This window comes from Phyllostomus hastatus, unplaced genomic scaffold (assembly GCF_019186645.2).
Source record: "Phyllostomus hastatus isolate PE091 unplaced genomic scaffold, TTU_PhHast_1.1 phas_contig_86, whole genome shotgun sequence".
Lineage (NCBI taxonomy): Eukaryota > Metazoa > Chordata > Mammalia > Chiroptera > Phyllostomidae > Phyllostomus > Phyllostomus hastatus.
Genome location: NW_025333977.1, coordinates 15,915,194 through 15,987,282, shown reverse-complemented (window position 1 = coordinate 15,987,282; position 72,089 = coordinate 15,915,194).

The window sequence follows — 72,089 nt, the reverse complement described above, 5'->3', positions numbered from 1 at the left end:
AGATATTATGCTTTTTATGAGCATTTTAAAATGAAATAACTACATGATGTGTAAGGAGACAGTCTCAATCTAATAGTCAAGTTTTCTTTAGAAGACCTCAAAATTCAAGTAGGAAGAGGAATTTGGAAACGTCTTTGTCAAGAAGGAGGACTGTGTTCACAATTGGCAGGACCCCATGATGCATTTTTCAAATGAAATATACCACTTTTACCTCCACAAATAGTAAGTATGGAAGCCACCAGATGTTGTACATACCAAATTGACAGCCTTTGTTGATTTTGACTCAAAATTAGCTATGCTGTCTGGCAAGGTGGGGAATGTGGGGGAAATGTTTACATAAAAAAGTGGGAAGATTTTCATATTGCCAAAGAATGGGTAATAAATATGAGAGATGGAAAATCTAGCTTAATATTTAAATTTCATCTGTCCTACAGGAGAGCATGTATCCACATTTAAAGTAATTACATATAAGGTAACAGATTTCTATTTAAGGCCAAATATGGTTACTACAATGTAAATCTAAATTTGAACCAATGATTACTATAAATAATTTACAACTAAATCAGCAAGGGTAGATTTTTTTTAACGTTTTAGAAATGGAGTTCTGTGGGGTTCTAATACTTTCATTCCAATAATAACAGACAGCTGCCAACTATTTACTGAGTGGGAAGTTTCACACCTCTGTGAGGTAGGTACTATTCTTATTTCATTTTCCTAGCTAAAAACACTGAGGCAAAGACTGAAGACACTGACAAGTGTACAGCTAACAAGGAGCAGAGCTGAGATCTGAAGCCACACACACTGGCTTCAGACTATAACATACAGCCTTTTCCAATAAGGCCTTTGATTTCATTTACTTGACATGCCTTCAATGAACACCTCTCGGGTGAAGGTATTACAACTGGTGTCACAGAAGAACACGGATAAATATCATCGAGCTCTTGCTCTTAGATCGCTCACAACAATCACAACATAAGAGCAATATCTTAGCAATTATGACTTACTGTAGCAAATGCTGCTGCTGGTTTGTCCCGTACCACCTCAGCCCAACTCGGAGTTATCTTCAGTGCCATGGGCAGCAGACACATTTGCCTTTGGGGCAGCTGCCTAAGACACAGAAACCCTGATATTGCTGCCATGGGGCACCGAATGAGAATGTCATGAGAGGAAGAAAATATGTCTTCCTGGTTCCTAAGCCAAATCTCTTGCATTTCTGACACTTTCATATTATGTTGATTTGATCCTTCTATACCCTTATTAAATTCATTGAGAACTATGATGTGACCGAAATAAAACTTTCTTTATAACATACCCTAAAGTTTGGGGAGAATCTACAGGGAAAAAAACAAAGTAGTGGAGATTTTGCCCTACTTACATATGTTTTACAGTGTGGAGGAGAGCAAGAAGCGTTAGAATTCCCACTGGAATGAACACAGGTGAGTTAACTCCACGGTTGCTGACAGAAGACATGCAACTCCCGGATCAAAGGAACTGGTTAATCACAACAAAAACAGCAGTAGGCATATCAACACAACTTTAGTGGTTCCCCTGGCTCCAAATTCCATGGGGCAACATGAAGGGCTCAGATGGATGGCTCTGCAAGCAGACGGTTGCCCTGCGGCTAAGGAACTCCCAGGCTTTAAAAATCTTCCACTCGTAGCAAGCAGCAAACAAACCTGTTTTTTTGTCCATAGAGAGACAGAGCGCTATTCAGGGCAACATGATGCATTTCTGTGAGGCATTATCTCACTTTTGGGAACTGCCAGCTGCAGAAACAATGCAGATACATGGCCAGGGTGAAAGAATGGGCAAGATCTGCTGGTTTGGGCCTACTGAACAAGGCAGGGAGAAGCCGGGGCAGCCCATGCATATCAGACTGCCTCCCAATAACACTCAGGGCAGGCACATTGTGAAAGAAATGGGATGTTGTGTGTGACCCTAGGGTACACGCAAATTTTTAAACAAAAATCTTAGAAACTTTTGAGCGACTTCTCTGTGTTTTGAAAATTACCGGAATCTATCTTTTTTCACTAAAAAAGGAGGATCTTTTAAAAGTTTTATGAAATCACAAGTGGAGAGGGTGAGGAGAGATTTTTACTCGACCATAAATTGGACCTACTATAATTCATGCAGAAATCTTTCAAGAAACCTCATTTCCCATAGATAATACTTATGGATAGGGGATATTCTGTGTGGAGAACAGAGTTAAAACTTAGAGGCTATAGAGCTCACGCTTAAAAAAAGCACGCTCGTGCTTCTTTTATTGCTGGCTCTCCCTACTTCTCCATGACCAGAAGAAAGTCAATAAACTTCCACCGGCCTGTACAAAGAGGATAACACTACTTGGTCACAAAACTCTGAATAGTGTTGTAAAGAAAAGTAAAATAATGCTTATAATACATTTGCAGAAAGTTCAAAAGAAACACAGAATGAGAGTACAATGCATTCTTAAATGTGAAAAATGATTTAATTCAAATTCTTTGGCAGGACTAGACTAATAGAGAAAGGCATTTTTAATACTGTGTTAAACATAATTTCCTCCTGAGTATATGTTATAAATATACTCCCTGACCAGATGGAGCTCCTTAGGTTTTATTCAGCTTCACCAAATCCATATGATCCCACTTAACCAAACAAGAGCACAAAATCTGTATTAGTAGATGAGAAGGGCTTTCTTATCTGCCCTATCAGTATAAGAGAGAACTAAAACAAAGCAGTTTAATCATTATGCATAAGACTGTTCAGTCATTCTACCTCTCATTCAACAACAGTGGTTCTTAAGTACCTACTGTGTCCCAAGGATGAGGCCAGGTGCAATGCTAACATATCAGACAAGGAATGGAATGCCGCTTAGGGAAAAACCTCTGATTTTCTTAGTGTAAGTAAATATTAGCAGCCTGCATTTTAGTATTTATTCTGCAGTACTCTGTGTACTTGTGAGGAGCCAAATCCTCTATGTGATAATCCAGAGCCTATGTGAAAGCTGATTAAAGATATGCAAAAACAAAATCACAGAAAAATTCCATTCCAAGGAAGAATACTAAACAGCATAGAGAACAGACACCTGTGAAAAAAATGTCAAGAATCTCTAGGACATAACACAAAAATCACAGTGAAGGATCTGTGTTATTGAATCCCCCTAAAGAGAAACTGTCATCATCACAACAATTTTTGGAAGTTATATGACAAGTGGTATTCAATACCCTACAGACAGGTAACATCAGCACTACCCGAGATCTTACTAGAAATGCAAATTCTGGAGCCTCAGTGTACAGAACTGAGCTACAAAAATCTGTATTAATAAACCCTCCAAGTGCCCTCAAATTTGCTAAACTTAGATCAAAATCACCTTCCACAATTCCAATAAGATGATAATGATTTAGACTGTTGATTTGTCTTGAGTGAAAATTCACATCAATGAACTGTGCAGATAAGACAAACACAAATGTAAAATGGCTAATGGACTGGGTTAAGTGATTTACAAGAGACATGCTCTAACTCTACTTCACACATGGTCCATCTAAAGGTAGCACATAGTCTCATAATGCAAGACATTTAAAACAAAAGAAGCATAGTTAATTTCCTTTGATAGTATTTCAGCTGCACTTAGACCTGTCTTTCCTAGTAAGACAGAACTAAGGAAGTCAAGCAGGATCTAAGGAAGACATTTTAATCACATCTAAATATAAAACATTGGGAAGTGAAAAAAAAATTTTTAGGAATCACCTTTTATTTTACATACTGAAAATAGAAGAAATCTGATAAGGCAATCTTTTTTTAAGGTTTTATTTATTTATTTTTACTTTTAGACAGAGAGGAAAGGAGAGTGAGAGAGGGGAGAGAAACACCAGTGTATGGTTGCCTCTCAGAACCCAAGCATGTGCCCTGACTGGGAATCAAATTTGCAACCCTTTCGGTTCACAGGCTGGTGTTCAGTCCTCTGAGCCGCACCAGCCACGGGTGATAATGCAGTCTTGATCTTGGATTTTTTTGCAGTGCTGTCTGATCAACAATTTAGGGTGTATTTTTTACTAATACTTTTTCCCTAGAAATGTAACAAGCAAGAGGGAAGAGATAAGGAAAGAGACCTTAAAGATCACTGGTTTAATTTCTTCTAAACAAAGCAGAAGATTCAGATTGCTAATTTGTTCAATTGCTCTGTCTCTGTGAGCAAACAAGGCAGCCATAGTGAGTGGCTCAGAGTATGGAGCCTGGAGCTCAACACTTGGGTTTCAGTGCAATTCCTCCATTCTAGTGGAGTGATTTCATGCAAGTTACTCCACTTTTGCAAGTTACAGTTACTTCATCTGTACTATGGTGACACTAATTTTAACTTACAGAGTTGTTATGAAAAATATTTATAAGAATTTAGAAATAGTGCTTAGCACATGAAAAAAATATAAGCATGCAATTAAAAATAATCTGAACATTCTAGATCATGCAATGCAATGTTATCTCCAGTTCATTTTAGTTACCTTACTTCTTATTATCTGAACTTTAAATATCAGTATGATTAATGTTTCTGTTTATACAAAGGTGGTATAGTTGTTGTAGACTGCAACATTAACTTGCAGTAAAATTCTTCATATACATGCAAACACCCATTCCAGATTTCTTATTTAAGTCCCCAAGATAATTTTTAAAAGTATTTTTTAAAATATGCCATGCAATAAAATATTACAAAGTTTATTTACTTCAACAGTATGTCCATAATGCCTTTAAAATTTAATTGAATATCCTTATTTTATAAATGACCCCAGGGAGAGGCCATGACTTTCTCCTGACTACATGGGCATTACTGAGAGAACTCCAATCTCTAGGCATGCCTCGCCCCTCATTCTCTTTCTTGTTTTTTTATCTGAATGAAAGAAGGAAACAGATGCAGCTCCTATAGGACAAAAGCACAACCTACTTATTCTCATCAACATCAATGTACAAACAGCCCATTATTTCATTATCCTGTATTTTATAACAGAAAAAAAAACTAAAAAGTTATTGGAAGTACCTGAATTGTATAAAACAGTTGCACAGATACTCTGCTTTTGGAAATGGTGATTTATCATCTATGCCTGAGCCATCAATTACACAGTGAATCCAAGCAAAGCCTTAGTTCATCAATTAACTGATATATCTATGAGGTAAATTTATAACCTCATAGATTGATCAGCAATATTTGTTTCCACAAACAAAATAATAGAAAGTTGTTTAAAATGTATGCAACCCTAATTGAAGAAACTACATAGCATAATAAGGAGAACCTGCATCAAACCCCCATGAGCTTATAATTTCTTTATTTTGTGCATTGTTCTTCTCAGATGATTTTTTAGATAACTGCCTGACAACATAGAAAACTGCGGGTACATAATGACTTGTGAATCAGTGAGAGAATTAAAATTTGTTCATCACAGTGGGCAAAATAAAATGTAGCGTACAATTCATTTTCCAGTAGCAATGGTAGCATTTAAAAATAATTTCATTTATGTGCTCAAACCATAATCATGAATATAAAATACCAACTCTGAATTATCTACACAAATGGAGGTAGATAATTCAGACACAATTTAAATTCAATGTTTGGATTTTGTAAATTACATTTATATATTGTCAGAGCAAATGCTCTTGGAATTGACTCAAGTAATGATATCCATTGAGAAACTAAATTGACTTTACTCATATTGATCCATGCTTAATTCATCAATATCACATATGCTTTATGGGAAGAAGAAACACGTATTTGGACAACTGGTACCACTACTCTGTTTAAGTATAAATGAACTGACTAAAAGAAACTTCCCTGGAAAAGGAACAGTGTTTTTATAAGATGTATTATAATTGTGAATTATATGTGAAGCTGGAATCTATGACTTAAGTCATTTTAATAGAATTCTAATTTAATGCATTCACCTTTTCATTCAGGCATTCTTTTAACACCTATGTATCAATAACTTATTTTACATCACTGAGCCAGGTATTGGAGTATCTCTGGTGGGCATTTTGCCACTATGCAATATAAAATGGTGAACATGCATATAAAATACTTCATCCTTTGGTGAATAATGTAAAATATTTGTCTATCTCCAGAGCAAGGGTTGAAATGTGGTCTTTTACTGCTAAGTGATACAAGCTAGTCAGAGAAAGACAAATACCATATGATCTCACTTACTTGTGAAATCTATTGGACAAAATAAACTGATGAACAAAATAAACACAGAGGCATGGAGACATGGAACAGACTGACAGCTGTCAAGGGGTTTGTGGTGGGTGGACTGATGAAAGAAGGAAGAAATTAACCAAAGATTACATATGCATAAAACACAGACACAGATAGCACTGTGGTGATGGCCAGAAGGATGGGGATGGGGAATAGAAGGAGGTGGGAAAATGTGGAGAAAGGAGGACATCCATAATAGTGCCAATAAGAAAAATAAAGTTAAAAATAAAATAAAATACAAGAAAAGAAATGTGATTTTTTGTGCCATGCGACTCCTAAAATACTTCCACATTGTGGTTTATGCTTTTGCACCTGAAAAACCACATTATCTATTTTTGCTTTCTCTTTAGTTAAGCTAAACGAACAATAGAATCAGAGATTACCCATTATTAGAGGCTGACAATTTACCCTAGAGAATACAGGGGAAAATAACCCTTTGGGAAGAGTGGAGAAACATATTTATAAGTTTAGGTGTGAGAAGTATTCACAGTTTATTGCAGCTAACAGGGAATGCGAAGTGACTAGAAAAAAAATCATGAATATAGACACAAACTCCTCATGTTCTCACTTAGCACATTGCAGAAAAACAAAAGTACAAAATCAGTGCAGTAATTCTCATCCCTAAGGTTAGACAATCCAGGAAAATGCCAATGATTACGACGGCAAAGTGAAGTTATTTCCCCCTTGATATCAGAGAACATTTAATCATTATAAAGTCTCTCAAATGCTGAAAATCAATGAAGAAAATATCCACAAAGGAAGGCAAGCAAGCAGAGAATTGCTGGTGCCACCTGTCAAACTGCTAAGCACAGTTTTTTACAAAATTTTTTGCTAATTGATATTTAACTGAATATGTAGTTAGTACGGTCTGTTTGGAAAAAAAGCTAAATGAGTCAATCAAATTGAATCTTAAGGAGTTGTTTGGGCCACCTGAAGTGTAGAGGATTGAGACAATAACGCCACACTCCAGTCATTCATCATGGGCTGCTACAGAGGAAGAGCCAAAAAAAAAAAGGAGGGGGAGCAAAAGGTGGTGACAGAGGGAGACATCCTATTTGAGAGAGAATAACTTCTCACAGTGATACTTATTTTCTGATAAATATCTTGCCTTTTCCTTTTTTTTCCGGCTAAAAAACTGCTATATTATAATGAAACTCTATACTCCTGAAACTAATCATGGGTGTCATTTAATAATTTTAAAACTCCATTTCATTTGCACACAGTAATTAGCAATAAATACTAAGATAATAACAATAAATTCTGAAATGTATATTCATGCCATTTTTATAATAAAAAAATGGCACTAATTTTACAGAGCTGTCACTCTGTTTTACTTTATGCAAAGAAACTTTCAAATGCCAAATCACTCATTTTGATTTGCATTCCAGATTAGCAGCCTCAAATTCCGAACCATACATATGAACGATTTGAATGTACATTACATACACCATTTCCTATGATAATCATCATGGGAGGCAAAATGTCGACACTAAATAAAGCTACCCAAACTCTGGGTAATTTTTCTCTTGAGGAAAATGCAAACGAGCATGTGAGTCACCTTAATTTCTGCTTGTAAACAGTCACTAAAGTACCTTCTCCTGAAATGGGAGAAGAGTGATGTCATTCATCATAATAATGTGCACTCAGAATAGCAATAACCTTAAGAATATTGGTGGGGAGGAAAGTGATAAATGTTTTATACCTTCCTTGGGAAAGATGTTATTACAGCTGACCTTCAAAATTGATTTAGTCTACTTTATGATTAACCTGTATTTACTGAAAGTCTCATTCTTTTAAAGCAAATGGACATGAGTAATTAGATGCCATCCTCTAAATTTCCAAGCGAAAAACTTAAAATTTTGACCCTACTTTAAAAACCCAATACATTTAAATGATTCAATACTGTTACAAGTAAATATCTGTCCATAAGATGTGATAATTACATTTCATTAATCATTAATTTGTCTTAAGTGATAGAAAAACCTCTATAATATAGTAACTTTATGACACTAAAGGTAATTTCTAGACTAGGAAGTAAATAAATCAACTCTGCCTTGGCATTTATCTTAGACTATTTTTACTGGTAATCTTTATCTTATAGACAAATATTCAAAAGCATCACATGGAAAAAAGAATTATTTAAAGAGAGATAAAATAATATATATCTATATATTATTTATATATTATATTTGTATATGTGGACATATTTAATATATAATTATTATATATTATATTTATATATACATGTATACAATTATATAAATGTTCTGAGTTTTCTTTCGTATTCTTCTGAAAAACACAAAAGAAATATAGATAAGTATATAATGGCAATATTGCAATATGGATATTGTTAAAGTATACATACACATATATGTGTATGTGATACACATATACATATGTTTGTATGTTTATGTGAATGTACAGATTAAACTTTTCACAAAGCAATGTTGCCATTGTAACTGTAATAATGTGTGTCTACCTATCTATCTATCTGCATCTTTAATTCATACCTCCAAACAAGAGTGATCCCAACACCGTCTACACATGCATAATCAACTAGACCTTGACCTGTCAGGCACTCTGCATTGTTAAATTGTAACCCAGAGAGACCAATGAGCCTTGGAAAATTAGAATAGCAAACTAAAACTTAAAATGTTTTGAACTAAGGAGGTCCTCATGCATCCTCAAACCAAGAGAATTCTTTACTAAAATCAGTTATCCAAAATCTCACCACTTCCCACTCCCTCCATGTCTGCTGACTATACAAGCTGCCACCATCTCTTGCTTCTGTAGCAGCCCCCAATGTTATTTGCATCTACTTTGCACTGAGACAGAGTGCCCACTTCCCACAAGTACTCTTTTCACCTATTCTCAGAACTTAGAAGTGCCTGTCCACACCACTGTTGAATCCGGACCCTGGCCACTTCTCTGAGTCATGCTTTTCCACAAACCCTTTTTGCTCAATCTAATTTACCCACACTATCATCCTGCATGTGTGTGTACATGAATGTTCACACACGAAGCACTACACTGTTCTCTCCATTCACACAGGTCTCTGCCAGAGGCCTTCTAGACCAGCACACCTAGAAATTATCCTGCTCTACCCACTCTTCACTCCATCTTCTTTTTCTGCCTTATTTTCACTCTTCTGGCTTTATTTTATCACTTATTGTAACCTAACATATTATTGATTTTCTGCCAGCCAACATTTGAATGATGCATCAGTGAGATTAGGGATTTTGTCTGTTTTATTCACTGCTGTATATCCAGCATTTAGAACACTGCCTAGCACATTATAGGTGCTGAGTATGTATTTGTTGAATGAAGTAATGACTCCTTTTGGGATTCAAATTCAGCAATGGTAGTCTAGGTGACAAGATTGTCTACTTTCGTGATTATAGCATGCCCAGGAGAGCATTATGTTTTCTGTGTATGTGTTTGTGTATCTATTGAAAAAGCAATCAATTTCCCTTTGCAAAAAATATGAAAATAATGAAAAGCAGAAAAATGGAAATTAAAACCATCATTAATTCTATTGATAAGAAATAAACATTACTATATTAGTGAATATCCTTTAAACTCTTATGTTTTCCTATGAAAATTCTGCCACTTAATTACCCTTTCTTTTTTTTTCTTTCTTTTTTTTTTTTGCAGTAACTCAAGTTTATTTTCTAACTATGCAGGTTGAAAAAGTGTTTTTCAAGCTTCTACTAGATATAATCCAGATGCAAAAAAATCATAATATTTTAATGCTAATCAATGTTCCAAAAAGCTTTCATTACAGTTGTATATGTATGTATCCAAATTGACAAAAGACAAATTTTCCCTTTTTAAAAAAATTTGGACCACCTTTTCAGATGCATTTGTTAAAATAAAACTTTTTTAAAAATGTTCAGTTTCTCTTCCTAAAGTTCCGTAATGTGCAATACAAAACTATTAAAATTATATGTTATTTGACTTTATTACCATTTTAACTGAACTGCATTTTCATATGAACCTGCAATTTCTCCTTGAAAAAATTTCACATGTCAAAATGCTAAAAAATTTCATATTACACAATCCAGTTTGGCAGACTTTCACTCAGTTCTACATTCTCAGGATTCAACAAAATGAAATGTAAAAAGGAAACATAAAAACAGAAAATGATTAGAAGAGGAGATGATAAAATGTAATACTTCTAAGGTATAAAAATCTTAAATGAATATGACACAATATTGAAAAGCATATACACTTAAAGTAGAAATTACAATATCAGTTTTTCTCATTTTGTTCTCAAAATGCTCAGGGATTTTAAAATATTTCTTTATTTTTAGACCAAAGCTTTTTCACATTCTTTTGTAATTTGATGCTGAATGTAGCCAATTTGGTAGCTGCTTCAGCAGTACACATTCCCGGTCTTTGGGGAAAACACTTCTGTCTTTACTTCTACCTCAGCCAGCTCTGCAGCATTTGCTGCGGGCTATGGTGCAGAGGTGATTGCTTTGTAGATTTAACAAATACACAAAAGCAGTTGCACATAAAAGTGTGACAAAAGAAGAAAGAAGAAAGGGGGGAAGAATGAAAAAGAACTATTTTTGTCTTTAAAAGGTCACCAAGAAATTTGTGTTAAAAAGTGGGATAGCAGTAGCAAATGGCCTTAGAATGCCATCGGTTCCAGCTTTCTGTCCACTGGCAGTGTTGATCTCCTCTCCTTTGTTAGAAACTTCACATTAATACCACTTCTTTTTTTCTTTTGGAGGGAGGCACTTCTATTTATTTTTCTATTAAGACTTAATTTTTGTAGAGCAGTTTTAAATTCAGGTAAAATTGAAGGAAAGGTACAGAGATTTTTCATATATCCCCTGTATCCTTGCATGCATAGCCTCCCCCATTATCAGCATCTCCTAACAGAGTAATACACTTGTTACAATTGGTGAACTTACATTGACACGTCATAATCACCCAAAGTACTTAGTTTGTACTTAGTACAAAGTACACTAAGGTGCATTGTTGGCCATGGATATTCTATGAGTTTGGACAGATGTATAATATAATGACATGTATCCATTATTAAGGTATCATACAGAGTATTTTCACTGCCCCAAAACATCTCCTGTGTTCTTCGCATTCATCACTCCTGCACACTGCCCAACCCCTCATCATTTTTACTGTCTCCATAGCTTTGTGTTTTCCAGAATGTTGTATAGTTGTGTAACAGGGTATAGCCAAGAAGGGGGCCCCAAACAGGGATTTGGGATGGGGTCCAGAACTCAAGGTGTCCAGGAAATACTAGGATGTCCTCAGCCTCCCCGCCACAGGTGTGGGCTGGGGGAGGGGACAGATGGAGCAGGGCCATTGAGAGCTGTTTTGTACAGCTACAGCTTTGCAGCTAATCTCTGGCATGGTCATTTAACACATCTATAACCTTTAACAGGTTGCATAGATATGTTAAATAGCTGTGACCATGCTCTGAGCCAGGGGAATGGAAGTAAATTCTCCACCAAGACGTAACTGGGGGGCAGGTCCCCGGAGTTACAGTGCCTGTGTGAGAGCTTGGGGAAGATTGGCTCCATGACATGGGGCCACGCCTGCCCAGACTCACGATGGTAGCCCAGTAAAGCTGGGAGGCTTTGAGAGTACTGGCAGGTGTAGCCAATTGTGGGAGGAGTCAGAAATGGGGCTGCAGAGGAAGATTGGGGTGGGGATTTAAACTGAGACCTGGCAGCCATTGAAAAGGAGAACTACTTAGTCTTTAGCAGACTGGGGACTCCTGCAGCCATTGTGCAGAGAGAATCACCTTGTGGCTTTAGCAGAGAACCACCACTCAGCTTTGGCAGAGTGGCGACTCTGCTCCTTGCAGTCATTGAGGAGGGAGAACCACTCGGCTTTGGCAGAGTGGAGACTCCCACAGCCATTGTGCAGAGAGGACCACAAGGCTGGGGCAGTAGGGAGAGAACCACTCGGTCTTTGGGAGAGTGGGGACTCCTGCAGCCCTGTGAGAGAGGACCGCACTGCTTTGCCAGAGTGAGGACCCCTGCAGCTTTAGAAGGGGGAACCACCACCTAGCTTTAGCAGAGATCCCGGCGACACAGCTGATGGTGCCAGGAACCGAGGGAGGCCTACCAGCAGAGTCGGATTACTGGGAAGAACCGGGGGCTGCCTGAGCCATGGACTTCTATTTCTTTTCCTGAAATACGGTACCCCAGATTGGGCAAAGGGGGGAAGGAAGGACTGTGTGTGTTTGTGGGTGTTTTAAGGGACTTTGGGATTTTGATGAAGACATTAGGTCACTACTTTAAGTTTGTATAGCATTAAATGAACATTTCCTTTCCTTTTCACGAATCTCTGGCATTGAGAGACATCTTTCCTCTGGCGGCGGACATAACGAAGCTGGGGGGATTCCTTTTGGGTAATGGTATATTGTCCTAGGCCCCCCCTTGTTGTTCTGTAACAGTTGAAATCATATGTAGCTTTTCCACATAGGCTACTTTCATTTAGTAATATGCATTTAAGTTTCCTCCATGTATTTAATGGCTTGATAGTTCATTTCTTTTATTATTGAATATTCCACTGTCCATTTATCCATCCACCTACTGAAGAATATCTCAGTCACTTCTAATTTTGACAATTGTGAATACAGCAGCTATAAACCTCTGTGTGTTCCCCCCCCCCGCTTTTTTTTGGTGTGCACATATGTTTTCAACTCTTTGGACAGATACCAAGAGCATAACTGCTGGGTCACATGATAAGAGTGCATTTACTTTTGTAAGAAACTGACAAACTGTTTTCCAAATTGGCTGTAACATTTTGTATTCCAAAAGCAATAAATGAGAGTTCTTGTTCCACATCCTCACCAGCAACTGGTATCATCACTGTTCTGGATTTTGGCCATTTTAATAGATAGGTGATGGTATCCTATTGTTGTTTTAATTTGCAACTCTTCAATGAACTGTGATGTGGAACATCATTCATATGTTTTTACCATCTATATATCTTCTTTTGTTCAGTATCTGTTGAGATTTTGCCTTATTTTTAAATTTAATCTTTATTGTATTTTTTCATTACCGTTTAGTCTCCTCATACCCCCTCCCCCCAGCAATCACCCAAAATTATATTTTATTGATTATGCTATTACAGTTGCCTCAAATTTTCCCCTTTGCCTCATTCAACCCAGCACCTCTCACTCCTTCAGGCAATCCCCACGCTATTGTTCATGTCCATGGACCATGCATATAAGTTCTTAGGCTGCTTCATTTCCTATACTGTACTTTACATCCCCATGGCTATTCTGTAACTGCCTATTTGTACTTCTTTTGTTTAATTTAATCTTTATTGCATATGTTCCCATTACCATATAGCCCCTTATAACCTCCTCCCCTGCAATCACCACACTGTTGTCCACAACCCTGAGTCTTTTTTCTTTTTGCCCAATCCCTCTATCCCATAACCACCCCCAACACTAGTTGTAATCTGCTCTCCATCTATGAGTCTGTCTTTATTTTGCTTATTCATTCAGTTTGTTCTTTAGATTCCACATACGAGTGAAATTATATGGTATTTGCCTTTCTCTGACTGGCTTGTCTCACTTAACAAAAGGGTCCATCCATACTGTCACAAAAGGTTAATTTTTTTTTCTTTTTTACAGCCAAGTAGTATTGTGTATATGCCCAATAGTTGTTTCATCCGCATATCTACTGATGGACATTTGGGCTACTTCCGTATCTTGGCCATTGTAAATAATGCTGCAATGAACATAGGGGTGCTTATGTTCTTTTGAATTAGTGTTTTGGGTTCCTTCAGATACATTCCCAGAAATAGGATCACTGGGTCAAAAAGCAGGTCATTTTTAATTTTTTGAGGTGTCTCCATACTACTGTCCACAGTGGCTGCACCAGTCTGCATCCCCACCAACAGTGCAAAAAGTGCAATCCCTTTCTCCACATCCTCACCAGCACTTCTTGTTCATTGATTTATTGATGGCAGCCATTCTGACTGGTGTGAGATGGTATCTCATTGTGGTTTTAATTTGCATTTCTCTGATGATAAGTGACATTGAGCATCTTTTCACATGTCTACTGACCATCTGTATGTCCTCTTTAGAGAAGCATTTATTCAGGTTGGTTTTTGGCTAGTTTTTAATCAAGTTGTTTATGTTCTTTCTTTGAGTTTTAAGTTTGTATGTGTGTGTAATAATAGTACTTTATCAGATGTGTCTTTTGCAAAGACCTTGTCTCAAACTGTGGTTTATTCCTTCATTCTCTTGGCATTGTCTTTCATAGAGCAGTTTTCAATTTTAATAAAATGCAATTTACCAAGTGTTTCTTTTACAGATTACACCTTTGATGCTGTATCTAAAAAATCATTGCCATGTTCAACATCATCTAAGTTTTCTTTATTTTCTATGAGTTTTATAGTTTGTGTTCTACATTCAGTCTTAAATCCATTCTGAGTTAATTTTTGTAAAGGCTATGAAATCTGTACATAGATTTGGGTGGGGCATGTGGATGTCCAGTTGTTCCAAAACCATTTGTTGAAAAGACTCTCTTTCCTCCATTACATTGCCTTTGTTCCTTTGTCAAATGCCAGTTGAGTGAATTTATGTGGGCCTATTTCTGGGCTCTCTATTCTGTTCCATAGATCTATTTATACATTCTTTCATTGAGCCCACACTGTCTTCTCAACAAAATTTGTTATTTGTTTTGACTAGAACTTCCAAAAATTACTAAATATTTTCCTCCTGAATTAATATTTGTCAGCTTTGAAACTGAACTACAGGATTTATATGTATCACATAAAATCCTCCCCCTTTTCTGCTATAAAAAGATCAATTTGCATATGTTACATATAAACAGTCATTTTCCTTATTTTCTGTTCTTTGTATTATTCAAAAACAGTTTACATCCAATATCATTCTGTATTATTTTCAGGTGAACAGCACAGTGGTTAGAAAATTACGTGTTTTAGCATCACTTCTTCAGTGATTCACATTTTCCTTATTCAGTGATCCATGGTGCTAGGACAGAACTATCAATGCAAAACCAGAGAGCTCCAGCATTCAAAAGAGTTCTCTTTTTCTTCTGAATGTGAATTATTTATTGTCATCACAATGAATTATGTCTCCAATTACAACTAATTAATGTGAAAAATGTAAGTGATATTGAACTTATTCCTTGTTGGAATTTGGCCCCAACACCTTACTTTCCTTAGGGTTTCTGAATTTATGTTAGGGTTACAAAGAGGAATTTTATCTGTTTTACCATGAACAAATGCAACCCATCAGGTGATCAATTCATATTATATAACCAATTCCCATTCTATAACTGATGATAAATGTGTTGGGGTGGGCGAGGCAGGTAGGAATGGATGAATCAAGGAAGACCTGTCTAAGCAGGTGATATCTGAACTGAGATATGGAATGCGAGAATACATCAGATTTTTCATTTTCATTTTATTTTCTTGCATCTTATAGATTTTCATCTCTAATAAAGTAAATATCAGTCTTTAATGTCCTACATAAAATAGAAAAGCTTTTGTGGAATCCTTTTACTTTTTTTCTCCAGAGTAAAATGGTGATGAGACCAAAAAATGAGAAAAAAGACTGTAGTTTATACCCAGCTGGGGTTGGTTCATTTCTTGCTCTGACCTCATAAGGCACTGCTGTGTTGGAATTATAAACCACTGCTATAAAAGCTCCTGGCTGGGCTGAGGTTTTCGTCCGTTACAGCCTAGGGAGCTGATTCGCGGCCGTCCATTGGATTTGGACTCATTTGCTTGTTCTCTCATTTCTTTCTTTTTTTTTTTTTTTTTTACTTTTCTTCTTAATTTTTCTTCTTTGTTTTTCTTATTTGTATTTGTATTTTATATTTTGTTTGTTTCAGATTTTTATTTTCTTTTTCTTATTTTTCTTTTATTTATTTTAACTTTTTCACTTTTAAATTTTTAAATTTTTATTTTGAAGTCACCATGACTAATGACTTTGCAGCCATCTCTGTCAACGAGGAGTGCCATGTTGGCAATTACATATGTCTGAACACCTTTGGCAAGGGATCACTTGCCGAGGTGAGGATGACCTGGCACATTTAACTGGCACAGTGATGGCTGTGCAGACTATAAGTCACAGGGCTTCTCTGAAGTTTTTCAAGAAGTTCATTGTCTTAAGAGCTTAAGTCAGCCCAATATCACCAAGTTATTTTAAGTGATTGCCACCCAGGACTGATATTTTCTCTTCATGGAACATGGGAGCAGAGGCACTTATTTGACCATCTCAAAAACTAGGCCACAGGACCAAGGAGGAAGCCCCAGCCACGTTCCAGCAACTGATATCAGCAGTACAGTACTGCCACCAGAGGATAATCATCCACCGGGACCTGAAGCCAGAGTGAGCCAAATATCAAAGGAGCAGACACTGGCTTCCTTCAATGCAGAATTTTCAGACCATAAACTGCACACCTTCTGTGGTACCGTCTCCTATATGGCCCCAGAGATCTTGTAGCTCCAGACCCATGACAGCCCCAAGGTTGATGCATGGAGCCTGGGGGTAATTCTCTACAGGATGGTGACTGGGAAGCTGCTCTTTGTGGGGAGAACTTTGGGGGAACTGAAGCAACATGTATTGAATGGGCACTTCCATATACCATAATTATGACTCTAGAATGTCAAAAACTGTTAACAAAAATTAATGGCCCTTGACCCCAGCCAAAGAAAACCCTGGAAGATATAATGAAAGATCCATGGCTCAGGATTGTCCAGCAAGAGGAACTGAAGCTGTATGTGAGCTGCCCCGGGATGACATGGACCTCCAGGTTACAGAAATAATAAAGAACCTTGTGTTTAAGCAGCACAAGATACAGAAGTCAGTAACAAAAAGAAAATATAACAATATTATGGGCACACACCTGACTCTACATACCACAAAAACAAGATGAAGGGCTGCACCATCAGGGTAAAGCCCTGCCCCTCCCTTGACTCCAACAGCAGTGTTTCCACACCCCAAGACGTTCAGGGATCAGGGCAGAAACCAATCTGCCAGTCCTCTCCACCCAGCACAGAAGTGAGGATGACCATTCCCTCAGCCAGCCTAAAGTCAAGGACCGCCACTCCCCTATCTGGCCCAGAGTCCAGGACTGCTACCCCTGGCCCAGCCCTCCCGTGTGGCCCTGGGGGTTCCCCCACTACTACCCACAGCAGCAGCAGCACCAGCAGTGGTGGGAGAGCACCAGAGGGAACCACCAATGAAAACTGCATCCAAGTTGGGCAGCCTGAGAGTGAGACTGCAGCCTCTCCCCCTGGCCCCAGGGAGGGTCTGCAGGGAGTGGCTAGGAGGGGTTTTTCTTAACATTTATACACTGTAGGCCATCCACTAAAAGCAGCATCTTAAAAGGACAAGAATCAAGCCAATGTAATTTTTAAAATTGTGGACAGCCAAAGTAGGATCAAGTCATACTCTCTACATTTTAAATGCGGAACCTGAAGGTACTGAGCATCATAAAAACTGATGGACAAAAAAAGTTTATAAGTAAATTTACGATTTTGTGTTGAAACCGAATTCATAGCCATCCTGGGCCTGGTGCAGCCCATGGGCTGCAGTTTGGACACTCCAGAAAGTATCCCACTCTTATACCCATAATGTGCTCTGGTTTGTCCAGATTTATAACAATCAAAGCAAGGTAACCAGTGTGAAATCCTATACTAATTTTAGCTTTGGAAAAACCTTCAGATTTGCTAAAACCAAAAAGACAGCATTGTCTAAACAACCAGTCTGTGGGTTATCAGCCTTGACAAGAAGCTTGATAACTGTCCTGGCTATACTCAGTCCTGAAGTGAGACTACTCAAAGGATAATGACCTGGAAATCCAATTCTAATTTAAATAATTTAAATGAAGCCTGTCCCAAAAATGTGCTAAAAGTAAAAATCAGGAACACAGAGGACAAATGGCCCTTGCACGTTAGACATTGTGTGGGCTGCCTACATGCATTAAGGGGGAAGATGAAGATCACTGCACTCTCCCAGCAAGCACAGCCAGAAAACAGCTTTGTTGTCTTGTGGGGAGGTTTTTGCCATGATACAGGGAATTAGGTAGAATATGTGTTTGTTGGTAGGTCATGAGATTCCAGAAGTGAGACATAATATTCTAGGAAAAATTCTGCCTCTCCTCCTAGGCAACTCAAGGCCAGGGCACAAGCTTAGAGAATTGAAGTTTTAAGGAACTTAGCTATAATTTTGTAAGCAGATATTTAAACATTTGGTATTTTAATTTTAACATGTGTGTAAGTTTTGTGTTATTTAAAAAATAAACACGTTTTGTTGCATTATAAGAGGAGATTCAAATGAGTGAATAATTCTTGATGTGATCCTTCCCAAGGTGCCTTCACCTTTGCTCCAATCTGCTCTACCTGACTTTTTCATCAAGGCAATAATGATGACAGTTTCCTGCATTCTTGGAGGCAGTATATTGTAGGACAGTGACTCTTAACATTGACAATGCATTTGTATCACCCAAGAAGCTTAAAAATGCCCTGAAGCCCTGGCCTCACCCACAGATGTCTGATTTAATTGTTCTGGGATGGAAAGTGGTAATTAACAGTTATAAAACATTCCTCAAGTGATTCCAAGATAGGAAACAAAGCGTTGGTAAAGTGGTTTAGGAAGCAGGTTCATGAGTCAGATTGCTTTAGTTCAGATCAGAAGTCAGCAAACTTTGGCTCACAGGCCAATTCTAGCCAGGGGCTTATTTCTGTAAATGAAGTTTATTGAACCCAGCCACACAAGTTTCATATTGTCTGGAGCTGATTTCTCCCTACAGAGACAGAGTTGAATAGTTGTGACAGAGGCTACCTGATCCACAAAGCCTAAATTACTCACTAATGGGCCCTTTGTAAAAAAAAGTTGGCCAACCTTTGGTTTAAATCCTAGACTTTAGTTCTGTGATCCTAAAATTGCTACTAAGTGGTAGTGCGCTGGTAAAAGGTTAATAACTAGGTCTTGGAGGGTCAGGGCAAGGGAGAGAATGGAAGCCCTGGTCTGTAGAGTCTGCTACTTTCTAATGTGTAGATATTTATATACTGTGGTCAATTTCAAACTATCAACAAAAGGTCCCATGTACAGAGTTGAAAAGATACACACGATCAATGGTCACAAGAAGTACACGTCAGCTCAAGTACAACACTGATAACTAACCTCAGCTCTCATATATATATTCAAGTAGGTGAAAATACAGTGGAATTAACAGTATACATATCTCAAAGCTATAAATGTTAAATTTGATTATGTGCATAAAATGCTTAACACTGTGCCTGGCACACAGTAAGTGCTCTACACTTAAGAATTCTTCTAAAAACACTAAAATCTAGAATGAATTCATATCATCCACTTTGAAATATGTCTATAACTTAGTGTCTAACTAATGCTAACAGAAAAAATTTGTGATATATCAACACTACAATAATCAGTAGTGTTTTTTTAATTGATGAAAGGTACTTAATTACATGAATATGCCACAATTTATTTATTCATTTTTTTAAGATTTGATTTTTATTTATTTTTAGAGAGGGAAGGGAGGGAGAAAGAGAGAGAGAGAGAGAAACATCAATGTGCGGTTGCTAGGGGCCATGGCCTGCAACCCAGGCATGTACCCTGACTGGGAATCGAACTTAGGACACTTTGGTTCACAGCCCGCACTCAATCCACTGAGCTACGCCAGCCAGGGCTTTATTCATTCTTTTCTTAAGGGATGTTTGGATTTTTTCTGTGTATTGCTATTTTGAATAAAGATATTATAAACATGTGTCTTCAATATTTCTGGGAACATGGTGTGTTAAATTCACCTGGGTAAATATCTGGGCACAGAATTGCTGTGGCACAGGATGGATGTGTGTTCAACTATATATTAAAAAAAAATTGTCACAATGCAAACAAACATGTACACCAAACCAGAAGGACCTTTCCATATTTTGCAACCCACCAAAAGCATGTTTTATTTTAAAACATATTTTAAATAAAAATCCATATTAAGCACATAGTATGTAATTTAAAATCACAAACAAGAAAGTCATAATATTTTTTAGATTAAAGGATTTCACATAGTATAGTCAATGTATGCATTATTTGAATAAGGTCAAGAACTAAAAAGAAAAATTCAATCATTAGCTAGTGAGAGATCTCAAATGTCTTTTCAGATATTTTAATAGACTTTAGTTTTAAAAAGTCAACAGTGAGCCATTTAGATGTATGTATTATAATAATACTATATTCATATGCTGTGTATCTGATAGTATTTGTAGGTCCTATTTTTAGCAAATCAAAATGAATTTGCTTAAATTATATGAACATTGCTCAATGTACAATCTATTCAGCATAAAAATTTAAAAAGCTTAATTGTTAGAAATCAATCTCAGTCCAAAACCAATCCAAGGATTTTTCTGTTTGTCCTTCATGTTATTTACTCTCACAATAGTTCTAGCATAGTAAATTGGGTGAAATCTGGTAAGTATAATAGAGAGAAATGGTATTTTAGTTTACATACAGTTAAACTTATTCTATAAAAAAATCATAAGGTATTTCATCCAAAGGATTAAGTTTTGTGATAAAAGAAAGAAAATATATGCTTAGATATTACACTCTAGTGAAATGTTTTTTAATTTCACTTTTTGCCAATTAATAGGCCTGTCTTTATATATCGATGTATTGTAATCTTTAAACTTCACACAAAAGTGTTGTATTTTCAAACAAACTTTAGTTCCTATGAAGTTGTAGATACAAAGAAAAAATGAAAAGATGCAAATTTGTTGGAGAGAGGTGGAGTACTGCATTATCTAAGGTTTATTTTTGGAGTGTCCATTAGAGATGGCTCTATTAAAATATATTTTTCCTTTTCCTCAAGAGGCAGGAATTCAAAGAAACAAAAAAAACTATTTACAATGCAAAGGGATAAAGAAAAATAGAAAAGAACATGGAAAAGACAGAATCAAAAGGAAATAAAGATAAAACAAATTCGTGTTTACCAGTATTAGAAAGAGATAATTCTGTTCCACTATCTCTTAGGTCACAAAATTGGTCTATCCAAGTGCTTCTAAAGTGAATATTTTTAATCAGTATCTGAAATAGACTCTAAGCAAGAAAACACAATTCTTTATATGATATTTTGTTCTGTTTAGTTTTTTAGATAGAGTGTTTAGAAATGGGACTGAATGTAAGATATAGAAAACAACAAAGATACAAACTTTAAGAAAAAAGCCTATGAAAATTTCCCAATTTTTCAGTGTAATAGGAAAAGCTGTTATATAATTACAGAACACCAGATAAAACTAAGAAAGTAAAAATTCAAAAAGAGAATCAAGACAGAGAGGACCCATGAGTTGTATGTGTAAGAGTAAACACTGGATAACATAAAGCTGGGATTCCTGATGACCTAGTCATTGAAGTTAGTGTCTTATAACACATTACAACACAATTTTGCTTCCTCTCCTACAGGTCTGTTATCTCTTTCACTCCTGGCTTTTCCAACTCTCTTCCTCTGTGAGGATTGTTTGAAGGCCAACAGTCTGTCTTGTTTGTACTGTTTTGTTTGTTTTTTAGTAAATATTTATGCATTATCTACAACGTGCAGTTCTCCCCAAAATTTAGTAATCTCCTGGTCTATTTGCTTCTGACCAGCTCTAGGAGCTGGTAACCACATTCACAGCTTTTTTCTCAATATCATTCTTAAATCTACTGTTTAGTTAGTTAGTTAGTTAGTTGCTTCCTTTCCACACCCACATGTCTATCTCCCTCCAGATAGTGGCAGCTACCCTCGAAGTATCTGAAACAATGATCAAAGGTGGATATATAACATCATTGATCAAATATCTGTTACAGGGCTGAGGCACTGTTCAGCTGCACAATCTTTTTGGGCCTTCAGAGCTTAGAGACTTTTGGAAACTACATTCATTTTTATTTGTGGCCTCAAAACTTTTATGACACAGAAAGACCCTGAATATTTTTTACTCAAATTCCTTTCATCTCTGCTTGCAAATTCAAACATCTTTTCTGAGCTCCTTGTTTCTTGTAACACTTTGCCAATGGCATGAACAAGTAGACAATACACATTTACATTTTCATTTTTTGCCTACTCCTCTTAGAACCACTGGCTCAAGGAGGCACATAGTCTGCTTTCCATGTTATTTTAGGAGATGTGTTTATCAACTATCTTGCCACTATATAACACAGATAGATATTTGCAAGCCTATGATAGCAGTTTCTGGGCAACTTACCACACCATATCTAAATATGTCACATATTTGAGGTTTCCCAGGACCAAACTGTATTAAAGTAAATGCTAGCCGCAGAACTATAAAACCCCATAATTTCATCATGATATAGGTAGAATTTTCACTTACACTGTAATCCAACATGAGTCCACACTGGGCTGCTGACAGGGATGGACACAAGCAGTCCTGCTCTGTGCAATCATTTTGGGACCTTGATCCTTTCCATGTTGAAGGTCTATTATTCTCTAGGGAAAAGGTCAATGAACTTTTTCTCTAAAAGGCCATATGGTAAATATTTTAATCTTCATGTGTCATATGGTATCACCCAAACTACTCAAGTCAGCCACTGCCCCCCACAAACCAGCATTAATGAATAGGCATGGGCTAGTCCAATAAAATATTACTTACACAAGAAGGTAGTCCTCTGGATTTGTCCCATGGGGTGCACTTTGCCAACCATTGATCCAGGACTTCAAACACTTCTATTTATTATTTTCCATCTATTAGGTAAGGGAATATGCAGTAAATGGAATATTTCATAAGAGAGCAGGCCTAGAAGTGGCACATATCACTTAGGCCCATATTCCATTGGTCATAATTCCATACAATGGTTATCTACCTATAGGCAAGGCAGAGCAACACCATACACTGTGCCCAAAAGAAAAAATGGTGCAGAACTAGCATGGTCCTGCTATGCAGACATAAAAAGAAGAAAATATTAATAACTACTAATACACTTTGGAATAATTAACATTTTTAAAAATTAAATAAATGGCAAAAGAGAGCCAAACTGGATTTCCATTTGTGGAATTCCTGCTTGACTGGTCACTCCGGGTGTATTTCTGGTTTTTGTTGCATAGGTCTTCCCCTATGAAAAGAAGAATAAGATGTAAATTTGTGTTTTTGATACTATGTTTAATGTTGTCATTTATAATCCTATTTCATTGAAAGCATCCCTGTGATGCAGATATAACATCTACTATATAGAAAACCAGAGCCCAAAGAAGTTCAACGACTTGTACAAAATCACAGTCAGAGGTATAGCCAAGCAATTTGGTATCTCTAACTCCAAATCCAGCACTCTTTACATTAAGCCTTGAGTAGCTCTTAGGGGAGAGAAAAGCATGTCTCTGCTGCTCCCTGTGATTTTAACAACTAGCCTTCTGTTTTGAGAGAGAAGATGAATTGCTTCAGATCCTTACCAGAATGGGCATTCCCTCAAGATGGTCCCTTAAAAATCAATAAGGGAAGTATGCTTAATTTGGACACTACAAAGATATTGATGTTACTATTTCAAAAAGAAATGGTTTAGTTTGTATCAAATGGGTAAAAATCAAAAAAATCTCTTCCAAGTTTTTTTCTTATTAAATCTTATTCATTTTAATCTTCTATAAATAGAGATTCCTTGGCAATTCATTGCCCCTTTACAGTCTAATTATTTTGGGGGGACTGCCTTCTAGGAGAAACTTGACTTTATGAAATTCTGGTATGTGTATCAACTTTGCCAATATTTTCCCAAATGTCCTCCGTTCTCATTACATCCATTGTGCAAGTTGCAAAAGGGATCATCGCTCTCCACACGGCCCAGCTTGTTAGGCAGAGAAACGACTGGTGTCTCCATTCACAGCTGTGCCCTTGGCTGGTCACTCTGGGGCAACGTAGTGGCTTTGGCGGCAGGCTTCAAACACATCAAGTCCCAATCTCAGGAAATTATGACTGTTACTTCACATAAAAAACAATTTTGCAGATATTATTAAATTAAGAATTTGAGATGAGAAAATTGCCCTGTATGATCTAGGTGGGCTCTAATTGCCATTATATATAGTACATATGCATTGTATATGTATACATTATTGATTATATATACAGTACATATAATATGTATATAGGTATATATGTATATAAAAATGTATAAAGGATTATTGATCTTGATTTTTTTATTTTTTATTTTAAATTTATTTTAATTGAATTTATTAAGGTGATAAAACCACATAGGTTTAAGTGTACAACTCTATAACACACCATGTGCACACTGCATTGTGTGTTAACCACCCAAAGTCAAGTCTCCTTCTCTCAACGTTCATCTCCCCTTCATCGTCTTCTTCTGCCTTCTGTCTGCCCTTACTCCCCTTCACCTTTTTTAACTCCACCTCCTTTGACAACTGTCAGTCTCTTCTATCTATGAGTCTATTTTGTTTGTTAGGTTATTTTGTTCATTAAATTCTACATACAAAGGGGTATGCCCCCAAAACACAGAATTTATTTATAAAAAATCATGTATGCATTCTTGCATGTTTAAACTTCAGCCACCTTCAAAGTATTCTCAGTTTGATGTAATTACCTATTGAGATGTTTTTCCATAGCTCAAAACAGTTTTTGAACTCATCAGTTTTTATGCCTTTTAGTGCTTCTGCTGTTTCACCTCTTCCACACTGGCAAAATGTTTTCCTGAGGACTTTTTCATCTGGGAAAACAACAGCAAAACAAGTTTCTCGGGGCATGATAGGGTGAATAGGGGAGGGTGATGTTGCTTTTGGTCAAAAACTGCTCAACACCCAGTGCTGTGTGGGCAAGTGCACTTGTAAATCACCCATCATGAAATGGGCAAACTTGTTGAAAGAGTCTTCAAAAAAAATTCACTGAAGCCAAACGCAGCCTCTCACAATAACACCAGCTGACACACAGATACAGGTGGGTTCCTAGAACTCTCACCAAGCAGGGGAAGACTGTACTACAGGGGGCTACCATCCAGAAGATAATTTCTAGTTTTGGGGGCCTCCTCCTTGTGTAACTGAAATCATATGGTATTTGTATTTCTCTGATTGGTTTATTTCATTTAGCATAATAATCTGCAGGTCCATTCATGCTCGAGCAAAAGGTAAGAATTTTTTCTTTCTTATGTTTAATTAGTATTCCATTGTATACATTTACAACTTTTTGATTCACTCATCTACTGAAGGGCACTTGGGCTGCTTACAAATGCTGGCTATTGTAAATAATGCAGTGAACACAGGGGTGCATATATTCTTCTGAATTAGTGTTTTGGTTCTTCAGATATATTCTCAGAAGTAGAACCTGGGTCATAAGGCAATTGCATTTTTAATTATTTTATTTATTTTTTATTTTTTTGGGAAGAGTGCAAGGGAAGGAGGAAGAGAGGGAGGCATACATCAATGTGAGAGAGAAACATTAAACGGTTGCTTCTACAATGCACCCCAATGGGGAACCAAACCACAACCCAGACATGTGCCTTGACCATGAATCAAACCAGCAACTTTTTGCTATGTGAGACAACACCCAACCAACAGCCACACCAGTCAGGGCCTTTTCTAAATTTTTTGAGGTAACTCCATATTGCTTTCCACAGTGTTTGCACAAACTTGCATTCCCACCAACACTGCACAAGGGTTCCCTTTCTCCACATCCTACCAGTACTTGTTGCTTGTTGATTTATTGATGATGGCCATTCCAATGGGTGTGAGGTGATATCTCATTGTAGTTTTAATTTGCATCCCCCTGATGATCAGTGATGTTGAGCATCTTTTCATATGTCCATTGGCCATCTGGATGTCCTCTTTGGAGAAACTTCTGTTCAGTTCTTTTGCCCATTTTTAAATTGGATTTTTTTTTGGTGTTGAGTTGTACAAGTTCTTTATAAATTTTGGAAATTAATCCCTTATGGGATGTCTCATTGGTGATTATGGCCTCCCATTCAGTGGGTTGTCTCTTCATGTTGTTAATGATTTCCTTTTCTGTGCAAAAACTTTTTAATTTGATGTAGTCCCATTTGATTATCATTTATTTTTTTTCTCTTGCCCAAGGAGATATATCACAAAAAATATTGCTATGAGAAATGTCTGAGATTTTATTACCTATATTTTCTTCTAGGATTTTCATGGTATTATAACTTACATTTAAGTCTCTAATCCATTTTGAGTTTATTCTTGTTTATAAATTGGTCTAGTTTCCTTTTTTTTGCATGTATCTAATTTTTGCAATACCATTTATTGAATAGAATATCTTCACCCCATTGCATGTTCTCACCTCCTTTGTCAAATATTAATTGGCCATAAAAGCATGGATTTATTTCTGAGCTCTTTATTCTGTCCCATTGTCTATGTGTGTGTGTGTGTGTGTGTGTGTGTGTTTTAAAGATTTTATTTATTTATTTTTAGGGAGGGAAGGGAGGGAGAAAAAGAGAGAGAGAGAAACATCAATGTGCGGTTGCTGGGGGTTATGGCCTGCAACCTAGGCATGTACCCTGGCTGAGAATTGAACCTGCGACACTTTGGTTCGCAGCCCGCACTCAGTCTACTGAGCTATGCCAGCCAGGGCTTATATGTGTGTTTGTTATGCCAGTACCATGCTGTTCTGATTACTCTGTCCTTGAAGTATAGTTACATATCAGGTAGCATGATTTCTACAACTTTGTTCTTTCTCAAGATTTCTGAGGCTATTTGAGGTCTTTTGTGGTTCCATATGAATTTTTGAAATATTTGTTTTAGTTCTGTGAGGTATGCCATTGTTATTTTAATAAGAATTGCACTGAATCTCTAGATTGCTTTGGGTAGTATAGACATGTTAATTATGTTAATTCCTCCTATCCAAGAACATGGTATATGCTTTCACTTCATTGTATCTTCCTTAAACTTTTTTCTTCATTGTCCTATAATTTTTCAAATACAGGTATTTTACATCCTTGGTTAAATTTATTTCCAGGTACCTTATTTTTCAGTTGTTGAGATAGTAAATAGGATTGTTTTCATAGTTTCCCTTTCTGATAGTTTGTCATTATATCTCATAAGAGGAACGTGGATGGAGATTTGACAGGCAAACACAGCGAAGACAATGTGAAGCCAGAAGCAGAGAACGGAGTGATGTGACCACAATCCAAGGAACACCAGTAGCTAGAAGAAGCAAAGAACAATTCTGTCCTAGAGCCTCCCAGGTGAGCACAGCCTTGGTGACACAGTTCTGTTTTTTAAGCCACAGGTTTCCTGGTAATCAATCCGTTACAGCAGCCACAGGAAACTAATACAGGCAGCATGCAAATAACCCCAATTTTGGATCAAGGTCTACTCTCTAAAGAGTAGGGTAAGAGAAAAAATATCTCTTATCAAAATGTATCATTTCAGTTTTAAAAACTGTTTCTACTTTCTTAATCTGTGGTTTCATGAATTAAAAGTTTAATGCTTTCCTTGGTCACCTCCCTTCCCATGAACAGTTTTCTCTTTAATGTAATGAATAAAACATTTCATCTTCTATGCTACCACTTATTAATTATTTATATGCTTTGTCTAAGTCAATTTAACCATCCACTGTGATTTTCCAAATATTAGGTTTATTCATTCCATCTAAAGTCTTCGGATTTTTATTTCTGCCCTTGTCATGTCTTCTACTCTCTCTTGGTCCATTAACCAAGTTTTTTCTTACCTATTCAAACTTTACTTTTTATATGATGTTTTGAAAAGGGGCCTTCATTACTTATAAGTCCAACAAAACTCTCTAAGTGTTCCCAACCTATATTCCAAAAATTGTTTCTTCTAAAGTGGCAAAGAAAATTTCAGATCTAGGCAAACTGAGGTTCCCAGGAAAAAAAAACAGAAAAAATCTGTTATGTGGGACAACAAGCATCATCAAATACAGAAAGTTAGTGGGTTAGAAAGAATCCACTCCAACTTTTCCTTTGTCAATTTACTAAAAAGTGACTTCAAGTTGCAATTCACTGTCAGGGTACTAAAAGCAGAAAGCAGAATAAAGAACCATGAGAACAAAGAAGGGAGAAAACTCACCTTCTAGTCCATCTCTCAGTTTTCCCTTTCTCTCTGTTATGCTTTTCTGTTTTTCCTTATGTTGGCACAATCCTTATCACGATGACTCTCCTAGAATGAACAAAGAGTGAAACAAGAGCACTTAAGAATACAAAGATATCGGAGACAAAGAGAGAACGGGAAAGAAGCAAGGAAACTGGAACCCATTCTTTATCTTTTCCTATTGCTTTTTTTTTTCCTTTTCAGTATCAGATTTATTCCCCTCTAAAAAAAAACAAAAACAAAAACAAAAAACCCTCATATCCCTATCCCTAAGCATCAATGAGGCACCTTATATCTAAATCTCAACATTTATTTATTTCTACATCTACACATATATAATGTGTACATATTGTGTTCCACAAAGTAACACATACATGTAATCTGAAGAAAAAGAAAATGAGATAAAAAATACTTATGTTAAGAATCAACATAGAGATATAAAATAATAAGTCCTGCTATTGCTAAAGATAGCGAACAACTTAGGTCCGAATTTCTACCAAGAAATAAGAAGAGACTGGGATTTTGCCATGCTTGCAAACATGCTTGCATGCTCACAAATTGGAATGTAACAATTTTAGGTATACTGACAGAAGACACAGCATAATGAGCAGTGTGGGCTTCACATTCGTATCAGTTCCCCGGATCCCCCAAGTCCCATAGGGCAACACAGAGAGAGAGCCAGGCAAATGAGTGGGGTGGTTAAATGCAGTGGGTTTGCTCTTAGCTGAGTGACAAGCTCAGGAAAACCCCTTGCTGTTGTGTAACAAGCAGCAAACAAACCTGCCTGACTTTTGCCCCAGATGGAGATTTATATTTTCTATATTGTGCAGAAAACAAACCTGTCCTCTGCTTCAAAGAGTTACTCATCTGTCAAAACTGTTTGTTATTTAAAAAATCCTAGAAAAATGTAGGCTGGAACAAAAGTGGTCAAGGCCAGTAGTCAAAAATACAGAAATGTGACAGACCAAGGGAAAATTTTCTCCCGACTGCTTCTTTGACATGAAAGTGAGGGAAACACAGATTGTGAGACTGAACAAATCTGTGAAATATGCTCAGCTTTTCCAATTCTCTTTGACATATTTCCACAGCTTCTGAGCTATAAGGTTGACCATCAGAGTTTATCTTTTGTTATCCAATGATGAAACTGAAAAGCAACATAAGCTACAGAATCTGTACATCAGTACTAGATTAATCCAGTCATATATGGCATGCAACATAATATATTGTGCATGGTAATGTTCATTGTCTGTTGTCACTTTGCCCTACTAACTTGCTATGTTAATGTATATATTTTAAAGATAAAGGAGCTCATGGATGAACTGTAATACTTAATTTCATGCCTTGTACAGTGTGGGGCAAAAGTACACGTATAGTTATAAGTATGTAAAACAGTTTATTCTTGTATTATTATTTATTATTGTTATTTTCCATACAAACAGCTTCAAAACTACTTTTTTCCACCATGTATATTTTGCCATATTACAGAAAATTTACTTAAGAACATCTCATTGATCAGTTATTTCCAAGACCATACAGCAGAAATGCAGCTGTGGCATCAGTAATGCCACTGCCTTCAGATAAGTTCAGATGCTGGCAGCCACTCTCGTCCCCATGGTGTCATGTAACAAAATCCAAGGGAAATTCAAGATCAGAGTTCAACTGAACCAATGAGTGGTTAAGAGGTCGTGTTCAAAGGGTCTTAAGAGGGTAATAGCCTGAGCCTTAATTCAACATTTTTCCCACTTTTTCAAATATAGTGGGTCATGTATTTCAAGTTAGTTAATGACACTGAACTACAAATAGTTTGAATTCTGTTGCAGAATGGTTTCATGCTTAAATGCATAAAAGACATACCAAACAAGTGCCACTGACCTATTACCTCCACCAGTATCTACTTAAGAATTTTAGTTTTGGGGCCTTATAAACCATACAAGCCATTGTCAGGCCAGGCCTCTCAGTGGCTATTCAGGGGCTGCAGACAGCTGTGGACATCTGCTGGAAAAAGAAATCATCCATTTTCCTTTATTTATTTGTTTTCTGTAAAAGCAGTAAAAGCTCTTTTCAGGCAAGAGAGAAAAGCAAGAAAAAAATCTCTCCAGTAATTTAATTTTCTACAGATACTTTGCTTTATTTTCTCCCAATCGCATACTTCTAGACATAAAAATATACATATCAGTATCCTTTTTCTCTTATATAGCCTTTAGCTATTTTCAATGATTATATAATACTCTATCCAATGGCTATATTGTGATGTATTTAAATATCTCCATGTTCTTAAGCATATCTATTGCCTTCTACTTTTATTATTAATGTTACCATGAAAAAAGTATGCAAAGGACATCTTGTTATATAAAGCTTTTTCATGTTTACAATTGTTCCTAAGGATAGAATTTCTGAGAAGTCATTATGCTTTCAAAGTTAAGATAAAAAACTTATAAAATTATCAAGAGTTGGCCTTATAAATGGAACTGCCTTTTGACCCGGAAATTCCACTGCCAGGATTATATCCTAAGAACCCTGAAACACCAATCCAAAAGAACCTATGCACCCCAATGTTCATAGCAGCACAATTTACAATAGCTAAGTGCTGGAATCAACCTAAGTGCCCATCAGTAAATGAATGGATCAAAAAACCACAGTACATTTACACAATGAAATACTATACAGCAGAAAGATAGAAGGAGCTCTTACCCTTCACAACAGCATGGATGGAACTGGAGAGAATTATGCTGTGAAATAAGCCAGGGGATGTGGGACAAATACCATATAATGTCACCTTCAAGTGGAACCTAATGAACAAAACAAACAAGTAAAATATAACCAGAGACATTGAAATTAGGAACAATCTGACAGTAACCAGAGGGGAGGTGGGGGAGGATAATTTTGGGGAAGGGAGAAGGGTTTCAGGAACAACTATAAAGGACACATGGACAAAACCAAGGTGCACTGGATGCAGGGGACAGAGGCGGGGATGACTGGGGTGGGAGGGGAGTGGTGGGGAGTAAATGCAGACAATTGTACTTGAACAACAATAAAACAATTTTTTAAAAAATGTTGGCCTTATATATTTCTTCTTTTTCCTCTAGACATCACCCATATTGACTTTTATGGTGTCTTTCTTACAGTAAGATCAAGAAGGACACAGTTCCCACCACTTCTCAGTTCTAAGAAGTCATTCAAATAATAAACTATTTTTTATAATTATTTTAATAGTTTATCTCTTTGTATTTTTGTAACCATTTATCCCCCTTACACTCTCTTCAACCTCTACAACTGCCTCCCCCCGAATTACCACACTGCTAGCAGTCCACGTCCATGAGTCCTTTTTCTTTTTGCTCAATCCCACCAACCCCCAACACCCCCCCAGAGCCATCAGCCTGCTCTCTATCTATGAATCTGTCTCTATTTTGCTTATTAGTTCAGTCTGTTCAATAGATTCCACAGATGAGTAAAAGTATACAGTATTTGTCTTTGTCTGACTAGCTTATTTCACTTAGCATACTAATCTCCACATCCAAACTTGTTGTTGAAAAACGTAAAATTTTCTTTTTTATGGCTGAGTAGTATTCCATTGTGCAAACGTACCAAAGATGTTTTATTCATTCATCTACTGATGGACACTTAGGCTGTTTCCAAATCTTGGCTATTCTAAATAACATAGCAGCACAAGTTACAATAGCCAAGTGTTGGAAGCAACCTAGGTGCCCATCAGTAAAAAACTATGCTACATTTACACAATGGAATTCTATCCAGCAGAAAGAAAGAAGGAGCTCCTACCCTTTGCAACAGCATGGATGGGGCTGGAAAGCATTACGCTAATCAAAATAAGTCAGGCAGTGAAAGACAAATACCATATGATTTCACCTTTAACAGGAACCTAAACAACAAAACAAACAAACAAGCAAAATATAACCAAAGACACTGAAATAGAGAACAGGCTGACAGTGACCAGAGGGGAGAGGAGAGGGAATTTCAAGGGAATTTCAGGGAGAATGGGAAGGGTTTACAGGAACAAATATAAAGGACACATGGACAAAAACTGGGGGGTGTGGAAATGGGAGGGAGGTGGGGAAGGAGGGGTGTGTGGGCTGGGGTAGGAGTAAAGGACAGGAAACAGTACTTGAACAATGATTAAAATAAAATTTAAATAAATAAATAAATAACACTTCCATGAGCATAAGGGTGCTTATATATTTTTTAATTAGTATTTTTGGGTTTCTTCCAGTAAATTTCCAGAAATAGAATCACTGGATCATATGGCATTTCCATTTTTTAACTTTTTTAGGTAACTCCATACTGCTCTCCACAGTGGATGCACTAATTTGCATTGCCACCAATAGTACAAAAAGGTTCCCCTTTGTCCATATTCTTGTCAGCACTTCTTGTTTGTTGATTTACTGATGATAGCCATTCTGACAGGTGTGATGTGATATCTCATTGTGATTTTAATTTGCATTACTATGAAGATTAGTAACATTGAGTAGCTTTTCATATGTCTATTGTCTATCTGGATGTCCTCTTAGGAGAAGCATCTATCCATGTCTCTTGCTCATTTTTAATTGGACTGATTGAGTGTTTGTTTGTTTGTTTGTTTTTAGTGTTGAACTGTATAAGCTCTTTATAAATTTTGAAAATTAACCCCTTGTGAGAGGTATCATTGGTGAATATGCCCTCCCATTCAGTGGGCTGTTTTTCATGTTGTTGATGGTTTCCTTTGCTGTGCAAAACTTTTTAGTTTGATGTAATCTGTTTCTTCATTTTTCCTGTTGTTTTCCTTACCTGAGAAGATATATCAAGACACCAAAGAAATAAATTGAAGAAAATATAAATAAGTAGAAGCACATCCTGAGCTCATGGATGGGAAGAATTGACATTAAAATGTACATACTACCCAAAGCAACCCACAGATTTGATGCAATTCCTATCAAGATACTAATGATGTATTTCACAGAACTAGAAAAAATATTTCAAAAATATATAAGAAACCACAAAAGACCCCAAATAGCAGCAGTGACCTTGAGAAAGAAGAACAAACTTAGAGAAATCATTCTCCCTAATATCAAACTGTACTGTAAATCCATAGTAATCCAAACAGCATGGTACTGGCATAAAAACAGACACATAGATCAATGGGACAGAATAAAGAGCCCAGAAATAAATTCATGCCTTTATAGTTAATTAATATTGAGAAAGGAGGCAAGAACATACAGTGGGCTAAAGATATTTTATTCAATAAATGGTGTTGCAGAAATTGGACAGATACATGCAAAAAAAATGAAACTAGACCACTTTCTTATGACACACACAAGAATAAATTCAAAATAGATTAAAGACTTAAGTAAGTTGCAAAACCATAAACTTCCTAAAAAACAAAGGCAGTAAAATATTGACTATTGCTCATAGCAATATTGTTCCGTTACATCTCCTCAAGCAAGGGAAACAAAAAAAGGAAAAAAAAAACTCCTAAGGATTTTCTTCAATGTGTTGAAAGACAATTACTTTCCAGAACTGCTGTTTGGTCCTTTAGGTTTACTGTTGTTTTTAATCTCCTTAAAAAATAGGCTAGAAGTTAGGTATCATTAACTGAATTCTATAAATAAATTGTGTCTCAGAAAGTTTAGGTCATTTATCCACATTTATATTTAGTAAATGGCAGAGCTACTGACAGAATTCAAACCAAAGTTTGTCTGATGCATAGCTCTTCTATGGGTGAAATTTTAGGCAAAGAGATATTTTTCTTTAATTTTTAAAATTTATTGGAGTAATATCAGTGAATGAAATTACAAGGTTTTAGGTGTACAATTTCATAATACATAATCTATACATTGTATTATATGTTCACCACTCCAAGTCTCAAAAAGTGATAATCTTTTAGAAAAGAGTCACTCCTAGCAACCCTGAAACCTCACCTCTACTCAACCATTTTCTCTGGTGAATTTTAATGCTGACATTGTCAAAGGTTTTAGTGGTGAATAAGGCACACTCCTAAGAGCCTCTTGCTCCAAGGTTAACATAGCGTGAACCTATTTAATTTAATCCATTCTAATATCTTTATAATTGAATCCACTTTAAAATTTCTGCAAATTTCTATTTAACTATATTTAAAAGCTGGTTTCTCTCAATGTTTTTTTAATTTATATTATGCAAGGCATTCCATCTCACCCCTTATTATCTACACATTTTCACCTAACCAAAGGGGTATTATAAGCATGATAGTCTTTTATGCATTTAGACAACATTTTCTTAGAAAAGTTTTCAAAAATCATTCCAGTGAAGGAGTATTTATAACATTGGTTCAATGTTTATTACTTTTCAGTGAGAAAATCCCCCACATTTGGCTCCATGTGGATGCTAATAGCTCCAGAATAGTAACACAGGGATGACAGAACACAACCATGTAATCTATGCCAGTTCACTTTTTTAAAAAATAATGGATTTGGTTCCACAAATTCACTTTTGTTTCGAAACTTTTCTTTTTCTGATTTGCACCTAGTAAATCTTGAGGTTTACTCCTGTTCATCTGAATCTTGTTTATTTGAGTCTGCTAGTTTATTTTATCTGTTCCTTTATTAAAAAAAAACCACTCTGCCTAAAATAAAACTCTCTAAACATTTCTACAAAATGGGAATATTAAATATAATTTTAGAAAGCTGCCTACAGAAAATATATATTTTCATATTATGAACTAGAGTTACAATAAACAACTTCAGATATTTTATTGAATAAATCCCTAATCAAAGTAGAGATCTTAAAAAAACAGTATAGAAATAAAGTTGTGTGCCCTGGCCTGGGGGCTCAGTTGGTTGGAGTGTTGTCTCCTGCACCAGAAGGTTGCGAGTTGGATCCTGGGTCAGGATATATCAGGGTGTGATTGGAAGGCAACCAATCAACGTTTATGTCTCACATCAGTCCCTCTCCCTGTCTCTCTGTCTCCCTCTCTCCTCTTCCTCTCTAAAATCAATGAACATCATTGGGTAAGGACTTAAAAAAATCAAGTTGTGCCCTTGCTGGCATAGCTCAGTGGTTTGAGCACAGGCTGTGAACCAAAGCATTGCAAGTTCGATTCCCAGTCAGGGCACATGCCTGGGTTGCAGGCCATGTCCCCAGTGGAAGCCACATGAGAGGCAACCACACATTGATGTTTCTCTCTCTCTTTCTCCCTCCCTCCCCCTCTTTAAAAATAAATAAATAAAATCTTTTTAAAAAATCAAGTTGTGTGACATTGTTTTTTATTTTTGGAAATAAACTACTTTAATTTTGGTTCGTAAGCTCCTCAAAAAAATGTTATTGTTAACATCAAAATTTCTTCTCTAGGGAGCTACTTTCTCAAACAACAAATCAGAATATTATCCCAAAACCCATCTATAGTAGGTGTTGATATAAATTAATGCATAGAGTTTGTATTAGTAGTTAGGACAGACAGTGCATATTTACTCCACAATAATCCTATGAGGAAAATGAGGCAAAGAGACATTTTTCAGGCAATACTAGCTACTATAATATTTAAACAACAAAATGTATTATGGCTCAAATAAGATAAAAGTTTATTACTCATTCACAAAACATGTGCTTCCACAGTGGTTCTCCCCAAGTCAAGACTCAGAGAACCTGGGTCCTGTGTAATCAAAACTTGATGACCCATCTACATCCAGTTTGCAGAAAAGGAAAGAAAAGAAGACCAAAGGGGAATACTTTTGCTGGCTTTGCCTAGAAGAGGAACAGCATTTGTGCTCACATTCCATTGACTAGAACTTCACCACACAGACTTACATTACCAGCGTGTAAGAAAGGCTGAGCACTGTGGCTTTTCTGTGTCCATACAAAGAAGAGGACGTGATTTCTGTATCAATAACCAGTCTCAGTCTCAAGAATCAATACATGCATAGTGCGTATGTGTAATGGTTCTTTTTATCTGATACTTAAAACAATGTGTCCGAAACTTAGAAAATATGGAAGAGTATAAAGAAGAACATTTTAAAATCACCAAAATACAATCATTAGGAGAAATTTACCAAGAGCACATATTGTTTCTTCATATATTTTCCATTGTATATGTTGATATAATCGATATCTTATAAACTCCATTTTTATATTTTTCTAAGGAAAATAAATCAATATGAGTATAAAATATTTCATTCTATGGTATACAATTATTTGAATTAACCAAAGTTCTACTGTTGGAAACTTAGGTTATCTCCAAATATTTCATTTGTGAATAACCCTATCAAGTTCATCATTGTATTTCTGAAATTTTATTATTTCCTTAAGATACATCCCCATAATTTTGTAACTGAAAAGAGTACAAGAAAACTTACAAAAGTGTATCCCAAAGAATTTCACATACCCTAGAATCCTAGAATGCTAGTTCCCTTTTCTTGCAACTTTGTCAACAGTGAGTATTTTCATTCTAGATAAATAAACCTTTGCTAATTTGATAAGAGAGGGGCAGAGAGAGAGAAGGTATAATATTGCCCAATTGAAATATTTTATTGCTAATGAGGTAACCAAATACTTTTATGTATATTAAGCTTCTATAGCTCTATATTTCTGTATATGCAGTGTTTGATTTATTGTCTTAATATCACAGAGCTATAGCTATTTAGGCATTTAGACTTGGCGCACTGGAAAAAGCAAACTGTGCTGAACCTAAACTCTAGGACAGCTTGCACAGTCTCAACAAAATGAGTCTCAGTTTCTTCAGCTTCAGCAGTGGGATAATACATATCACTTAAATAATCATTAGAATGTGAAGTAGTTTACACAAAGACTCCAATAGGATGCACAGATGGCAATAAATATCATTTTCTTTCATTTGTTTGAAAAATACACTAGTGCACAGTCTGTTTATCAAAAGATGACTCTCAGGATTGCCATGACCTTCCTACAGACACATCCATTAATAAATTCCACTACAAGCTCATCAAGCAGCAGGTCAAATGTATTAACTAATATCAAAAATAAAAATGAAAACAGCTATTAGTTTGGCCACCTTAACAGGTCTACAAAATAATAGAATGGTAAATTTAGTCGAAAAGCAATTTATTTTTAAGTGTTCAATTATTAAACTTCACTCTCTTTATTCACTGTCAAATTAACTTGCAGTCATTCTATTTAAAATATACTGGTAACTATAAACCTATGATTAGACATAAAAGAGTAGCAGGAGTACAGACACTTGATTTTTGCCTTTACCATTTACATACAATATTGTACTTGACAATGATCTGCTATGAACCTTGTTTTTTTCATCTTGTTATGAGATTATACCTGCAAGAAGCCTGACTTCCTAAAACACTTCCCCAAAAGACTATCAAAGAAACATTGATCTATATAGAAAGATATTTTTAAACTTTTTTTATTGTTGCTGAAGTACAGTTGACTCCATCCCCCCACCACCCCAGCCATCCCCACTTTCCACCCTTGATCCTACCCCTCTTTACTTTTGTCCATATGTCCTTTATAGATGTTCCTTAAAAATATTTTTAAAACAACTTAATCTCTCCTAGTCAAAGATGGAATAACAATAGGAGTGACAAAAAGAATAACTGCAATGGATTTCAACACATGATCTATGTTTAAATCAAGGAGTTGGAGTCTTCTGATTATGACTATAAATAATAAGAGGTATCAGGTTTACTATTTCAGTTAAAAAGATAGAAAATCTATATAAAACAACTCCTGCAAGTATTACACTGCAACCAAAACAAACATCTTTAAGAAAAGAGGAGCGTACCAAGTGAGTTCTCTGTTCATGCTGGCTTTTCACCTGATCAGCATTCCTTAATCACAGCACAAGGAAGCCAAGTCCAAGCACAAGACAACCAGGCCAAAGGAATAGAAATCAGAGTCCAACGCAAAATTGCTGACTAATATTTGAGGGAAATTAGTCACAGAGTGAATGCCTCCAAAAATGCTTAAAATTTTTTCTTTTGGTCCTTGTCAAACTCCTAGTACTAAGTTTGACCTTGGGTGTCCCAATGAACAAGATCCACTAGGACACAAGAGAGCTTAGCAGAGACTTGAGAGGCTGTCTAGGACCAGAGAGAACTTCAACTTTAGGTTTGGAGTCAGAGGCCATAATTAAGATCTTGGCCTTGCAGTTGATACTCTGGGAAACCGTAAGAGAAAAACACCACAGGAATAAAAACTGCACATTAGATGTGACAGTGAGTCCCTAGAAATAAGAGAAAAACTAAACTAGCTTACCTTAATAAAACCTAAAAGTATGCCCCATTAATATCAAGAAGATCTACTAGTAATTTATCCATCTATCAGAAAAGTTCATCAAAAGATAAAATCATCAATAGCCTTTATATTAATCAAAATGTCAAATATGGGGGGACAGGAGGAATGGTTTTCAGGAACAACTCTAAAGGACACATGGACAAAACCAAGGTGGAATCAGGGGTGGGAGGTGGGCATGGCTGGGGAGGGGAAGTGGTAGGGGGTAAATTCAGACAACTGAAATTGAAAAACAATAAAATAACTTCTTTAAGTGTCAAATATATAATCAAAGGTCATATAGATATATCAAAAGAAAAAGTAATTGATAACCAAAAAATAAAATAGACAATAGAAACAGAACACAATTGATCCTGATATTGGGATCAGCAAGAGATAGCAACTTCAAAATAAAATGATTATCACTATGTTCTGAAAGTCTGTGCCTCCAAAATTTCCATGTTGTAATTCTAACACCCAGCATGATGGTTGTTAAAGGTGGGACCTTCGATTGGTAAATAGGTCATGAGGGTAAAGTTCTTATAAATTAGTGCTCTTATTAAAAAAAAAACATACAGAAGTCAGCAGTGTGCAATTCAGCAAAGGGCTTTCGCCAAACCCCAGCTGTGCTGGCAACCTAATTTTGGATTTAACAATTTCCAGAACTGTGAGAAATAGATTTCTGTTTTTATAGAAGTGATCTCAGATATGGTATTTTATTGTATCAGACTAAAACAATTATTAGGTTAAAGAAAAATTATTTGTTATTATGCAGGAAAGGAATTGTCATTCTAAAACAGTAAAATGAATAATCTGAAATTAAGAGCCCACGAGTTTAACGTCAGACTGAACGTGGAAGAGCATGCGGGTTTCGCCGGTACGCACGCAGCAGCGCTGGTCTCGGGAGTGGACGCCGTATGGAGCAAAAAATAGGAAGGGGGAAACTTTCAACGGCCCCAGGGTAGTTGTAGAATTTGGTCACGAACATTTAAGGAAATGCTCTAAACTAAATCACGTGAACAATACCTGGGTCCTGCCAGCAGGAAAGATGAGCAGGTGAGCAGCATGAATCGTGAACAGGCCAAGGAGCTCCACCACTGGGAGGTGCTGAAGAGACCCCGACGTGTAAGGAGGGCCTAGTCCCAGGAACAAGTGTAGCTGCAGCAAATCTATGTTTAGCTACTGCAACTCTATTTTCAGTACACATTTGGAATGGAACAGGGAAACCTGGCTATAAATTTTTCACTTAAATGTATGACTATGGAAGAAATAAGCTAAAAAAAATACTCATAAATGGAGCAAGAATAAGACTGATGTCTATTTCTGTTTTACTCTTATGGAAATGATACAAGCACTATAAGGATAGCAGGGAGACAACGCAAATTTTAGTAAAAAGGAGCATAATTTCTGAAATGAAATAAACAAACAAACAACGAGCATATTCAGCAATGTGCAGGTAAAGTACAAAGTAAAATGTTAATGAATGGTAAAGTACGGAGACTCTGAAGTAGGCGATCCCAAGCCTGAATCTCAGTTCTGTTCCTAACTAATGTTCCCCTGAAAAAACTATAAACCCCAGTTGCTGCTTCCTGTTCGGTAAAGTGAAAACAATTATGCTGCCCTCCTAAATGGTATTTCAATTCATTTATGAATAATAATAAATGCTTAATAAATCATTTAACATAGAGGCTGGTACATATTACAAACTCAATGTGTGTGTACAACTTTATTATTATCTTTATAGTTTATGTTTAAACAACTAAATCTAAACAAGTTCTAAATGTAGATATTTATCATTATAATGAAGGACTATTAAATCATTTTGTTGCCGTATGTTCCCTACCTCTAATGGTCAAAAAAACTCATACACACACTTCCAAAGCTGGAAAAAGGAGCATTGCATGCCCTGATTTACAGCTGGACCAGCAGCCTGGATTTTCGTCCATGTACAATTATTTCAACACCTCTTTAACTTCCTCGTCTAGTTGAGTATAGTGCTAGCAATGTGACTTTGTGTAAAGAATCATTAGTTAATATCTGTAAGTCATTCCGCAATATTTTAAAAGCCTTACTACCCTAAGGAAGAGACAACTCACTTGTTTTCACTTCTACATTTGTCCGTGGCATTTCAATTTATTCTCCTCAGGAATTTTGTTTTTAATTTTTTTCCAGAGTCAGCCTGCCAAGGAGGTAGCATTCTATAATAACTGTTTTCATTCTTTAAAGTGTCAGTAACCTCCCTCTAAAAATTAGTCACTGTTCACAATATGGAGACAAGGGACATCTACCCGAGCCTTAGCGTAAAGTATATGATGTTTTCATGGATGAAAGTATTCTAAAATGTTTCTGCAGCTTTCACTGTAGATGAGTAAATAGAAAAATCAATATTAATATTATTCCTAAAACTAAAAAAAACTTTGTCAAAAATCAGTAGTTTTATTTTACTACTTAAGGAAAAAATATGTTCTATTTACTAGTTTTATGTACAATCTTAGAGTGGTTCAAAACTTCACCAGTTATCAAGAGAATTAAATATGAGTTTTGTAGGAGCAGCTTCCCTTTATTTATATGCCTTAGATTTGAGTGCTTGTATAGGAAAAGATATTTTCTCAACCATAGCAGTTTGATTGACTCATGTTTCTTCAACTTAGTTTTTTACTTTGAATGAAGCCTTTTATCATCAGCTTCCTCCCTCATTTCACAATAGAACTTTCCTGTCTCCCCATTGGATTTTAGCATAGGTGAAAATGGTAACTTAAATGTATTTAAAGTGACTGTCAAAACATGATTTGGTAAAAATCCATTAAAATAATCTCCCAAATGCCCCGATGCATTAAACATTTGTGGGTCACCTATATTGCAGGCAGAGAATGTGTTTATCTCCATTTTACAAATAGTTTTCAAAGAAAAAAAAAGGGAGCCCAGAAATTGGCAGCTGCTCCAGACAGAATTTCCACACATTGAATGTATGCTTGCATGAAGCTTTTGTTCTGTTTGTATAGATAATAATGTGGATCCTTAATTAGTTCTGGAAAACATACATTGTAGGCTGAATGTTACCTGGCAAGCATTCAAAAGACTCAAGTTTACATTTTATTTTTTTCTTCCTAGGGAATATTCTTCAAGAAATGAATTTCATATATTATAAAAAAACTGTCTTCATAAAACATTAAAAGATTGCAATAACAAAATCTCTTTTTTGCCATTCTGTTTAATTAAAATCCAGCTTCAGAAAGCTCAAGTACATATAACTTAGAGTAGTTATGAAACTGCTAATATAAAAACTGAAAATTATCAAGAAAAACAAGATATCAAAGAACCACTCATTAATAACCTAGGCTTTTGCAAATAAGATCCATTAAAATGTTCAATTGTGTATTATGAATACTTCCTAGCAACATTATGCCTATTTTCACATAATGTGATGTCCATGTCTGATATATATAGAAAGAAAAGAGTTGTTGAAATAATTTTAAAAGATCGCTAGTTTTATTAGAGACACTTACCAATACTAATTAGTAAAAAATAAGCAACATTTTCTAATTCTTTCAGTCTTTATGCTATCAATAAATTGATGAATTTAACAAAGGCACATAAAACTTACTAACTTTTCTTATAATGCATAATGCATTCTAAAATATTTCTATACCAACAAATATATTCATTGTAGTCTTGCTAGATGCTATAGGAATTGCAAAGCAATAAATCTGGATTCTACCATCAATCAGCTTATGGTTTATTCACATCTATCACCACTATACTAAATGATAATTTAAGGTTAAAATTTATTTTTTTTCAGAGCACTGGATTGATTAATTATCACTATCTTTGCGTGAGGAAAAGCAAATCACTAAGTTCAGCTCAAATGTGGGGTTTGAAGAGTAAGTGTTGGGAAACAGTTTGTGAATGAAAGAGGGAGACGAGAGTGGAAACCTGAATCATGGAAAATCTTGACTGAAGGCTTTGAGACTTGACTTAAACAGGCCATTCCTAATGGGGCAATCAATCAGGGCTGGTGTTTTTTTAAGTAACAAATTAAATTTCCAAAAAAAAAAAGATTCTAATCAACTATATAATAAATGAAACTCAAGCTCAAGAAAGCAAAAAGAGCTGAGGTAAAATTAATTCATTTTTTATAATCCATTTTACTTGCTTCTCAAAATGTGTGAATTCCATGATTAATTACTAGCTATATAAATGAGTTGATTTTTAAAAATTGGAAGCACAGAACTTTTAGCGATGAGTATTGGCACACAATCATCCCTACTTTAAAAATAGAAGGATTTAAAGAAAAATAGCCGAACAAGGGAAACATATACCCAGCATATACACTGAGTGTAGAAGATAGTTGTCAAAGCTAAATATGATGCTATCAATTTCTCTTTAGAAAAAAAAAAGGGTAAAGTGAAAGAAAGAAGCAATTATTTGTATGCGGAAGAACCACTGATGACCACTTATTACTGGTTATATGATGTATTTTATAAGTGTGTAGATTCATGTTTCAGAGACATAAGCTTTGAAAACTCAGTTGCATCTCCTTGAAGATAGAGATTATGTTTTATATTCCTTCATATTCTACAGCTATGAGAAGTTTAACATTTTTCACAAAGCAGATTATCCATAAACACTCAATGAACTGAATTACCATAATTTAAAGGACATCAGAAATCCTACCTACCCAAATGTTCAGGTCTTACTGATTTAACTGATATTCAAAATGGGTCACCCCAAGATGTGCCTCTGTGGTATAGAGATTGTTCTGAGCTACAGGCAACTAAACCTTGTGGGCTCAAGAGAAAATTCTGCTCCCTTCTGCCCCACTTAACCACTGAGGAAAAGTTGAAACAGGGAGTATGACCATAATAAGAAATTATCAGATAATATCTGTTGATCTATCTATATGACAGGGAAAACTTCTGATCATTGAATATCTGTTCTTCTTATCATTCTGCAATGAGCTTCCACCCCTCTGAACCACTCATATATGCAAAGTCTTTGACTCTCTTACGTATACAGGGGTCTCATATGTAGTAATTAATTTCAGTCATTTTATCTTCTTAAGCTTTCTCCTGTCTATTTATTAGACCAGCCAAAAGAACCTTCAGGGTAGAGGAAAGTTTCTTTCTCCCCACACATGCTTACTAAAATGCAATCGTCCTCAAAGAGGTATGACAAAGTAAGCTTCTTTGGCTCACTGACTTTTAAAAACATAAAATGTAGAATGGAAGGGTCAGAACAAACCACAGAAACTTTCCAGTGCAGCCATTCACAAAGTACCTTTTGTAGAACACAAATCCCATGAATAAAATAAGATTCTATTGTCCAAATGAGTTTAGGGAATATCATGTATAATATTTTCCTTCCAGTAATAATGCACATTACAAGAATAAAGGATTTAAAAAGACTTTGATTAAAGAACAAGGTTTAATTTTCTTTAAATCCATATGTCCCAAGATTATTTTAAGCAAATCTCTTTCAACTTGTCTTAGTCATACAGCCCATGAACGTGTGTTAGGAAACACTGTCCCAGTACAGATGCCTTGTTCAATGGAGACATACAGACAGTGAAAGATGTAAAGGTTAAGAGCTCATGGTCTGGATAAAGACAACTCTGTTATTCATGAGTTCTGTCACATTGAATAAGTTACTTTGATTTTTCTGAGTATCAGTTTCCTTACCTTAAAATGGAAATAATAACTGTATAATCTCATAAGTGGTTATGATGATTAGATATAAAATGTTTGCCAACTACATGTACGTATTAGCACTCAATAGTGTCATATGTGATTGTTTTAATGATGAGGTAACCAAGTCCAGAGCGATGAAATAGTTGGTCCAAGTTGCTAGTGACGACTAGCCAACATTGGTTTTCACTTCACTTTGCCTGCCCATTATTTCACTTGTGTTCATAATCAGTACAATATTGTGAATTTTAAAATATATATATTTGGTCATATACATATAATCTCCATATGTATAAAATAATAAACATCCATATATAACAAATCTTAATGTGCATAAATTTTCATGCATATATATATGTACACATATACAGAGTCCAGCAGAAGTAATGCCTGTGTGAGTGTGGTTGGTAGGGTAATAATATGGACGTAATAGTTTATAGTTTTAATTTGAACATTTCACCTAAAATGTCATATGGTGTGCTTGTGTGTGATATGGTTATGTTACAAAATTGCATGCTTATGATTTTGTAATAAAACATTTTGTAATAAAAACATGGGGCATCAATTGTGCTGTACCCTGTATCCCATTGGCTCTGTTTCTCTGGAGAGCACTGATTTACTCACACAGCTCAGATACACCCACGCTTATACCTGCTCTAGCTCCACAGGTCTTCTCACTGATTACTCTCTACCCAATGTCACATGACACTTGGTCTTGCTAAAATTCCAGTGTAACTACCAAGTAATATACTACCTTGTAATAGTTTTAAGGGATCAACTAAATGAGAGGAAGGCACACATTAAGGGCTTATAAAACTGTATGATTTCATTCATTCTGGGATATAAAACTGAAAACAACAAATGAACAAACAAGACAAACAAAGACAACAGTATACTGGTTACCAGAGTGAAAGGGGGTCAAACATATGGTGACAAGAGGAGGTTTGACTGTGAGTGATAAACACACAATGCAATACACATTGAAACCTATATGATTTTATTAGTGTCACCCCAGTTAATTCAATTTAAAAATTTAAAAATAAATTATGTTTTAAAGCTCAAGTAACTATAACAATATGCTATTGCTGTAAAAACCCTCAAATTGAGCAATGCAAGTGAATGTATATCACAAGAAATCTGTGTATAGACATACCATTTAGTACATAATAAAGTATCTTCAAAAGCCTTAAAAAAATAAGGTATGTGCAAAATGTACACACAGGATTGATAAGGTATGTGCAACACACACATATACCTGTTCTAGACAAAAATTAGAATTTAAAAGAGCTAAGATCAATGTGGGAAGAGCAACACACAAAAGAAAAAACATATATTTATATATCACACACATTCATAATAAAGGGATTGCCTAGAACACCCTGGACACTCATTAGACAGGAAGAAACTGGGTCTAATCTTTGACTGCAGCACTGAAGGAAGGTTGTGAGAAGCCATGCTTCTTGTTCTTGGTGTCAAATATGAACTGAATACGAATAGATTAAATTAGTGATATTTATATTAGATGTTGTTATTTAATATATTAAAATAGTGTTTATAGATCTTCAGTTTATATATCTTCTAGAGACAGTTATTCTCAACTTTTCTATTAAATATATAAAAGTAGCACTTTTTGAAAAGTTTTAGCTTAAATTTACCAGAACTATTATGCTTGAAAATTATAAAAAGTTTTTCATCACCCCATAAAAAATCCGAGGGTGACCTGCTCTATTTACTGAAACTAAGGTGCAACATTGTTTAACCCAGAAGGAAATCTTTAAAAAAGTATTTTTTGCCCTGGCTGGCATAGCTCAGTGGATTGAGCATGGGCTGTGAACCAGGCATCGCAAGTTCAATTCCCAGTCTGGGCACATGCCTAGGTTGCAGGCCATGACCCCCAGCAACCTCACATTGGTGTTTCTCTCTCTCTTTCTCTCTCCCTCCCTTCCCTCTCTAAAAATAAATAAATGAAATCTTTAAAAAAAAAAAGTATTTTTCTTTGTGTATGTCTTCAACCTCCTGCTCATCCCAGAAACTGTTTCTATAAAACCTTCCCTTCCTCTGTTGGAAATCTTCAGCCCTGACTGGCCTTCTTTCCTCAGAAACCCCTCCATTCTCACTCTTGATCCTTCCTTTCTACATTCTTTAGGAATGAACACACAGAGAAGTTTAATGATTAACTTGTACCCTCTCAGCTTACAGAGAAGAAGGTTGGCTCTCAAAGAATAAGCTATTGTGGCCCAGGTTACCCAGCTAATGATTGTCCTAAATGGGTCTCAAAGTCTCATTTCCTGCCGCTAAGCTCCTAATTTTAGTTTAGCCCCTTAATATTACCTGAAAAAAAATATATATAACTTTCACTAAAACCCACTGAAGATCAAGAAGCCATCTACAACAGATTTATTTTTTCCTTTTTTTATCGTTCAAGTACAGTTGTCTCCATTTTCCTCCCAATACTCCCCCACACCCCAGCCATCCCCACCTCCCACCCTCGAGCCTGCCCCTCTTTGGCTTTGTCCAGGTTGTCAAGGAACATGGGTACAAAGGATTTAGAATGAGCATTAACATCTGACTAAGTGAATACAAAATGATACGATACCTTTCCCACTGCCCCAGTCCAAATTCCCAGCCCCATACATTTCTTTCTGTCTGAACAGAAAGATTGTTTCCTGTTTTGCAAACTACCTTCATATCTTTAAGTATATTTTTAAAAGTTATTTTATTAGGAAGAACAGATAGTAAAATTTCATCCAGATTTCTTATGAGCCACAAGTAGATAATTCTTAAGTTTTCCAGAAGTTATACTGTGCACAATGACCAAAATATACTGCAAAATACTTACAATGTTATATGAGAGGGTACAAGAAAGACACACTTACATTCACTAATGTTGTTGCCCTTGTCTTCCAACTTTGCCTAAATAAGGAAAACTACATGTGGAGGCATCTGCTTTGGATGGGCCAACAGTGGCTTCCATACTATAATCCATGTGAAGCACCTGCACAGAACTAACACAGCTGCATTCTGTTTGTAGAGACCAAACTGTGTTCATCCAAATTTTCAGGCAACAGATAGTTTATAGTTTATTCCCCAGGAGAGCTGTCTCTATTGACTGACACTAATTATTATTACAATTATCTTACATAAAAGGCATAGCATTTTTACCATTATATTCCCTCCCTGTCACAAGCAGGTCCTGATTTTGAAATTAAGTGTGTACAGCAAGAACTAACTGAGAGAAGCTCATTAAACTTCAACAAACAAAAATCATTTTTCCTATTGCTACAGATATTACAAGGCATCACAAAGAATGAGCTTTACTGATTCTGAAGACTACAAGTTGTGAACAAAAAAAAAAAACCCTCACAAGACTATAAGAAATAATTACCTTGAAAGCTTCAGGATGGCTTGATAGACATCTAAAAGAGAATTTATGTAGACTTATAAATTATAACCCCATATATCTTAAACCCTCACCTTCAGAAATCCATCTGGGTCATGGCTGGCCCTGAGTAATTTAGGAAATTAATAATGCTGTCTTTGACATACTCATTCTTGATTCCTAAGAGTTTTTCTCATTTCAAGGTACCAATTTCCTTTGAATCCAAGAATTTATTGCCCAAAACTTCTGTCCTCCAATCCCAGCAGCTATGCCTGTGTCAGATTTCTTATAATGGGGGAAGAAGGCAGGGACTCCTAATAAACAGTTAAACATATTTTATTTGCCACTTAACTTTGAAGAGTCACTTTTCTTCTTAGATTCTTAAAACATAAAACACAGGTAAGATTTCATTCAATATGTAATTGTGAGGATCTGTGCAGGTGACATGTGTGAAAAAATATTACAAATAAGAAAGGAGTATGACATCATATTAGTCATGTACACACCACACTTCTACCGTAATCTTCAGTAGAAGATTAAATTCATGCACCATCTATGCACATTGAATGTTTTCTCTAATTATGAATGTTCAAATGTTTTTAAAATGTCAAAGATTAATGAAAAGGTGGTATACAAGATGAGGCAAAAGTAGGTTGTGAGCACATGCAACAGAGTTTATTCTTATATTATTTATTCATTATTGTATTATTTTCCATATGCACAAGTATAAAGCTACTTTTACCTGACCTAATAAACAGTTTCAACCTATAATAGGTTTGCTTCCTCCCTTTACTCTCCTTTGGATTACTTTTGCCTAACACACACACACCACACAATCATGTATTTGCATGCAGGCATCTATGAAGGGCTAATTCATCATTTGTAGTTCTTCTTGTGACTACCAGACATTGTGGTACTTGCCATAGACACTAACATCTAAAACCCAAAAAGAATTTTGGGCTCTACATTATAGCTACCAGATGATTAAGCTTGAGTGCCCACTGTCCTCCAAGAACCTGTCAGGACTAGCCGTCTGGTCTCTTATCTCTAGTTTCCTCAGCTGACTCCTAAAGTATACATCAGCCCTTGCACATTCCAGTGAATTAATGACTCCCATTGTCAGTCAGAACACCTGCACCACCCTCATTAACCATGTCAGCTCGCCAGCACATCGATTCTGATATTCTCTCTCTGAATGTCTGCCCTCTCCTTTCTGCACTCCTGCACCCACCTAGCTCATGCTCACAATGTCAATCAAGTTACTCCCAATAACACCCTGAATTCAAACTACCTGTTAAAATTTTAAAAATGCAAAATTTGACTCAGGAGACCTGACCCTGGCCTGGGGTTGCCAGGTGAGGTCACAGAACACACTTTGAGTTGCAAGGGTGCAGGTGGGCACATCAGGAAGGACTAAAGCAGGATTGATTGGTACAACTATAAAGTAGGGTCGTTCCTTTGCTGTCCGCCTGAACCAGAACCACTGGCTGACTTCTGTTATCTCTGTGTTGAAACTTACTGTCTCGCATTCTGCATAGATTATTTGAAGGCTTCTTCCCAGTCTGTTCTCTGTCCCCATGTTTTTTTCCCAGCCAGTTGCCTTTCTTCTCCTACTTTCTAAAAGAGTGGTTTTCAATCTTGTTACACATTAGAATCACCTGGGGAAACAAACAAATTCCATCTACAAATTGTAATGTCTATCACATCGCAAGAAAACGCATCAGCACATCCAAGACAAGTGTAGTTTTTAAAACGTGCCTGCTGATTCCAACACTGCAACCAAGTTTGAAATTCTCTGATCCAGAATGGAATGAACTCCCAGCCACCAAACATTAAAATTTCATGCAACCACACTCATACTTAAATTTCTTTCTATCTATTAAGGTCAATTTCTCTACGTGTGCTCACATTCTTATTTACTTCTATTTTCTGAGCAATCATACATTATTATTTCTTAAACATTGCCAGGTATCTTCCATTATGATATATATAAACAAACAAAAATGCTTTCAGTGCATGCAGTATCTATCTATGAATACAGTGAGAAGTTTCTTAAGACACTGAAAAATCACTTAGAGATTACACCGTTTTGGTTTTATTTGACTGTGATCTTATTAAAATTAAAAACATTAGGTAACTTAATACTGAATTGAAAGTTATATTTTTTCTAACAATGGTTTGGCATTGAGTAGATACTTTCTATGATTTAGTACTTTTTCTTTCAGTCACCTTGGCTGTGCTTGCTTAGAGGGACAGCCTAATTCTCATGCAGTGTTCATTGTAGCATTCTGTGTGGATAAGGACACATACTGATGTTAGCACATCTTCACATCCCTTGTAGGTTTTTATTTGGGTTTACTGGAGGCAAGAGTAAATTAGACACTTAGATTAAACTAACCATCCTTATAAATGCCCCTATGCTTTTTCATAGATGCATAGGTTGGAGAATGTTTGGAAAAGAGCAATATCTTTCTATCTCTATGTAAGTCTTTCTCCATCTACTTTTCACAGAGGAAGACAATTTCATAAAACAATGTGCCATTTCCACATGCCACATGACACCAAATATTAATTGATTGATTTTTAAATTTCTTTTTTTATTTTTTAACTTTTATTTTTCAGAGTTGGCATTCATCATTATATTGTGGTAGTTGCAGGTTTATAGCATAGTGTTTAGGCATTTATGTGACATATAATGATCCCACAAAAACTCTAGGACCCATCTGAATGCCACCAAATACTTAAAGATTCCTGCTATTGGACAAATATAAGAACCTTTTTTTCAGGAAAATTACTCATTTTTGAATGAAGTGTATATACCATATTTTGCTGTGTGTAATGCACACTTGTTTGCTCAAATTTTTGAGGGGAAAAATAAGGATATGCTTGATATATAGGTAGTATTAATTTGTTACAAGTACATAAAATTTCTTATGCCTTGTATCTGTTTTTGTGTTTTGTAATTATTTGTCACATAAAATTTCTTGTACCATAGTAAGTTCAAAAATAAGTGCTAAAATTCCTTTATAATACAAAAACAAGTATCTGAATTTAAATAACTAAAAATTGAATTAAAAAATTAAAACAAAAGATTTTTCCCTGAAAGTTTGGGCCAAAAATGTGGGTGTGCATTATACATGGCAAAATATGGTAAGTATCCAAGGGTGAGTGTGGTAAATATACAAAAAATCTGTAGGAACTGCAGCTCCCCCTAAAGAAGCTGTACCTTTAGCAGCATCTGAATTCTTTCTCAATGTGGGAAGGAGTGGTATCAGTACAGTGAAGTCCTGACTGGTGTGGCTCAGTGACTTGGATATCATCCCACAAACCAAAAGTTTGCCAGTTCGATTCTTGGTCAGGGCATATGCCTGGGTTATGGGCCAAGTTCCCGGAGGGAGAGTGCAAGAGGCAACCATTGGCCTTGTCTCCCTCTTTCTCCCTTTCTTCCACTCTCTCTAAAAATCAATAAATAAAATTTTATTTAAAAAAGGAAAGAAAGAAAAGAAGTTGGGTATTGACATCCTGGGTCTTTGGAATCAAAATTGGACCAAAATGGCTGATCAAGGCCAACCTTTTGCCCAACCAGCATATTCCCTACTCCCCACAGGACACTGCATCTGTGGACTTGCTGTTCACCAGATCTGGCTCAGATCTAAGAAGAACGTTAATGAGTTTAAGTGACAATGAGGGGAGTCAATGACAATCCACCCACCCTAGTTTTGAGCAAAAGCCAGCTCTGAATAAATTCTTATTCAATAATGATTAACAACATCCTTCTACACAGAGCCTACTGAAATCTACTGCAACACAAGCGGACATAGGCATAACATGGTAGAGCATAATTTTTTTTTCGTTGTTTTTACTACAGGAAACAGGAGTAAATTTTAGAGTAAATTTGTGTTATTAGGACAATGAATTAAAAATATATTTTATGAAGTGATATAATAGGTAATATAACAAGAAAACAAATTGAGATACAAAGGGAGCAGGCTCATAGAAAAGAAAGGAAAAAGCAAACAAGGAAAAAATATCTTAAAGAATGTAAAAAATGAATCACTGAATTAATAATTGCTTGAGAAAGAATGGCAAATTCAAAATAGAGATAAATAAGATATATAACAGAATATAAGCCTGTGAGTTGTTCACAGAACCCCAAGAGAAAACATAGACATTCAATCTGAGAGAAGATTGATGAGTAGTGTTATCTAAGTATGATGTTTGATTTTTGAATACTGAGTTTGTGATATCTACAAAACACTTATGGCTGGTTTTCCAGTAGCCAATGGAATATAAAATGACCCTTATTTAGTGTGAGTAGCCAGAGCAATCTTGAAAAAAGAAGAACAAAGCTGGAGGCATCAAATCTCCTGGTTTCAAACTATATTACAAAACTATAGCACTAAAAAAAGCATGGTACTGGTATAAAAACAGACATGCAGACCAATGGAACAGAATAGACAGCCCAAAAATAAACCCACTCACATATGATCAAATAATCTTTGAGTAGCATGCTAAGAACACACAATGGGGGAAGGATAGACTCCGCAATAAATGATGTTGGAAAAATGGATATATAAAATATTAAAATTGGATCTGTATTTTATACATCTCAAAAAGTAACTCAAAATGTATTAAAGATTCAAGTGTAGCCTGAGACCAAAAAAAACCGTGAAAAATGGGAAAATTCCATGATATTGGTCTTGACAATGATTTTCTGAAAATGACACCAAAAGTACAGGCAACAAAAGGAAAAAGAATGAAGAGGGATTACAACAAAGTAAAAATTTTCTGCACAGCACTAGGAATAATCACAAAATGAATGACAACACATGGAATGAGAGAAAATATTTGAAAATAATATATCTTACAAGGAATTAACATCTAAAATATATATGAAATACGTGTAACGCAGTAGCAAGTTTCAGTTGAATTTTTTTTTACCCTTAGTAACAAAGGTCCCAGGTTCAATTCTTAGTCAGGGCACATGCTTAGGTTGTGAGCCAGGTCCCCAATAGGGGGCGTGTGAAGCAACCACGTATTGATGTTTCTCTCTTTCTCCCTCCCTTCCCCTCTCTAAAAATAAATAAATAAAATTTTTAAAAATATTTTTTTAAAAAGACATAGAGAAAGGGAACCCTTGTACAGTTGTTGGAAATGTAAATGAGTACAGGCATCATGCAAAACAGTATGAAGTTCTCTCAAAAAGTAAAAGCAGAATTACCATATGATCCAGCTTTCCTACTTCTGGATATATATCTAAAGGAAATGAAATCAGTACATGTATATGAATTCCCAAGTTCACTGAGCATTAATAACAGTAGTCAAGATATGGAAACAACCGAAGTGTCTATCAGTGAGTGAAAATGTGAGATAGATATAAATATCTATACCCAATTCAGCTTTTAAAAAGGAGGAAATCCTGCCATTGAGGCAACATGGATGAACCTGGAGGGCATTGTGCTAAGAGAAATAATCCAGACAAAGACAGACAAACAATGCATGGTATCACTTATATGTGGAATCTTTAAAAAAATTTTTTTTGAACACATAGAAACAGAAAGTTGAATGGCAGTTGCCAGGGGCTAGGGGTAGGAAAAATGGAGATAGGTATATCAAAAGCTACAAAATTTCAGTTAGAAGATTAATAAATTCTAAGGATCTAATGTATAACACAATGACTAATAATACTGTACTGTATTTTTGAAATTCATTAAAAAAGTAAATCTTAAGCATTCTCACCCCCCAAAATAAAAAAGTAACAATGTGAGGAGGTGGATGAATTAATCAACTTGATTACGGTAATCATTTCATAATGTATATATATACCAAATCCTCACATTGTACACTTTAAATATACACAATTTTATTTGTCATTTAGACCTCAATAAAATTGCTTTAAAAAGACAAATAATATATCCCTGGCTGGTGTAGCTCAGTGGATTAAGCGCAGGCTGCAAAAGTGTTGCAGGTTCGATTCCCAGTCAAGGTACATGCCTGGGTTGCAAATAAAAATGGATGTAGTTTCCAAAAGTCTCTAAGCTCTGAAGACCCAAAAAGATTGTGCAGCTGAACAGTGCCTCAGCCCTGCAACAGATATTTGATCAAACCCTGGCTGGCATAGCTCAGTGGATTGAGCTTGGGCTGCGAACCAAAGCATCACAGGTTCCATTCCCAGTCAGGGCACATGCCTGGGTTGCAGGCCACACCCCCTGGAAACCGCATATTGATGTTTCTCCCTCTCTCTCTTTCTCCCTCCCTTCCCTCTCTAAAAATAAATAAATAAAATCTTTTAAAAAAAGACAAATAATATATCCTTCTAATATCTCATGGGGGGGGGGGGAAGAAACCAATTTGTGTCAAGTAGATGAATGGAGAGAAGAGAGTTCCACAAACCACAGAGACCCTGTGACTTGGGTGGCAGGCGCAGGAAGAGGGGCTCTTAAGAAAGGGTGAAAGAGGCAGCCAGAACTACAGTGGGAAATATAAACAGGGAATGCTGCTGTAGGAGCCACAAGCATAAAAAACATCTCAAGAATTACAACAGATTTAATAGTGTCAAATCCTGCAGGGAGGTCAGGAAAGATGAGAACTTTAAAGAGGGCTTTGTATTGGCAAGAAAGAAACCATTGGTGCATTCTATATGCTTCAACTCAGAAACAGAATTGAAAACTGTGAACAGTAGTGAGTTGCTGCTTTCTGTAGAAAAAAAAGGGGGTTTCTTTTGTTTGCATGTTTTTTGATAATATATCTAAATATAAAATTGAAGGTCATAGAGAAAGAGGATTGAAATCATCTCTTAAAAATGAAACCTACTCATTTATAGATAAAAATTATATTCCATTTAACACTTATTTGTAATAATTTTCTAATGCTTCTGTACATTTGATATGATACTTTCTTTTAGCATCATAAGATCTTTTGTGCTAAGCATGTGGGGTAAGAAATGGGGCCCCGTCAGTGGTCATCTCTTCATTAGAGGCAGAGCTGAGGCTGAGCATTGGGACTTCAGACTCCGGTCTTGTTCGCCCTCCACTTTTCTTATCTGCCAGCTTCCCAGAAAATAACAGAAAAGCCAGTGTGCTACTTTTACTTCAACATGTACAGAAAGTGTTTGAAAAATAACACTGCTGTCTTATTATACGAAGAGGAAAAGAAATGAAAATAGAAATAATGTCAGTATTTATTGGCAGAAGAAACTGTACTTTTCTGTGTAAAGGAAAGATGCACATCATCTAGTTCTCTCACTCTTTCTAAATCCCCTTCCCTCGCTTCCCCTCCCCCTTGCTTGTCTGGTTCCCTCGCCCCTCATACAACAGCTGCGTTCCATCCATAATATTCGATTTTCAAGTCATAAGTCAGGGAGCTAAAAATATAATGTAGTTTAAAAAGAGAATGCAAATTATTTCTTGAGGTTTTCAAATAAGTTGCCGACAGAGTGGGGATGATAAAGAAAAATGTCCATCAAGTGGTTACAATCACTTTGAGTGATCAAAAAACTTTCATTATTAGAAGATAACTATGTTATATCCCATTAACAAAATGTTAAAAGCAACCAATAAACCAACAAATAACAAACAAAATTAGAAAAACAGTTACATGTTGACATTCAAAAGGGATGTTATAAGACTTTTCAAGACATCTCAATGTTATGAATAATTCATCAAATCATCCAACCCATGGTTTGTGTTTTTTTTCTTACAAGTAGACCATAGGAAGGAGCTTTGTAATGTGGTTTTGGTTGCCTGGTTGACTTATTTGCTTCTATTTGATGAGCTTATCAATGACATGTGCGCTTCAGCAAAACTGCACCTTTCTATAGCTCTTGGGCCTTAAGGGGCACTTGTAAGTAGTTGAACCGCAGAATGCAAAATCTAAGAATGTTGAGTATCTGTTCTAGCACATCTGGTGACTGTTTTTTAAATGGCCAGGTTTGTGAACTAATTTAATAACATCTTATTTGTAATTTATTTTCCCCTGATGAGTAACTTTTTAAAAAATATGTAGATATCAGTAAAGTTAATGTGTCTTTATGAAATATTTGTAGCCATAATGTGTTATAGAACATTATAATTGTTGTTATAGATGAAATATCACGAGGACAAATAAATAAAAATACCAGTTAGATAACATCATTTCTGGGACCAACATATACCAATATCCAGCTTAATCAGCATTATAGAATATAATTTCTGGTATTTAAAATATTCTTTTGTTTTTCTTAAAGTAATAAATCTATGTGGTTTTTTAATGGACTTAGAAACATAAAAAGATTGAGTTCCCCATATCTCTTGAAGCTAGGAAAGAGCTGGAAATCATCCCTATTTTACTTTATTGTAAACCTAGGGTATTTTTACAATATGAAAAACTTTATACAATTCTCCAAAATTAATCCAGCACTGCAGATGCAGAGTTCAGGCTGAAATCTGGAACTCTTCCTAGGTCTTAATTTTGTGTTCTCTATATTATAGCCAGTAAGGAGTCTCTATCAAATACAAAGACTGGCAGACCAGTTTCTGGGTATAGATCTCGGGGACTTTGCAGAAGACATTCCTGCATCAGGTAGGCTCTTGAAGTACATACAGTTGCAGTGCTGTTTTGGTGTCTGCACATAACATGCAGTAATGCATGAATGATACCAGGTTACATTGAGTTCAACACCACAGCAGAATAACTAGGACTTTAAACAACAGAAAAATGACTAAAGCAATAGTAAGTGCTAGACAAGCAATGCTAGAATCTCTAGGGTAGGCAGACAGGGAGCAAGCAAGCTAGACCCCCATAAGCATGAGCTGAAGCTTAGGGTCTCCATAAATTCCAAGGTTCGTGGACAAATGTATATGAATTACAATTTGGACCACTTTTCAAATACTTTCTTTTGCCTATTTATAATTTTTATTATGTTTCTTTCAATAAATTCTGAGTGAATATTATTGCAATTTATAGTTTTTAAAACATGATGCTGGCAGAGTAGAGCTACTTTGAATGTATAGCAGATAGATTAGTGAAATTAGACAGTTGGCATAAAAAATATATGCTAGTTTCCAGAAGAATATGATTCTGTACATCTCCTATGCTTGGGGTTACTATTGCCTTAAAGTCAATACTGGATAGTCCCAAAGACAGACCCCTGGAATCCTTGAGAATGGGAAGGCTGGAGTAGTGGGTGGCATGGGATGTGCAATGCTGTACTGAGAGCAGAATCATTATAATCTAGCACTAGAGTAAGACTGGTGAAAGAACTCAGTTTTCTCTTTCCTTGGCTTGTTTCTGTTTCCTTATGTAAGCCATAGAGGACACACATTATTAGTTCTGAAACAGTACAGTACAAGTTAAAATGTTAGAATGCTTTCAGAACCAAAAGTCTTGAAAGTGACTAATCCTTAAAATTAGGGAAAGCGAATCTGTACTCTTCAGGGAATAAAAACCTATTCTGAGGTTGAAAAAATAGTTATGCTTCAGTACAATACTTAAATACACACAGACACATATGTAATTTCATTTATTTGTATTAGGAAAAAATAATGGGAATAGTTTAAGTGGGAGATCCCAGGACAGTATCTGCCTGGACATTAGAAACTTAAGGAAAAAAGATCACATATTTGTATTGTCTGGTCAAATTTATAAATATTTCACGAGTATTTCTGCTTTGAAGCTAACAATTAGAAATTAAAATTTAAAACCCTCATTAGGAACTATTTCTATTAAGGTATACAATATTGAGATTGAAGAGAAATCTAGATTAATGCATTCATAAGATTACCAAGATGTCAGGTGGGATCTAAAAGAAGGTTCATCAGGTCTATTCATGTGCAGAATGATAACTAGTATATGAAAGATGCACGTGTTATTTTAAATCCTACTGTTTTGAGTTTCAGTTAAGCAATAAGATTATTTTTATATATTTTTAGTGAGATGGGCTAAACCTATTCAAACAATATATAAGGGTGCTTTACAATGGGTGTTTTTCATATATGTGTTTTGTATAACAGATTGATTACATTTGTCATTTTATAGCTAAAGAGGGAGAATATCTCCTTGCAGTAATAACTAAGATGTAATGCTTCCAAAAGGAAGAAAAATCATTCAAGTATTAGTTAAAGGAGCTTGAAAATTCCCTGTATAAATTAAATTAAATTTAAACTTTTATTGCACGTCTATTATTTGTCAGTGAGCATGCTAAGCTCTGGAAATGGAAGATGATTACCATTCAGACATCTTTAAAGAGTTCTTTGTCAAACACGAGTGACAGACATGAAACTGAAAAATTTGCAGTATAGTGTGGTAAATCCTCTAATAAATACTATCACACAGTAGAGTACTCAAGAAGTGTAAATTGGCATGGGAAGGAAAGAAGATGTGAATACTGAGGCAACTTATAACTGATACCATGACAATTTGAGGTCAATCTGAATTTTCCACATTTCCAGAAAGCCATTTTTCAACAGAAAATTTACTTAAACTGTAGAAAACAATCTGACTTTATGTAATATGATTTTTACAAAGAGAACAACACATTTCTTTTCAAAACTGTACAGAGAAACTGTTCCACCACCAGCAGTTTTAACCAGAACTAAATTTGAAAATATTGGGTTGGCCAAAAAGTTTGTTTTTTTCTGTAAGATGACTTTAGTAGCACTTACTCATCTTTAACTCCATTTGAAACAATTTTGTTAGATTGTATTGTGACAGCTCTCATATCAGCATGCATTTAAAAAAGAACTTATCAAAAATTGGTGAATTTTTTGTAGTCATTTTAATACTGAAGATGGAAGAAAATACACAATATTTTTAGCATACTATGCTTTGTTATTTCAAGAAAGGCAAAAACACAAGTGAAATGTGAAAAAAATTGTGCAGTGTATGGAGAAGGTACTGTGACCAATGGAACGTGTCAAAAGTGGTTTGCAAATCTTCATGGTGGAGATTTCTCGCTGGACAATGCTCCATGGTCAGGTAGACCAGTTGAAGTTGACAGCAGTCAAATCGAGACATTAATTGAGAACAATCAATGCGATACCACATGGGAGATACCAGACATACTCAAAATATCCAAGTCAATAAAGTTATTGGTAAAAATGAAAAGTGTGTCTTATTTTACAGAAAAAAACTAAATGGACTTTTTGGCCCACCCAATCATGTCAGCTCCATTTCTAGGAGAATTATCGCACTGATTTTTGTAAAATTATTTGGCACAGTTCACATGAAATTGTATGACATTATTATTAGGCAGCTCGACATCAGCTGTGCACAAAGCAGGTTCCTTTTCCTGTGGGATTCTGCAATTCAGATCGTCTGTAGGCTTGTCTCTTCTATTTGTGAGAGACAACACTGCTACTGTTTAAACTGTTTCATATAGCCCTCTGAATTGACTATAAAAGTAATTGTATGCTTGGCAATCAAAAATTATTTTTGCAAACAAATACAAAGCAGGCCCAGAAGGATAAAGCTTCAGTGGACTGCACCCAGGACATCTTGAACCAGGGAGACTGGGGCATGGAGTGGACATCTGTTGTTTTTGTCTGGCTGGTGTTCATTCCCATTCTTCTTGTAACAACAACTCAATTTTCTTGGGGAACCATCTATTCTTTACTGAAATTACTCAGTAAATCTGGATCTAAGCCAGATTTTCCAAACCTTTTTATTATGTATTTTCCTTGGGGATTTTTTGGAAACTATTTGAAAATGGAAGTGCTCCTTCTGCTGGGGTGGACGATCTGGAAGGATGAAAGCCTAGCCATCGTTCTACCACATGGGAAGACCATTCCTGAGAAAGAAGCCAACACAGAGGCAAGCTGAACTGCAAGGTGGAAAGTAACAGATTTCTGACCTCATTTGAGTACATGGGTCCATCCATGCCTGAAGCCAGTGGTTCTTGGCTAATAAATCCCTTTGTGTGTTGGCTTTCTCTACTTGTTGAAGGAAGAATTCCATTCCATCTAAAATTTCATGGGGTGACTATGGTGATTTCTAGACAACTCAGTTATTTAGAGCAACTAACTCTGGATTCTAGGAAACAAAGGAAACCTCAAGATTCACCAGCCTAATATGGAACAAAGCCTCCATTGCTAATGGAGGACTTATTTTTACTAGAGTTAGCTTAGAGATAACATCAGACATACAAACACAGAAGGCAGCTGCCAATTCCTATGGCAAGGGGAAAGGCCCTCTAGGTCCCCAAACTATGTATATACAGGGTGGGGCAAAAATAGGTTTATGGTTGTGAGTAAGCAAAACACAGAGTTTATGCTTATATTGTTATTTATTAATTATTGTATTATTTTTCATAAGAACAACTGTAAACCTACTTCTGCTCCACTTTTATATATATGAAGATTGATAGGAAAAAATCTGACTTACAGTTGCTTCACTTACTAACATGTTAATTACCTATATATTTTTGAGGTCTATACTCAAATTCAACCAAAAGAGTAGCCTTTTTCTTGATGACTATAAGTAAAAAGGAAAATGGCTTGCATAATCGAGCAAGGGTGCTTTTCTTGGAGGGGGCTAGTTTAGGTTTGGGTATAATGGTAGTTGTTTGATTTTAACAACCTTACTGAAATGTAATTCATGTTCCATACAATTCTCCAGTTTAAATGGCACAATGCAATGGTCCTCAGTGTATTCACAGAACTACACTGTTACCACAATTTTAGAATGTTTTAAAATTTCAAAAAGAAACCCTATACAGATTAGCATTCACTTACTATTTCCTCCAAACTTCTACCACCCTTAACCCCAAGCAATCACTAATCCACTTTCTGTCTCTATAGTTGTGCCCATCTTGGACATTTCTTACAGATAAAACCATGCCATAATTTGGTCTTTTGTGACTGGTTTCTTTCCTTTAGCATAATGTTCTCAAGGTTTGTCCATTTTTTGTGTCCAAATTATATTCCACTGTATACCATATTTTGTTTATGTATTCATCAATTGACGGACATTTGGGTTGTTTCATCTGGGAGCTATTATGTTGCTAATGTTGCTATGAACATTGATGTAAGAGTTTGTGTGAACATGTCTTCAGTTGTCTGGGACATATACTTATGAGTGAAATTTCTGGGTCACATGGTAACTGTATGTTTAACTTTTGAGAACTACCAAGCTGTTTTCCACAGTGTCTGCACCCTTTTACATTTCCACCAACAATGTACATTGGTTCCCATTTCGCCACACCCTCACCAACACTTGCCACTGTCTGTCTTTTTGATTCTAGACATGCTGGTCAGTATGAAGCGGTATCTCATCATGGCTTTGATTTGCATTTCCCTTAACTAATGATGTTGTGTATCTTCTCATTTCTTCGCATCTTCTTCTTACTGTCCATTTGTATATATTCTTTGGGGGAATTCTATTCAGATTCTTTACCCATGTTTTAATTAGGATATTTATCCTTTTCTTATAGCATTATGAATGTTCTTTTTGCATTCTCAATACTAGTAACTTCTTAAATGTATGAGTTAGAAATATTTTCTTCCATTTCTTACTTTCTTGATGGTGTCTTTTAAAGCACAAAAATCTTCAACTTTGTTGAAGCCTAATTCAAATTGTTCTTTGTCACTCATGTTTTGATATCATATCTAAGAAACTACTATCCATCCAGGTCACAAAGCTTTACCCTTATGTTTTCTTCAAAGGATTTTACAGTTTAATCTATAGGTCTATGATCCATTTTGAACTAATGTTTATACATGGTATAAGATAAGAGTCCAAATTTACTCTTCTGCATGTGAATATTTGGTTGTCCCAGCATCAGTTTTTGAAAAGACTGTTCTCTACCTAATGAAGCCCTTGAAATCTTTGTTTAAAGTCAGTTGACTACAAATACAAGAGTTTATTTCTGGACTCGAGACTCTATTCCAATCTGAATATATGAACAGGAATGAAAAATATTGAAATGTATCAATTAGAAATATTATTTCCCATTCTGGGGGCTGACTGTGTCCCTATCCTTGTGTTAGTATCCTACTGTCTTGAACAGGATAGGTTTGTAGTAAACACTGTAATCCAGAAATGTGAATCTTTCAACTTTGTTCTTTTTTCAAGATAATTTTGGTGATTCTGGGTTCTTTGCAGTTCTGCATTAGTTTTAGGATCACTTTACCAATTTCTGCACACACACAAAAAAGAGAACTGGTATTTTAACAGGGATGGTGTTGAATTTGTAAATAAATTTGGGGGTGTACTCATTTCTTTTGGCTATCATAACAAATTACCACAAATGTTGTGACTTAAAACTATAAAAATAGATTCTCTCACAGTTGCAAAGCCAGAATTACAAAAAGGTGTCAGCAAGGTCATACTCCCTCTGAAGGCTCTAGGAAGAATTTGTTCTGTGTCTCTTTCAGTCTCTGGTGACTGTGGCTTTTTTTTTTTTTTTTTTGATTTGTGGCCACATCACTCCAATATCTGGCTCTGTGTTCACATTGCCTCTTCTTCTGTTTGAAGTTTGAATCAAGTCTCCTTCTGCCTCACTATTATACAAACCCTCCTCACTGAGTTTTTGGATCAACTTAAATGATTCAAGTCTGGCATGATCTCCTCATCTCAAGGATCTTTTTTTAAATTACATGTGCAAAGATCCTTTTTCTGAATAATGTAACATTGATTTTTGTCCTTTAGTAATACAATCTACTACATCAATTGATTTTTGGGTGTTAATCCAACCTTGCATTCCTGTGATAAATCCCACTCAGTCATACTGTATAATCCTTTTTATATGGGGCTACATTCAGTTTGCCAGTATTTTGTTAAAGATTTATGCATCTATATAGGCACAGTTTATATATGTTCTGCCTGTAGGGAGAGGGGTACTCTCCTTGTCTTGCACTTTTCACGAAGTCCCTTTAAAGAATCACCCTGGCCCTGGCTGGCGTAGCTCAGTGGATTGAGAGCAGGCTGCGAGCCAAAGCATCGCAAGTTCGATTCCCAGTCAGGGCACTTGCCTGGGTTGCAGGCCAGGTCCCCAGTGGGGGCCACATGAGAGGCAACCACACATTGATATTTCTCTCTCTCTCTTTCTTCCTCCCTTTCCCTCTCTAAAAATAAATAAATAAAATCTTTAAAAGAAAAGAAATTGTTTCCTGTGAAAAGACTATTTAAAAAAAAGAATCACCCTGTGTGTAATTACTCGTATACTCATAAGTTGTCATGAAATGTCTCAGCATGCCTCATGAACCACAAGTTTAGAAGGCATTTACTTCCCTCTCACTCCCAAGTATGATTTAAGATATATTAGGAATCACATTATAAACCTTGTTGTTTAGTACTGGTCCATAAATTTCATTATAACTGCTTTCCCTAGAGTTAAGATAAAAGTCCTCAAGAAGGAAGTTCCTGTCCCCTTGTATTTCAATATCGGTTACTGCTTTCAGAACTGAGTGTCATAATTTACAGGGATTCTCTGCATAGATGTGAGCAAACAGAACTAGGGGTGTTGCTACTTTCTCTACCCAGTTCAAGGACCTTACAGTCTCTACAGTTTAACTCTGTTCCAAGACTATTAATAACTTCTTCCCCTTAAGAGCTGTGCCTGGAGAATATATACTGTATCTCCTCATAAAACACTCATTGTGTTATATATATACATATATACATACACACACATATATATACACATTGTGTTATGTATATATATGTAAAACACTTATTGTGTTATACATATATGTGTATATATATACACATTGTGTTATATATACATATATATACACACATGTATATGTATTATACACATGGATATAGCACAGTGTTTATATATATGTATAGATGTGTGTATATATATTCTGCCCAGAAAAAGTTCAGCCATTGTTAATGTAACGAGAACAGTTTGCATGACATTGATGTAACCTGGCAGCCAAGGAGAATGGACTGGAATGCATATGTATGAACAATGATGATTTCACTGTACTAGTCAGTGAGGGTAGTAAACACCAACGAGTGAACATGTGTACTGTGTGGCTGTTGCATTCATTATAACTGAGTAGAACAACAAATCTATATTAAATTTTCCTTTAAGCTTGAACATTCCTCTGCAGAAACCATTTAGATGATTCAGAAGGCCACAGCTGTGGGCAACTAGTGACTGGCAGCTTCATCATGACAACATGCCCACTGAGGCATCACGTCTTGTACATAGTTTTTTGGTGAAACATCAAATCACCCAAGTGACTCAGTCCCCTTACAGCCCCAATTTGGCGCCCTGTGACTTCTGACATACAAAGAATTTGGTAACTACCCAAAAAATTTTGTCATTGTTGGTGTGATGCCAGTGATATTAGAGATACTGATTTCAAAAACTTGACTTCGAATCTTTGATCTGTTACTTGCTGTCTGTGTGAGGCTGACCAAGTCTCTGAGCCTTATTTTCTTCATTTATAAATGGAGATGAGGATGCCTATTTCACAAGACTAGTGGAAGAATGAAATGAAATTATGTTTATGATAGCACTGTTTATAGTGTAAAGCCAAACACCAATGTGTTTTATTGCCAGTATTGATGGTACCGCGCCTGCACAGTGCAATCATTCAGCAAACTTTGAATCAATTGAATGTTAATATATCCCTGGATGGGTGTGGGATAATTGGGCTGATGTGTAAGGATTTTTCAGCTATCAATAATACCTGATTTAACAGTAAAGTGTTTAAAGGGCAGAAATAATCTCTCATTAGAATAGCACCTAGAAAAAAGCATTTAGAAAGGACTTTTGGAGAATAATTTTAAACTTTATCTGGAAGAATATACATAGTAGCTTTAAATACAAAGGATTTTAGGGTAAAGGGCAAAGAGTTCCAGCTAGCTGTTAGGGCAGAGGATAAAGAGGAAAGGGATCAGAGCCAGAGAACCAAAATCATCCTGGTTTATGTTCGTCTGCTAAATGGAACCCTTATTAAGATGTAGTCTATCCCGTAAGTAGCATCCTAACTTTTCCTGTAAATAAGAAATCCCAGGGGTAAAATGCCAATCCATGGCCACCTAATAGCTTCTCTACAGTGGAGCAGCAATGCTTTTCAGAGCAACTCTAAACAAATAGCAAACACAGAGTGAGCCCTGTGTGACCCCAAGCAAATCATTTAACCCCACAGCGCCTCATTTTTTTTTCCATCAGCAAAATAATACTACCCCCTGTCCACCTTCAAACTATTGTGAAAATAAAGGAGGTGATTCTTTCTAAGCACAGGGAGTTCCTGAGATGAAACATGCTCTGTAAATACAAAATGCAATCACTTAATAATTTATAAATGCTTGTGTTTATTTTATTTTACTTTTTTACTGACACCTGGATTGGGTATTTTAGAGAAACATTTTTTCCTGTTCTATTTTTTCACTTTTATAAGATAAAGCTGCATAAGTGAAAGGTCTTGCTACAACTTCAGAGTCAATAGCTCACAAAATAGTTAAATATGGGAAAACTCTCTGAATAATCTCCCATAGTTAGAGATTGAGATTTATCATATTCTTAATGTGATAGGTACCATATTTTTCAGACTATAAGATGCACTTTTTTAAACCACATTTTTGCTTCATTTGTTTGCCTATTTTCCTCCTATAAAACCTAGGTGTGTCTTATGGTATGAAAAATAGATGCACCTAGGTTTTAGAGGAGGAAAAGAGGAAAAAAATTTTGAAGAAAAAATGTGGTTTAAAAAAAGTGCATCTTATGGTCTGAAAAATATGGTATATAAGATTTGTAGCCTAAATAGAATAGACTTCCTGCCAGAAAATGTACAAGCCCTGAGAATATTCAAAAGACAAAGGTCCTGGGGAGGGTTGGGTGGGTGGGCTGGAATGGGAATAAAAGGGAGAAAACTGTACTTGAACAATGATTAAAAAAAAATAAACAGAGAAACTAAAACAAAAAAAAAAGACAAAGGTCCTACTAGAACAATTTAATCAGGAAGATAGATGCATACATAAATAGTTAAAATGTGAAATTGCTAAAACTGACTACTTTCAAGATGTTATTGGAACATGGTAGTGAAAGTGCCTAGTATGTTGTTGGATTTGGTTTGTTTTCATTAATAAGAGCCACATGGACCAATCACAGCTGCCGGAGCCTCTTTGGAGCATTCATGACCAGCAGTGGGGTAGTAGAAAAAACAGGAATACCACTCTGGGAGTTAGACCTATGCCCTGGGACCACTGCCATAATTAATTAGCAGGGTGAGGCTTAATCTCATCATCTGCAAAATGAATTTGTTTGCTAGATGATTATTAAGATTTTTTTCCAGCTTCCATATTAATGAAACCTTTCTAGTATGGTATTTCTTGCCATTTATCTTTTCCTCCATCTCCTTAGCCCTGCATCTTTAAACTATTTCGAGTTAAAAATATTACTTATTTCTTTTTATTGTGGAAACTCAACACTATTATTAGGCCACAACAGAGGTTAACAGACCACTGTCCAGAAATTGAGACATCAAATTGACCCTTTTTGTCGACCAGCAAAAACCTGCCTGCATTTATGCTTTGCTGCTACTGGAAGATGGCACAGTCCTGCCAATTATTTTTATAAGGTTAAGAAACACATCAGTATGAGTGGAATGACAGCAACAAGAGCATTACTAGACGTAAATGAAGGACCATAAAAAAGTTTCCTGAAGGGAAATGGATGAACAGGTTGACTAAACCGCTACGTATGAAAAATTGATAACACAGTGCAAAATAATGAGCAACCCTGGGATATTTCCACGGCTCGAGAAAAGGAAACAGATTATTTTTCATTTTAAAATCTCTGTTGTAAACACTGAAAATACTTAGGGTCTCTGTGGCCCTGAAGAGCTTTCAAGTCAGGACCCGCTAGCAGAAAAGAACTCACAATGACCGTTCAGACCATCCAAAAAGGGCTGGGAGACTGACCAGAACAAACTGCCTGCTCACCTGAGAACTGTCTAAACATCACAAAAAAAATTAAAGTAATGTAAATGTGTCATCGTTTGAGGGTGACAAGGGAAAGGGGAAATACATGCCTTCCTCCCTACCCTGAACTTCAACTTCGGATAGGGAGTGAAGGCAGTTTTATTTAGAATCGTGGTTTAATCGAGCCCACATTTCCATGAGCTCCTGTCACTTTTCCTTTGCAGCCAGTGACTGGGGACGCCAGTGGCCCCAAGCCCCACAAGCAGGCATGTGCCATCAGATAAGGACACCCCACCCCCAGGGGATCCTTCCCTTCTTACCATCTCATTTTTGCATTGCTTCAGATTTTCCTCTCAAGGGTTTTTCATCAGTATTTCAAGCAACATCACACTCAAACTTAGTTGTCAACATGGATGTGCTTTGTCTTTTTTTTAAAGAAAACCTTAAAGCTCAGTCATTAAAATGTTGATTAACTTTTAAATACTGAAGTGTTTTATTCTGCTTCTGAGAACTTCATGATTCAAGCTGTGATTCTTTATGTGGGGCTGAAGGGTGTTTTCAAATGTGGAGCCTTAAGTAAAAGGGCAAGTGAAGCTCAACTGAATACACCAGGGATGTTAGGAACACAACTGAATGCCAAAGAGGAGTATTAGTTCTGTGGAGCATAAACATTTGCAAATGCCAATGGCTGGGCGAGATTGGAGTGCTGACCTTCAGGGGTGGTGAGGGGGAGAATGGTACAGAGATGAGACAAGAAGCAGGAAGAAGCCAGATCATAGGAAGGAATTTGATTTAATTCCAAAAATAATAGGAGGAGAGTTGAGGTTTTTAAAGATGGGTCTGACATGATCTGATATGTTTTTAAAAGAATATGTTTTTAAATTTTTAATTACCTATTAATGTGTATGTGTGTGTATGATTGCTAATACACTGAATGCTTACTAAGTGCCACAAAATATTCAAAGGGCTTTATCTAGAACCCTATAAGATAGATATGATTGTTGTCTCTCTTTATAGACAAGGAAGATGAGGCACAGAAAGCAAAGTAACTTGCCCCAAGTAACACACCCTGTAAACAGCAGAGCTGTTTAACTACAGCACTCATGCTTTTTAACCACTAGGCTACACAGCGTGAAGTCAATGACCAGTCAATCGGAAGTTCCCGTACTACCCTGCACCCAGAACACAAACTGCATTCCAAGGAATTTATAGAGAATTCACTCCACTGCCTGTTAGGCAGACTATTTTTTAAGTATGATGAATTCTGGAGCTTCCACTCTTTCTCATTTTTCCAGTGAAAAGGGATTTTAGGTGTGTGTGGTAAGTGCGTTCTCGTGCCTCATATGAATTTCCCTTAAAAAGTGCCTCAGAATAATGATGATGACTATAATAACAAGTAAGGTACATAAGGCAAATATCCTTTACCCTCAAATGTCTGCTCTCATTTTCCTGCTTTAATTTACACAAAGATATTCCCTGTGGGCACTTCTTTTACTAAAAAAAAAAAATTTATAATTTTGTTTTTTAATTACAGTTGACACACAATATTATGTTAGTTCCAGGTGTACACTACAGTGATTAAAAATTCATCAACCCAGTAAGTCTAGCGCCCATTTGGCAACATACATGGTAATTACAATGTTATTGACTGTATTCTCTCTGCAGTACTTTACATGCACGTGACTACTGTTATAACTGGCAATTTGTACTTCTCAATTACTGCATATTTTTACTCATCTCTTATACCCCTTCCCATCTGACAATGAACAATTCTTTCTCTGTATCTAGTTTGTTTTTGCTTTGTTTGTTCATGTATTTTTTAGATTCCACATATAAGTGAAACCACATGATATTGGCCTTTCTTTGACTTATTTCACTTAGCATACTACCTTCTAGGTCTATCTCTCCATTCATGTTGTCACAGAAGATTTCATTCTTTTTAATGGATGTTTAATATTCAATTGTCTATATGAGTCTGTCCAAAAAGTATCCAGCTGTGTACTATGAAAGGTGTATTGAAGATACAAGATATAAGAAACATTGTACATAGGGCAATGATGCCTCAGTCCCCTTCAAAGTCAGGACCTTCTTGAGTAAATCTAGTTCATTGGTAGTGGTTTGAATCAAGTCATTAGGAACTGCAGCACTATGTACCTTCTCCTCTAGTAGCAGAAGCTAAGGAATGAATTTTTGCCATGATACGTTTGTTCATGCCAAGATCCCACGGCAAAATTTCAGACACAGTCTTTGGAATCCCAAGATCAGCTTCTAGTTCTTGCACTGTCAGTCACAGATCTTTGTTGATTGCAGCCCGTACATGTTCAACATTCTCAGATGTTCTGCTTGCTGCAGGCCTTCTAGAATGTGGATCAGTTTCAACAGATCTCAGCCATCTTTGAAGCATTTGTGGCACACTGTTATTTGCACTGCACTCATTTCATCATCCCCAAAAGCCTTCTGAATCATCCAAACACTTTCTGTCAAGGAATGTTCAAGCTCAATGCTAAATTTGATAGAGATTCATTGTTCTACCCACTTAGTTATTTTGAGTGTGACAGCCACACAGTGTACATGCTCACTCAATGGCGTCTACCATCCCACTGACTAGTCCAGTGAAGTCACTGTTCATGTATGTGCATTCCAGTCCACTCTCCTTGGCTGCCAGGTTACATCGATATTGTGCAAACTGTTCTTGTTATATTAACAATGGCTGGACTTTTTCAGGACAGGCCTCATATGTACAACTTCTTTAACCATTGGTCCCTTGACGCACACTTAAGTTTCTTCCATGTCTTGATTATCATAAATAATGTTTCAACAAACATAAAGGCCCATATATCTTTTTGAATTAAAGTCTTGGTTTTTGTCAGGTAAATACTCAGAAGTGGAACTCTCCTCCACTGTTGGTGGGATTGTAAATTGGCACTTCTTCCCTTTCAGCCTTTGTAGCTTTTACCTCCTACAGTTATAACAGGTGTCTACTTTGCTAGTCTAAATAACTCTTGGACCCTTCTCCCTCATATCACACCTGCTTCTCCTCCTTGTTAAGTCATCTAGCGACCTTTCAGAGACATTTTGCCTAGTGATTCCACCACTTTCCTATAAGCCAGCAGTTCCTTGCCTTCATTTCATGACTCATTATCATAATCATGCTCTTGTAAATACCATGTTTCACCCCTTTTTCCTATCACACTTGACTAGCAAAGTCCCTGACCGCTTTCTTTGTCTGTCCCTGATTCTTAAAACTAAAGACTTGAGTCTTTAGTTTTTAAACTTGTGACTGCCAACTTCAAATGCACTTCAAATTTCATTTCTGCCACAAGTGAGTATCTTCCATAGCCCCAGGTGAATTATTTGGAAAATTTTGAGGTTCCTGGGCCCTACCCCATACTATTTAAACCAATCTCTAGGGGTCGGGCAACATTTAAGGTGTCTTTAATCGGCTTGGATGATTCTAACTTGCAGCCATGGTTAAAAATCACTGTCTTTGCCACTTTCGGCTACTGATCTTGTTTCACACCTTTGTGAGAAATAGAAGCCATCACTTAAGAATTCCTTCATCTTCCTGTATCAAATTCACAAAAGCCTATCAATTCTATGTCAATTCTATCTCCAGATTATGTCACAAATTTGTCCACATCTCACCATCTCCACAACTGCAAGCCATCAATATCTCAGGCCTGGTCTCTGGAGCTTCCCTCTGACTTCCCTAATTCTCCATGCTCCCCTACAAACTGTGTTTCACACAGTATCTGCACTGGTTTTTTTTTAATGTTATAAACACTCAATGCCTTTTCATATCAGTAAGAATATAATCCAAACCTTTGCCAAGGCCTTCAATATCTCTGTGATCTATTCCCTGTTTAACCACCAAATATCATTCCTTGTATGCCCCTCTTCTCCTCCCACCGTGTAATGAAAACCCTACCCTCCATCATTCCACAGCTCAGAGCCTCCACGGTTGCCACTTCTGACATGATTTCTGACCTACCCTCAGCTCCACCTCCACACTTCACTTGGCTAACTCCTACTCACACGTAGGCTTTCTATCTAACTATCTCTTCTACAGAGGGAACTTCTCTGTTTCCCAGTGAAACTTTGGTCCTTTCTATTTTCCTTTCTCATAACTTCCTGAGTTTGCCTTCTTAATACTTCTGACATTTTGTGACTATATTTCAAATTTATATTTACACATTGAACAGCTGAAAGCTCCTGAGAGCAAGAACCACAATGAGTTGTTCTTCACTACATACAAAGTGCCTCGCTTGGTGCCTGTCACATGGGAGAAAAGCAGTATCTATCTGCTGATCATTTGCTATATTGAAAAAAAATAATTTTAAATCACCTTGAGCTTCTTTCCTAAGGAATCTTGGCCATTGATTCCTAATAATAACAATTTATTATTATTACAATGTTGTCAAACTATATTGAAAGCACTTTGGATTTAATCACACCATCAACCAGGTCATGTGTAAAGCATTTTTCTCATCACAGTACATGCATAATTATGATCCTTGATGCCCAGATTACAGTCTATTCTGCAATTACAATACATCCAGGATTAAATAGACACCATCAGTATATGTTTCCATGTGATAAATGGATTATCTTTATCTGTCATTTCTTACTTTGACACATTGATCAAATTAAATATGTATACACTAATTCAATTTTATTAATCAATTCAAAAGAACTCTTTTGGCTGTACTGATCTTTATATTGACTAAAACATTTGCAATTTAATTTATTCTTATCTATAAATTTCATTCTATCTTCTTTAATTTGTTCTTTTATTAAATTTTAAGTTGAATTCTAAGATCATTAATTTCTAGTCATTAAATCAGAGATTGACAATTTATTGCCTGCAAGCCAAATCCAGCCATGTTTCCTGCCCCCAAGGCTAATAATGGTTCTTACATTTTTAAAGGGTCACAAATAGAAAACTAAAAAGGTGTATGTGACAGAAACCATATGTAGCTCACGAAGCTTAAAATATTTACTCTGGCCTTTACAGAGAAAGTTCTCTAGTCTTTGATTTAAATAATGCTTTAACTGCATCTTATGATTTTGTTATTCATGATCATTTAATTGTACACTAAATATTTCTATTTGCCATTATTTCATTGTTGATCTATGAAAATGTAGATGTATATTTTTGATGTCATAATGTGTTATTTTCTGTTTTGTTTCATAGTTGATTCTAACTTAGTTTCTCTTAGGTAAGATGACTTGGCATACATAATAGTAAATACATGGCAGAAATCCAGCTTTTCCTTACCACATGATCAGTGTTTTTGTATGATCCATGTATGCTTGTGAAGAATATTTATTTTTTCAAATACTGGCTGTATGATTGTATTCATGTCCATTACCTCTAGTCCTTTGATCAGTTCGTTCAAATCATCTATGTCTTTATTGACATTTTGTACTTTGATCTATTAACTACTATTATACATGAGCTAATATATCCTATAACAGTGGTAAATGTATCAATCTGTCTTTGCACTTCTGGTTATTTTTGCTTTATATATCTCAAAGCTGTATTATCAATTGCATCTGCATTCAAAAATTCTGTATCTATTGGTGACTTGAATTTTTAATTGATATGTATATATATATAATGGACTTTATAGTGGATTTAGCAATGCTTTTTGCCTTCAAACTAATTTTATCTGAAAAAAATTTGTGTGATTATTTTTAGA